This window comes from Mesoplodon mirus, assembly GCF_964341445.2.
Source record: "Mesoplodon mirus genome assembly, chromosome: 7".
NCBI lineage: Eukaryota > Metazoa > Chordata > Mammalia > Artiodactyla > Ziphiidae > Mesoplodon > Mesoplodon mirus.
Genome location: NC_138983.1, coordinates 98,062,837 through 98,134,925, shown reverse-complemented (window position 1 = coordinate 98,134,925; position 72,089 = coordinate 98,062,837).

Here is a 72,089-nt window from a genome sequence, read left to right as displayed (position 1 = left end):
CATGAGCACATAGCCCCCAGGCCTACTGGAGCCAAAGAATTGATGACGTTAACCCTTTAACCCCTGTGACACTGTCCTGAAACCTCACCATCAACCAAACAGAGAACTGTGCACAAGCTGATCGCATACCTTGGGACTCCCCTCCCTCACCTTGCCTTTAAAAACACTCTGCTGAAACCCATCAGGAAAATGAGGCTTTTTGAGTACTAGCTGTCCTGGACTCTTTGTATGGCGCCTTACAATAAAACACGGCACTTTCTTTCACCACAACCCAGTGTCAGGAGATTGGGTTTATTGCACGTGGATAAGTGGACCCAAGTTTGCTTCAGTGACACTCACAATACTGCTATGGGGCTTTTGCACAGCAGTGGAAACCATAAACAGGACGAAAAGACAACCCTCAGGATGGGAGAAAATATTTGCATGTGAAGCAACGGACAATGGATTAATCTCCAAAATTTACAAGCAGCTCACGCAGCTCTATATCAAAAAAACAAACAACCCAATCCAAAAATGGGCAGAAGACCTAAATAGACATTTCTCCAAAGAAGACATACAGGTGGCCAACAAACACATGAAAGGATGCTCAGCATCACTAATCATTAGAGAAATGCAAATCAAAACTACAATGAGGTATCACCTCACACCGGTCAGAATGGCCATCACCAAAAAATCTACAGACAATAAATGCTGGAGAGGGTGTGGAGAAAAGGGAACCCTCCTACACTGTTGGTGGGACTGTAAATTGGTACAGCCACTATGGAGAACAGTATGGAGGTTCCTTAAAAAACTAAAAAATAGAACTACCATTCGACCCAGCAATCCCACTACTGGGCATATACCCTGAGAAAACCATGATTCAAAAAGAGTCATGCACCACAACGTTCACTGCAGCTGTATTTACAATAGCCCGGGCATGGAAGCAACCTAAGTGTCCATCAACAGATGAATGGATAAAGAAGATGTGGCACATATATACAATGGAATATTACTCAGCCATAAAAAGAAACGAAACCGAGTTATTTGTAGTGAGGTGGATGGACCTAGAGTCTGTCATACAGAGTGAAGCAAGTCAGAAAGAGAAAAACAAATACTGTATGCTAACACATATATATGGAATCTAAAAAAAAAAATGGTTCTGATGAACATAGGAGCAGGAAAGGAATAAACACACAGACGTAGAGAATGGACTTGAGGACACAAGGAAGGGGGAAGGTTAGGCTGGGACGATGTGAGAGAGTAGCATGGACATATATACACTACCAAATATAAAATAATAACTAGCTAGTGGGAAGCAGCCGCATAGCACAGGGAGATCAGCTGGGTGCTTTGTGACTACCTAGAGGGGTGGAATAGGGAGGGTGGGAGAGAGACGCAAGAGGGAGGGGATATGGGGATATATGTATACATATAGCTGATTCACTTTGTTATACAGCAGAAACTAACACACCACTGTAAAGCAATTATACTCCAATAAAGATGTTTAAAAAAAAGAAAAAGAAAATAATGGAGGGTTTGTAAAGAAAAGGGAAAAGCCAAAAAATGCTGGATATATTTGAGGATTTCTGCATTAGAAATTCTGCAGCACTGTGAACTACAAGAAAATTGAGTAGGGGGATGAAGATTTAAGAATGTTCAACTTTTTATGAATTTAATTCCTTTCAACATTTTTTTATGAGTAATGCTTAAAATTTGAATTCCTTTATAAATTACTTTTGGGTGATTAACTGTGCTTTTTAAAATGCATCTCCGTACAAAGACTCTCTCTCAAATTTATTATGGTGGCCTAAATAAGTTAATACATCTTGAAGGTCTTAGTGGTAAATCACCATGTTTAATTCCAAGAGAATTTAAAAGGTAAAGAAAAATTAGTTTCAAAATATTTTCAACAAGTTGACATTTATGAAAAATTTTGAAAGATGAGCAGCTGTGTGCATACCACCTTATTTTAGCTGATGAACTAATGAATATAGACTCCACACATTTTCAAAGTATTGAATTGCCTTTTCTTCTATAGCAATCCTCAACATATACCAGGTTAAAAAAAACTAATAATCTTAAATCATGATTTCTTCCCTAAAACCCCCTTTCTACTCATTTATAAATCCTCCTTAACATTAATTTTTTCTTAGCGTATTTCTTAGCCTTGATTATTTCATGTATTTGATGTACAAATGTATTGAACACTTACAATATGTACAAGATACTTTTTTTTAAAGCTACATGTTAGTTGACTGTTTTGTGCTTGGCACTGGAAGATACACTGTTGGAAGATGCAGCCCCTGCACTCAATTTTCTCACAGGTTAAAGAAGATTCAGACAAGTAAATCCACAATTCAACACTTTTCTATAAAAGGTATGAGAAAGGGTTGCTCAGGGGGTTTTGATTGTATAGAGTAGGAGAAACTATCTTTTCCTGGGTATGGGAGGATTCCTAGAGGAGATGTTACCTGAGAAAAGGGAGATGAAAAGAAATTGCCAGGTGAGTAAGGGATATATTTTAGCTTTTATTTCTATTCAATTCTCACACAAAAAAAGAAAAACTCAAAAAATAAATGAATTTATATGACCCTCAGAGCTCCTTAGGCTCTTTGGCATCTATATTTGTAGCTGGAGATACCTGTGCCACAATTATGTTCTAAGTTAAGGGAGTCTGCGTGTGTCATGCATCAAGCATGTAGCGCAAGCTCATGTTAATAAAAATAGCCATTCAGGCATAATCAAGGTAGAAAAGCAACAACTCACTACATATTTACCGATACCTTTCCTCTAGTCTCCTCTCCTGTGTTCCTTTCACCCACCCAAATGTTTTGGTGTGTAAGCTTTCCTCTCAAGACAATGGAGTCCACAGCATGGCCATCACAAGTTTGAGTGTTGAACAACAGGTGAGAGCCCTAGTGAATAATTATACCCAGTTGGAGAAGACTAAACAGTGCTTGGAGCCAGGTGAGAGAAATAGCATTTGGCTTATCTGCTCTGAAATAATATCTGAAAGACTCAATCCATAAAGTTTCCATGTGGTTGAAAGCAAGTTGAAGAGTGAACCCTGGGTCTTAACGTTATGTGTGTGTGTGTTTGTGTGTGTATGTTTTGATTCATCAAATGTTAGGGAGAAACATTTTATGATAGAAAGAGCATTGGCCCCAGAGACACGGGTTTAAAGTTCTATATCTGTCACTCTTGCCAGGAGGCTTTTTTAAAAGCTCATTTAATGACTCAGTTAATGCTTTTTACATTTGAAAAAGAATGAGACTTTTTCCGACTTTAAAGTTTGATGATTTTATGGTCACTTTTAGTTTCAGCTTTTTAAGACTCCCCATCTAAATAAACTCTTAGGCTCCATGACGTGTGCCCAACCTAGACATGCCGAAGGGGCTTTGAAATCCAGGCCTGCTTTCAGCCAACTTTATGCATTTATATCAGCTGATTTGTTACTTGATAAAAATGTTCAGGATAATGCAGTCACTTTTTTCAATGCTGTAGAAAAGACCACTTCAGAAACAGATTAGAACAGCCATGATAATGGACCGGAGTCCTGAGGCATTGAGCTGAGAATTCCATCTCCCCCTGCATGAGAGAGGCAGGTCGTTACCCTCTACAGCATCTGAAGTTGGGGATTTGCTCCCTACCCCACTAACTCTGGCTAACAGCTTCTCATCAGCCTACCATCTGTGAATGAATCTGGACCTGCAGATTTATAGTCTCAGTTGGTACCGTGTCTTAGGATGTGGAGGGCAGCTTGCTTTATTTTTCCCTAATGCTGCTTCTTCTCAATCTTAAGAGCTAACTCAAGATTTAGTGAATAATCTATACACACGTTACATGAGCTACTCAGATTCCCTCCCACATCGTGTCTTCCAGACTGAGGAGTTCTTCCAACTGCCTATTCTCAAACGGAAGTTCCTTCTCCCCCTCGATGGTTTTTGCTTCCCTCTGTATCTTAAGGTGTACTTATCAAAACTTCCTAAGAACTTCTAGGTTCAGACAAATTTCTATTTTGTCCAAGGGTAAGACAATACCTTTCACTTTGTTTCCAATATCCTTTGTGATAATGTCCAACAAATTTTGTCACTGTTGGTTTCCTGGTCGTAATCTTTGGACCTTCAGGCAACGGAGTCCTTAGGCTTTCTTCCGCAGTGATAATCAGTTCTCAGGGTCTTCCATCTCATAGAAGAGTTTCAATGATTTGACCTGAACTGTCTCTCCCTGCTCTCGTTAGAGCTCCTCTGCTCACGTCAACTCCTGTTCATCCTACTTTGATGATCTTTTTATTACCTGGAAGAACTTAGTTCTGTGCACAAATTTGGAAATTCTCCCATGGTACTTCTTATCTTGATCCCTTGAAAAAAATGTTAAATAAGGCCAGTTCAATATGCCTTCTTAGGGGTTCCTATTATAAACCCTTTTCCTTCCAGAGAAAATGATCATTTATCCCAACTCTTCATTTACTCTCTAAGATAATTCTCTCTCCATCTCAAAACATTGTCTCTAATCAATCCCAAGAAAACTCAATTATTTAGCTTTAGTGAGGTGTAACTGATATATAATAAACTGTACACATTTAAAGTAAAATAAATAAATAAACTCTCAACTATTTCTAAACTTCCAAGTATATATAGATAGCTGATTACTTGTGACCTCTCACCGATGGGCCTATTCCACTCAACTAAAGACAACTATGCTGCAGAAATGCACTCAGTCTGTGTAGAATACAGATCTAAATGTCTACCCACTCACAGTGTAATAATATATACTTAATAAAATGCTCTGTAATATTGATGACTGTGGTCTTTAGTGTCCCACGAACCTAAACATGTTGATTAACGGAGTAAAATGTAGATTTCACTGTGTGTTATTTACAGGAGCTTTATTTTTATTAAGGTCATTGCTAGAAAAATATGTTTCTGCTAATAGTATTTATACTATACATCAAAAGTTAAAGTTATTATTTTGGCAAGATCAGACTCCTGATACTCACTTATTTAGTACTACCCAGTAAATTTTCAAAATTAGAATTCTTTATCGATGAAGAATAAAGAATTCATGATACTTTTATTATTCACCTTTTACATTTGTATCCACTAAGAAGCATTTTCACAATACATGCATATGAATATTTGTGGATTATTTTAATGTATCTTTCACAATGTTAAAATCTCTTTCAAGACCCATTTGCTGTTAAGAGGTCTTACCTCTTTAATAATAGATGATAGATGATTTATTGTCATATTTGCAGATGAAAAGGAAAACCATGGCCAGAATTTGTGATGTCACTCTATGTAGACATATATGCATGGAAATAACCTGTAGGTGTTACACACACACATATATAGTCCTATATATATAAGTATATATTTTTATTTTTTTTATTATTATTTTTTTACATGTATATATTGTGCATACATATGTATGTATATGTATATGTGTGTGTATGTACTCACTTATCTTTCCACCCACCCATACATGCATCCATTGATCTATCTAGCTATCTTCCAACACACAGTACCCCTACAATGATAAAATAGGATCAGAGTTTCATAGAAATATAGAGCCCAAAAGATCCTTAGACATAGCTTAAAAGCAAAGAATGTTATTCTTAGAGGTGTAACTCTCCAAGATAGCACCAGTAGAAAGAACTCAGCTGGAACCTAATCCCCATATGCCAATTACAAGTTCAGTTTTCATTCCACCATACCACACTGTCTTTCGCACAGATATCTGTTATACAGATGGATAGATACTGATCCTTAGAAGACAGTGTCAGTGCTGAAACTATTTTCTGTACTGAACACCCTGCTGTCAACTAAACTCTCGTTTGAGTTTTGAAGTTTACTGATGGTTTCTGTCAGTCCCAAGCCCTCCTAGGCATTTTTACACATAATCAATATGAGGAGAACTTCCTGTCTGGCATCAATCAGTTCTTTAAACCACAATTATCTATTAAAATATTGTTCTTAACTCAGGAAAAATGGATGTTAGTGTCAAACACAGCTTTGCTCACTCACACACACACACACACTCATGCAAATTACAAATAGTATTCGACTGCTCTATATTTCAGGCTATTCAATAACTAGATAAATGAAATATACTTTCTGTCTACATAATTTTTTTTTTACTACGCCAAGGCATACACACTAGTTGTTCCCTGCAGTACCTGCCGAATGCAACTAAATTTGCAACAGAGTTAATCACTGGCGCAGCTGAATATTTTAAGAGATTTCTCCTCTAGTAGGAAATTCATCTTTTTTCCAAGAAAAGGGCATTTACCCACTCCTTCATCTCCAACTGAAGTAGTTCCGTGATTTCCTTCCTTTCTCTGATTTCCACGCTCCAATTCCCAAAGACAAGCTCATCTCTGATGACCTTTCAGTCTATGAGTATTTGGGGTAGGAGTGGGGGTAGTCCACAAATAAAATAAAGTTTGTATACAATCACTCTCTATGTTGTTATGAAATTATTCTAAGCTTCCCTAATAATAAACTTACAAAGAAACCATGCAAATGGTTCAGATGTGCATATGGAGATAACTATTATCTAGAAAGCATCCAGATTTCTTAAAAAGCCAAAAAAAAGAGACTGACTCACTCAGGATATATGGAAATATAAGTGAGGTAGGTGGGCTAGAGTGTATGTCATTATCAATAAAGCCCTAGGAGAAAATCATAATTTGAAAAGATACATGCACCCCAATGTTCACTGTAGCACTATTTACAATAGCCAAGACATGGAAGCAACCTAAATGCCCACCAACAGATGAATGGATAAAGAAGATGTGTCATATATATACACACACACACACACACACACACACACACACACACACAATGGAATATTACTCAGCCATAAAAAAGAATGAAATAATGCCATTTGCAGCAACATGTATGGACCTATCATACTAAGTGAAGTAAGCCAGACACAGAAAGACAGATATAATATGGTATCACTTATATGTGGAATCTAAAAAAAGTTATACAAATGAACTTATATATGAAACAGAAACAGACCCACAGACATAGAAAACAAACTTATGGTTAGCAAAGGGGAAGGGGGTGAGGGATAAATTAGGAGTTTGGGATTAACATATAAACACGACTACATATAAAATCGATAACCAACAAGGACTTCCTGTATAGCATAGGGAACTATATTCAATATTTTGTAATAACCTATAAGGGAAAAGAATCTGAAAAAGAATATATATGTATATATATAACTGAATCACTTTGCTGTACACCAGAAACTTATACAATATTGTAAATCAACTATACTTCAAGAAAAAAATTCAATTAAATTAAAACTAAAAAATAAAATAACCCCCTAGATATATTTTTGCATAACTGAATTAAATTCTTAAAACCCCAAAAATGAATGTTTTAACTGAATTTGAGAAATGAAGACTAAACTAAATCTTGGGTTTAGAATTAATTTGATTCATAATGGAAGGAAGTTAGAAACTAACATTTATTAAGAACAACACTGTTTAGCAATCCTATATGAAGATATAACACACAAAATATCTCCTATTACTTCCCTGTTAGAAGAGCTCTTTGCTTTAATACTTACACTACAGAGAATTTAATTAGTTCTCAATCAAATATTCTTCAGCCAGTGATTATACAGCAATAAAACATATTTGCATCTGCAAACTCAAGGTAACTTTTATAAGAACACAGTGGTTGGAGAAAATCTTGAGTTACATTCCAAATACATTGGGTAAAACTTCAGACTCCTGTGTAGACATTTTGAAAAGCCTGCAAAGTGTCACAGAAGAGGATGTGCAACTCTGATGTTACTGGGGTTAAGAGAGGCCATGTTACTGCAAAGCAATGTTTGTTAAAACCATATTAATTAATAGGTGATTAGGATATGATGATTTTAAATATCTATATTATAACAATTTTTTTGTTTCTTTTGTTTCATTGCATTTCAGGAAATCTGTTGGAGTTGTTGGGCTAACATATAAAACGTATTAAAGGTTTCCATTAAAATAATAGGAAATCGTTTCCTGGTTACATTTTAACAAAAACTGCTTGATTTTTACAAATGGATTCCTGACCTTAAGCAGGAGACACCTTTACATATAGTATCACATTTACTTTATTTTACATAGAATGTCACTAAAGTTTACCACAACCCATTTAGGTATCATTGCCTTTTACAAACCATGAAACTAAAACTGAGAGATTAAATAACTTACCCAATGTCACACAGCTCATGAGCGGGGGAGATCAGAATCCAATTCAATAGCCTTTGAATTTTTCACTATATAGTAGGACCATAGTTCAACTAATCAGGTATTTATTGAGTTTCTAACTGTGCATAACATTTGGTGTTAGGCATTAGAGGGGCACATAATGATGCCTACTTCTTGCGTCGCTACAGTTTACAATCTAGTAGAAGGCAAGTGCACACATTGTTCTATTTGAGAGTCTAAGAGGAAACAGGAAGGTGAAAAATGGCAAATATTTATGCCAACAGGAGTTTTACAGCCCATCTTGAAGGGCAGTGTATTTAATACAGGACTAGAAGGGTACAGATATTGCAGAGAGGTGTGATATGAACTAGGGCATAAAGGGTAGGGCATCGCAAGCACAGATTACAATGTGGACAAAGGCATGGAACAAGTGTCAGCACATGCAGAGAGATGTAGGTAAGGAAAGCCTTGGAAGGTACTGAAGAAAACAAGTCTACATGATACTTGTTAAAGGTAGCAAGGATAAGTCAGGGAGACTACTACAGAGGGGCTGTGTAGTAGGAGAGGGAGACGGGGCTCAACTCCTAATATAATAAGAACAAGTAGAGAGATAAAGGCAAGGAGCAGGGTGGGGGTCAGTGGATAGAAAATTACTAAGAGGAAGCATCAGGGGTAAGGAGAATTCTGGCTAAACCAATTTGACAGAACTTTTTTCTGTAGTCAGGCTAGGGTGATAAGACATGAAGGGTGAGGGATAAAGAGTTTGATCATATATCAAGGGTAGAGGATTTTTGCTAAACTGACCCACCAGAATTCATGCTAATACTAGTCTAAATGGGCCAAGGACAGAGCCTAAGGTCAGGGACTAGTTAGAAAGAGGACTCAGAGAAGCCTGACTCAAGTTTGGTCAAAGAAGAGTGCTATGGTCTGAATATTTATGTTCCCTCAAAATGTATATGTTGAAATCCTAACCCCCCAAATTGGTGGTATTAGGAGGTGGAGCCCCTGGAAGGTGATTAGGTCATGAGGGTGGCACCCTCATGAATGGGATTCATGCCTTTTATTTCAGATTTTTTGTGACTATTATTATTATTTTAATTGAAATATAGTTGGTATACAATATAAGCTACAGCTGTACAATATAGTCATTTGCAATTTTTAAAGGTTATACTCCATTTATAGTTATCATAAAATATTAGCTATAGTCCCTGTGCTGTACAGTATATCCTTGTAGCTTATTTTATACATAATAGTTTGTACCTCTTAATCCCCTACCCTCTCCCCTTCCCTCTCCCCACAGGTAACCACCAGTTTGTTCACCACATCTGTAAGTCTGCTTCTTTCTCGTTATATTCACTTGTTGGTTGTATTTTTTAGATTCCACAAATTCCTTCATGAATGGGATCAATGTCTTTTAAAAGAGGCTCCAGAGAGCTCAGTAGCCCCCTTCCACCATGTGAGGACACAGCAAGAAGGTTCTGGCTATGAATCAGGAAGAGGGCTTTCACCAGAATGAGACCATGCTGCTATCTTGATCTTGGACTTCAGGCCTCCATTACAAAACAAAGTTCTGTTGTTTAGAAGCTACCCAGTCTGTGGTATTTTGTTACAGCAGCCAGAATGAAAAAAGACAGAGAGAGAATCTTTGCCAGAGGTCCTTCCTTCCTCCCTTCCTCCCTCTGGCCTTTCTTCCTTACTTTACTTATTTCACTCTCCAACGCATATTCATTTAGTATCTACTTTAAGGAACTGAATAGATGGAAAACACAGGTTGAGCTATAAAGATCACTATTCTTATAGTATACAGTTTATTGGAGGAAGAGAGAAGCGTCTGTGACAGAGCATGACATGCACAATTTTATTTTAGATAAACTGGTCAGGAAGACCTTTCCATGGAAGTGACATTTAAACTGAAGTTTGAAAGATGAAAATGTAGTAATGTTGGCAAATCTAGAGTGATTTTTGTAAGGACTTACTACACATTTTACTTTATTCTATATGCAATAAGTTGTCAAATGTGTTTGAAGATAGAGGATGCATTCTAATAGTGTGGCTAAGAGCTTGCATTTAGCCTGAATATTAAAGAGGCCCCAGGAAACCCGACCATAAGGAAACCCAAACTCTGCTCCCAATACAAATGCTACTTTTTAAAAAACTTTCACCCTTTGGTCAACCTACTGTCCATTGAATTTGTTGAGGTTTGTGGATATTAAGACTTAAGCAAGAGATGCAACTTGATTATAGTACAGTAGTTTGAATTTAAGCAAAATGGTATGCCTGAAACGTAGGGGCCTTTTTGTAATGTAATTTGAAAATGTGGTGAGTTTCTTTGAATAGGCAACCCAGACTGACCTGACCATTCAGTGACTCTCCATAAGAGCGACTACAACACCCAATTAGCACCATAAAAGGGAGAGTCGACATGACAGAGATGTGAGGTGACCATTTTTACCCACACCACACGCTGCCATGGTGGTTACACCTACTGGTGTAAATACTTGGTGAAAGAGGCAGTGCACCTCCCTGTGACTGCAGGCTACTGAACAAAATCACCAACCTCCCTTCAATAGGAGCATATAAAATTCTAGGCCTGGAGAAGAACAAGTAATAAAGTAACTATTTACTCTCCCTGAGTTCACTATCCTCTTCTCTTCTCCCTGCTGGGTCGAAGGAAGGCAGAAGAGAGCATTAAAGCTCATGTTCAGGGCCTGCATGTTCAGTTGTACACGTGGTGCACTGCATATGTATACGAGTGTCATCCACTTTCTTCTTTACGTGAATGGTGCCCCCTGGGAATTTTAGAGAGCACAACCTGTGAATCTGTATATGGCAGGCCTGCTTAATTTGGTTTTGCTCATATATTGTGAGCTTTTGTGTCGCTTATTCATTTTGTGTTCTCTGTGTTCCGTTTGTTTTGAGAAACAAACCTGATACCCGTTTCATCCTTGAAACCGTAAAATTCATCTTTAAGTATATCTATATAGGTAACAAACAGAATATTGTTTATGTATATGTAAGTTTATTTATTACAATAATCTAGGAGGTAAGACTTTACAAATAAACAAATGTGCAGAAATATGAACTAACTTGCTTGTGAATAACAGACCTGGAGCATGCCTCAGAGAAAGTGTGTAAAATGGCTCAAAACTAGAGAAAGCACAGAAGCAAACTATCCACTGACATGGCACTAATAGAAAAGCTATCAAAAGTCTAAATCTGAGCAGAACCGGGAAGAAAGGAAATCATAAGAGGGATGAGACCTTGCTAAATAAATACATTTTTATTTCCATAATTAGAGGTAAGCATAAGGAAGAGATGAAACTAATTCCTAGTGTCAAGCCTATGTAAGTGGAAAGGTTGTGATTTCAATTAACAAGAATTTCGTGTTTAGATTCAAAACAAGTATTTGTGTCAAAGAACCAATTCCAGTAGATTCCATGAGACATGCATATTTATATTCATTTTTCTGCATCAATGCTTTCAAGCTTTTAACCCATCCTTCTGGTGGGAAAGAAAAAAACATAAAAATATGAAATATCTTATCAAGCTTTAATTATGTTTACTTCTTGATTTAAAATTACTCTTTATTAAGTTAAAACGAAGATATTCTAGACTAACTCCAAAGCAGAATTGAAATGGCACATGAAAATGATCAAACATGATTCAAGCATCTCATTTAACTGAGATTTTACTACGTTTGTGTAATGATGTCTAAAATTGTGTTTTCATTAAACATAGCAGAGTAGAGCGAAACAGGGAGAGTCATCCCATAGACCTTGTTTGAATCGAAACATATTATCTATTACTGTAACTTTGAGAAAATCACTTAATTTGCATCAGCCTCAATGCCTTTATCTCTGAGAATAGTAATACCTATCTTGCATGGGGCTTGAGATCAAATAAGTTAAAACACAAGCAGAGTGTCTAGCAATTACAGTTGGCTCAGTAAATAGCTCTTAATATTACCAATGGTCTCTGATGTGGGAAAACTATTACATAATAAAAAGATCCTTAATCGGGTATCTTTAAAATCAGGCTGAATGCAAAGAACTTCAGATTTTATGTCCTCCCTTTTTTTATTTTTACCCAGAGAATAATGCAATTCAGAAAACAGAGGGAGAGATTAATTTCCACTTAAACTGAAAAGTCATCATTATAAGATTTTTTTCATCATGTGCTATAGTACATTAAATAGAACCATAAAATCTTTGTTACCTCTCTACTGAAAGGTAGAATGTGGTGTCCCTCTTCTTGAATATGGGCTGATCCAGTGGCTTATTCAATCAACAGAATGCAAGAGAAAAGGTGTTCTTGCACTTGTGAGGTTAAGTCATAGGAAGACTTACAGATTCCAGCCAAGTCTCTTGAAATGTTTACTTTGGGTGAAGCCACTCACTATGTAAGAATTCAACTACTTTGAGATATCCAGGTTGCTAAGACTCCAAAACTACACCGAGAAATTTCATGGAGAAAGACAGAGACAGAGAGAAAACCAGCCCCAGATTTTTCAGCCTGTGCAGCCCAACTCAAGCCCCAGATTTGTGAATGAAGATGCCATCTTGGTTGGACATTTCAGCACCAAAAGATGTGACTCAAAGAAAACTTAGCCAGAACCAAGGCCCCAGACATATGACACCAGTCAAGTTGTCTAATCTATCTCCAATCATTCAAGCCACCACAGCTGAGGCCCAGTCATGATGGAGCAGAGATGAGCCATCCCCAGTATTCTTTATCTTTATTCTTAGCTCACAAAGTCCTGACTATAACAACATGGTTTCTATTGTATCTACCACTGCATTTTGGAATGGTTTGTTATACTGCAGTAGGTATCTGGAATATATGTCTTGATCATTTCTTACAGTTCTAAAGCCACGGAACTCCTTTTACCCATATTCAGGGAGAATGCAATCTCTTGCTTATTTTCAGTCTCCCTTTGAGTCATAGAATCTGTTCAGAGGCTTCCTTGGACAGAGTCAGTAAAAGAAAACTCTTGATTACAAAACTCCATTATTACAACCAGGATAAAAGAACAGCCAAATCTGCTCACACACACCCCATTTTTTCACCACATCATAAACAATGGATTGGCCAAAGTTTTAAGTGCTTGACTCTGATTGAAAGTAAGCAACTTTCCATCTTCAACCTCTTCCCCTCCAACTCAACTTAGAGTGATGCTCTAGTCAACCTCCGGACTTCCTGATGCACCTCCCATCTCTGAAATGAGAAGTGAAGAAAAAACATCTTCAGAAGACTTCTGATATCAAGACAAGGGATAGAACAAAGGCCAAAGCAGCAATATTGCCATCCAGAGGAAAAACTACTGAACCTACACTGCAATATTTAGAAGGAAAGTCAAGACATGAGAGAACTAAGTGTAAAGCACAGCTATATTGGTGGCTTCTATTTAAATAATCAAGGTCAATAAGTAGGTCTCTGGGATGATGATCCCTATACCCTGTTACTTGCACCGGAATTGGGACATAACCAGGAACAAATAGTTCAGGAAGCTAGAGTCATTGACACTGAGAGCCAACTACAGGGAACACCAAACAGCTGGGGCTATTAGTTCATGTGCTTCCATACCTAAATTTGGAAAGACTGTAAGACTTTCTGAATCTTCAGGTAACTTGCATCCTATTCTAATCATAAGCAATCATGCTCCCTCTTAAGCTAAACCATACAACTTCAGAATCAGGTGTTACTTCTTATTGGTACCACTGTCCACTAAGCAAAGACAGAAATACAGAAGTAATCCTGACCCCTGCCTTTCCCTCATGTACTCCCCTTCCCCACTTTTCCCTCTTTCCCATATATTACTAGGTTTAATCAGTTCCGCTGCCTAGAGATCTCTTAAAGTCCTTCATTTTAATCATATTCCTCTGCCCTGATTCAGATCCTTGTCATCACTAGCCTAGGCTGCCCTCTATCTATTTCTGCCCCTCCCATCTGAACCGTTGCCCTTCATATTCATCCTCAACCCTACTACCAATGTTATTTCTAAATTGCAAATTTGACCATCAACTGTCTAAAGACTTCAACATCTTTCCATTGCACTAATGATAAAGTCCAACTTCTAAACATGTCGTAAAGGTCTCCATTTTTTGGCCTTGCTCTGCCAATTTAACTAATGTCTTTTTTTAGTAATTAAAATCTATTATCCTTGTTGTTTTACGAGTGTTAGCAGTTGCTGTTCTCACTGTTGAAAATATTTCCCCCTTTCATTCACTTAGAAAACTCCTATTCATCCTTTAAAACCCAAATGCAGTGAAACCGATTTTCTCTCTCACTCAAATCACTTTCTCCTCAAAACTGTAATTTTACCTCTGTGTAGCTCAATTGTTTGTTATACTCTAATGACAACAGATTCTTAAATATACTCATCTTTGTATCTTAATATCCGATAATATGACTGACATTTAACAAACGCTAAATATACTTGACACTTGAATTGACTGAATTGAATTAAACTGAATCAATCACTCTCAAGAACACTAACGACTGTTAGGGTTTCCTGCATCAAGAGTACAAATCACGCTGAATTTTCATAATACTGCTAGTTTTGATTGAGGCACAGCAAACAAGTTTACAACAGATTTCCCCTGTGAAAATAATAACTTCAGGAAAAGATAACAAATACACTCAGAAGTCCATAAAGGAGGCAGGGTAGTCTAGGGGATTCTGTTCTCATCCAAAGACTTGCTGAGATTTGATTCAGAGGGGAAAAATTGATTTTTCTAGCTTAAGTTAAACGAGGCATCGAACAAATGTCAAAAGCAGGACATAGACTTAGATTCTTCACTGTCACACCAGTAAAGTTACCATCCTTCTATCTCCTTTAGAACAAACAAGAAAGCCTGCTGTGGACCGTGAACAAAACAACAACTGTGAATTTACACAGCTCCTTAAACTTCTGTGTACTGAGAGTGAATTAGAGGTCTCCTTCAGATAGCATTGCAAATGAGCATTATTTTATTTTCACCAAGGCTTTCAGGTGATCCATGCAACAAAATCAGCAAAGTCAGTACTCACTGTGGCAGACAATGTAACTATTATGTATCTGTCCTAAAAGTTCCTGTGATGTTCTGGCTAGTTTTGCTTAAGTAATATTTATAATATTTATGAGAAAGGAGGACAAAAATGAACCTGATGCTTTTGTGGAGAAGGAATTCCCTGGCTGAGCAGAAAAGCCTGCCAAAGTTCTGGTGTTTCTTGTTTGTTTGTTTGAAACAAGACTGAAGGACCGTATAATGCAAGATGAACCCATTAACAGTTAAAAGGGAGAGGACACACTAAAGAGACTCAGCTAGGGCCCTGGTAAAATATCAAAAATTGTGGGCTTTCTTAGTGAGAGTCTATGATTTGAGAAATTCATGAGGAGAAAAGGCAGAGGTCCCTGGGCACCTGAAAATGAGAATTGCTGCATTGAACTAGGCTGACTTTGGCATGGCATTTTGAAGAAGGCAGTCATATGGAATGTAACGAATAAATAGAGCATATCAGAGCCTGAAAACGCCTCCTGAAAACCTGAGAGTAGGCTCATGTGGGTGAAACGAGGTGAAGCACGGTGCTTGGTACACTATAACCCTCAGTAACATTGGCTGGTTTTGAATGAAATGAAACCTAACCTGAATCCAGTCCCTACTCGGTAACAGCGGGGAAGATAATGGGTGCCTAGGCAACGTCTAGCAAGTTCTGGGATAGAGGCGGCTCCCAACTGTTGCGTCACCAGGGGCCACAGAACTGAGTCGGGAAGGGAGAAGGGAGGAATTTATGCAGAGGACCGGACACTGGCAGGAAGTAGAAAGCGAAGAAAACTAAACGACCATTGGTGAATTTCAACACCACGTCGTGAATTTCAGGTAATTTTCCACTTGTTTATTCAGATGGAAAACTCGGATTCCAACGATGAAGGAGATGGAGTTTCAGCCCAAGGCATAAATCAAACGGACCGATTGATTCGGGAAGACTTCTCCAGGTTCGTAAATAATCTGAGTGAAGAAGATTACGAATTTATGAGAGACAACAATCTTCTAGGCATTCCAGGTGAAAGTACGGAAGAAGAGTTGCTGACAAGACTTCAGCTAATTAAAGAAAACGCACCACAAGACTCAGATGAAAATACAGGTATATTTTGCTTTTGGAGGGAATAGGATGGGATGAATAAGGAACTTCATAATAGTAAATAGTAACTTCATAATAGTAAATAGTAAATTATACGGAAGTGACAAATTAATTTGGTAAGTAACTTCTCATAAAAAGAACTGGCATTTACTTGATTTTTGGTGAGCATGTCAAGGTATGTTTGTTTTCCTGATTCACATTTGGGTTGTTTTAATTGGGAAACAGTGCAAAGTAGCCTATTTGTATTTTTCTTGGTTTTCTACCTCAACTGAAAGTCCCTCCTACTTCCTGAATTATTTTTTCTACATAGACATGTAAAAAAAGCAAACAGAAATATTCTCAACTGGGGACAATTGTGCTCTCTCCAGCACCTGGGGACATTTGACAATGGCTCGAGATACTTTTGGTTGTCACAGGGGAGGCATGGGTGTTACTAGCATCTAGTGGGCAGAGGCCAGGAATGCTGCCAAATATCCCACAATGCACAGGATAGCTCCCCAAAACAAAGAATTGTCCAGCACCAAAAGGTCAATAGTGCTAAGGCTGAGAAACCCTGCTCGAGCCTCAGGTCTGGTGCCTTCCCTCCCAGTGTGAAGTAGAGGATTTTGCTGTCTAATGAAGAGGACACGATAATACTTTGGTTCTTGAATATGGTCTTATATGTACCATGCTAGGTTCAGTCTATTCATTTGATCGGACCTTCAATTTAATGTCAATTAAAAATCTTGGTAACATTAAGAAGTATTCAAAATGCAAACACTTTTAAACCTCTGAAACTTGTTTATGTTTGGGCAATAACCTTATATTTTAAAACAGCTTATCTATTATCAAAAGCACATAAGTGAAGAGCCTAGAAGTAGTCATGTTGGAGACTAATGAAAATTAGACAATAATGTAAATTGAACTAAAATACTAGCATTGTACCTTAACTGGTGTTTACCTTGTTTAATTGCATTAGTGTCTTGACAGTGGACTGAAAAAAAAGTCTCTTGACATTCCTCCTACGGTGGTACACAGGGCTGTGTATATGATGAAATACTGAAAAATAGACTTCCTCCGGATTCCCTTTTTAAAAAATTCTCTAAGTTTATCTAGGATTAGCTCACTCTTTTCGGATGGAATCGAAACTTTTCTACCTTTACTTATAAATCTACACAGTGCAGTTTATAAAATATTAACTCTATAAATGTGAAATCAGTTTAAAACATCTGAGTATTTAAGTTCTCATTTTTTGTTTGTTTTTGAAACAAAGTTTCAGAGTGCTATTTTATGATGGTTCTAATTTTGGTAGTTCTTTTATGCACCCTCCCCATTTTTTTTGTTAACAGACAGAGGAGACTCTTCAGATGACGTGTCTAGTGGTGACTCTATAATAGACTGGCTTAACTGTTCTGGACAAACTGAAAATATGACAAGTGGACAAAGAGAAAACCAATCTTGGAGAGAAGAGAGCCAAATTAATCCTAAAAGTGATCAGTTCATATTCAGTTTAGAAATAAATGTTAACCTTGATAATGGGAGTCCAAATCCAGAGAATGAAGATGTAGCATCTGCAAGACTTCCCAGAAGAGAAAATATGGAAGACAGCCAAAGGCAAGTGGAAAGTCCACAATCTGAATCAATATTTACAAGACCATCTATGTCTGAACAAGATACAACTGAAACATTAATGGAATTCACACCTACCACAAGTCAGAGAAGAGCAAGAAGTAGGAGCCCAGAGTATCGGAGAACCAGAGCAAGAATTGAAAGTTGGTCGCCTCCACGTTCACTCAGGGAAATTGTACAAAGACTTAATCATAGTATACCATCTCAGAATTTTGAGCAGCCTCTGCTAAGTGAGACTGCGAGATTTTCTAGAACTGAGCACCAGGAAATATTGAGACAGCAAATGACTGGATTTGAGTTGCAAAATAGAGGTCTTATTGAAACTTCTAGAACAAGGAATGCCGTTCATGGAGAAAATTCTCCAGATACAACCAGCAGTGGTGAATCTTGGGGAAGGAGGGAAATATATCCAACCATACCCTTCAATCTTGAAGTAGGACAAGTTCATTCCGGAGCATATTCTCAGAGAGACAGCAGAGCTAGTAGAACTCAGTTAACGTCTGAGACACCAAACAACACTGTCACTTCTGAAAGTGAACGAGGACTGAGGCATATGTATTCACATTCTGAGCGGGCAGGTGTGAGAGCTTATGTCAATACCATTAGAAATCCCATTTGCAGAATTTTAAATACTAGCTTAACTGATACAACATCTGTTCCAATTCAGAGCACGTTAAGGCAGACAATGACAGAATTTAGTAACTCAAGTAACCTTATGGACAGTGACAGTAATTTACAGCATAGTGTCTCACCTCCAAGTCAAAACATGGAATGGCTAGAGTCACCTAATGGTAGTAGTAGTGGTAGATTTGGTTCTGATTCAAATCCTAGCTATGATACCCATTCAAGTTCCACACTGATTTGTCATTCAAGCCCCAGCTGTATGTCTAGATCCAGTTCTAGTCCTATTTCCAGGTCCAGCTCAAGTGATGAAAATTCAGAAATTAGCTCACGGGTCCCGGAAGATCCCACATGCCGCGGAGCGGCTGGGCCCGTGTGCCATATGTAACAATTGAACTGAATCACTAGTTCCTGAAGGAATTATTGGGCTTTCCCCAATTTCTGTTCCATAATAAAAGGAAGTATTAAAAAGTCAAACAATATTGTTCAATCTGACAATAAAAATTAATTTCACACCATAGCAGTTCACTGAATTTCAATAAAAACTTAGCATGTGCACTGGGTTGGGATGTTCCTGATTCCATGGGAGAAATGTCTTAATATGATATAATGAATCTAGATAGATCCTACTAGTATTATCTAGTCATGTAAATCCCAGACATCTCTTAGCCCTGTTCAATCCTGGCTGTGCATGCAAAGAAACAGAAACCCAACCAAATATCAATAATTAAGAAGCAATTTAAGACTACATTAGAGTCATTCACATAAAGAAGTCATGTTACATTCATAGAATGCCATAAAAAGCTTGAAACCCTTCTCTTCCTATCTCTCTCCACAGCAGTTTATCCCCCTTCCCTAACACTACCTTAACGTTTCTCCTATTCCCCACTACCGATGTATCAGTCAGTTCTAGCTAAAAACTGATGGCACACTTTAAAAGAGTGATGGAATAGCATTTAATGAAGAGACTGAAGTGTGTAAAGAATGAAGGGAAACCAAGAGATGATGAAGTACCCTGAGGCTAGCAGCTGTGAGAAGCCAGTATTATAACCACTAGGTCTGAAGGGGCATAGAGAGACAGCAGTTCCTGCAACCCAGCACGTCTTATTCGAGTTGTAGTAGAAGCCCCCCCAGCAAGAGATGTAACCTTAGAAAATGGCACCCACTGTCAACCTGAAGTTTGGAAGGGGGCCGATCATGGAAATAAATACCCTTGCCTTCTTTCCTCCTGACTTCTAATCTCGTCAGTAGTTCATATTAACCAAACCCAACCTGAAGACACAGAGAGACTGGTCCATGAAGCTGATAAAGTCAGCCTCCTGGAATCACGGAGCAGGGTTAAGAAGGATGGCGAGTAGATCTGGTAAGCAAATCAGAGACCATCTACCACAACCAGTATTCCCAACTCTCTTCAAACCCAGTGTCCGTGTATGCTTTCTTGCCTCTTCCGCTTCCGCTTGTTCTCTATTCCACTCTATGACTCAGCTCTTTAACAACCCTCTCTATTTTCCTTTCATTTACTCAGATCTTGTATTTTTAAAAGTGATAAGATGACAAAGCCTTAGAACTTAATTACCTTTCTCTTAAACATGTCACACTTTGATTTGCTGTGATTGTAAACAACTAAGGAAAAAGGGCAGTTAGAGGTATGTCTTTAATTTTTGCTTCTTAAATATATTCAAGCTTCAATTTCTTTCTATATATGTTTAGTTCATATAATTAATTTTTAAAACAGATTCTGATTTCTTATAAAGGGTTTTATGGTTTATATATGACTCTTAATCCTTGTGTGAATGACCCAAAGTACCCAATTGCTGCTTGGAGCCTCACAAGCTGCAATATGAAAGCCTTAAAGGTAAAACTTGGCTTCAAGAAACATGTCTACATAGTTCAATTCTAATTGTCCTCAGTAAAACCATCACCCAAAACCCCGAGTATTTGAAATCAAAATTTAGGTCATGCTTCCTTCCAACCTAAACATAGTGAAGGATTTTTCTCCTAATTCAGCCCGAAAACTATTTTTGGGGAGTTGTATTGGCCAGTCCAGAACATTTTGCTTAAAATTTTCAATCCTGGTATAGGTGGGAGTACATTGTATTATAACCTAAAGCAATAATCAGAAATTTGGTGCAATGTGCAACCTATACAAATGTAGGCAGTGTTAAGTATACACCTTCTCTAAAAGGTTAAAGTCAGAAACATCACTGACCTTTCTTTTCTATGTGAATTGCTGGCAGCCACAGTATTTGCACATAACTACAAAATATAAATGGGGAGTGGTGGTGAAGTTTTTGAAAACATCTTTGAGGTAGCATATTTTTCACACAGAAGATATCTGCATGGCCAGAAATGAAGGCTTGGATCAAACCTCTGAAATTTACATTAACTTCTGAAAGTTGCTTGAATAGTCTGATTTTTAGGAAGTATTTTTGATATCAGATATACTTCATTTAAAGTGAGTAGAATAATTATAACAGTACTTGGCTTTCATACTATCCTAACAGATTAAAACCTTCCAAAGGATGATAATTGCTTAATTAATGCTTCAGTACATTCACATGCACCTTCTCTGGTCGAGAGAATTCTAAGATGATGCCCAATGATCCTTGTAGTAGCCCCTCTCCTTGAGTATGAGACCTGTGAATGTGATGGAATATCATTCCCATTATTAGATTATGATATATAGCACAGTTGATTGGGAGATTATCCAGAGTGAGCCTGACCTAATCAGGTGAGCACTTGAAAGGCACAGAGAGGGCTTCTAATCCAGATAAGATGGTTCATACTTCCCTCTCCCTGCTCCCCCTTTATACGCACAACTATATATTCTGGAAATAATATGAGACAACCAAAGGAGATCTCTGAAAGGTCTAGAGAAGGTGAATTGCCTAGGGACCCTCAGAATGGATGAACAACCTCATGGCAGGGCACCTTATGACCCTCTACCAACAAAAAAAATGTGGTCCAGGCCCAGCATTTCCTAACTCCCAACTTAGTAACAGGAAGTGGCTCAAAGAGGCTCTTCCTCCATCACATCAAATGGGAATCCCCCAAACACCAGGTGAGCCTTGCAGAACCTGCAAGGACAAACAATTGGAAGCCCTGATGACAATAAGTGACCAGGGAAAGTGCTTTCCTTCCCCACTGGGCCTGAGATCCCCCTTCACCACCCAGACACATCAGTGGCTAAGGGTACCAGCAAAAGTGCTCCTACCACAAAAAGCTCCCACCTGGAAAATGCTCTCCTCAGATGGGCCTGAGACTCCTCTCCCCTCCCCAGAAACATCTGGCAACTTGCTCGTACCAGCAACGGAGATCCCTCCACAGAAAGCTCTCAACCTGGTAAGCACCCTCCACTCCTTATAGTCCAGGGAGACCCTGTCACAAGTGCCTGGCCCAGGAAGGACTCTTCATCAAGTGTCCCAGAGATTCCCTTCCCTCAGCAGAGGTACCAAGTGCCATATCCTGGGGAAGCTACTTCAGACCCCATAAGCAGCATGAGAAGGACCAGAGGTAACCCCACCTGAACAAGAGAAACAGACCAAAAGAGTACCACAAAGGTTCTGAAAATTAGGTTATCATGGAACCACAGTCCATAAAAGTACAGGAAATGTGTGCCAAACCTATAAAGAGTGAATGCCTGCTAAAAATTTTAAAAAAAACACTTTAAATAGGGACCAAAGTATCCTAACATAATAGCCAAAATGTCCAAAAGACAATAAAATATCACTACTTATACCAAGAACCAGATACATGACAGCTTGAATAAGATGTGATAGATGATGCCAACGCAAAATGAATTAGATGTTAGAATTATCTGACAAGGGTTTAAAAATGCTGAATTCAGACCTTTAAGACCTTGAACACAGAACCTAGTCACTCCATGCCAGTATCCCAACCTAAAGAACTGTGAGCTAATAAAGGGATGCTGTTTTAAGCCATTACATTTGTACTAATTTCTTATTCAGCAACAGAAAACTAATACAACTTCTCATCTGGGATCCATCCTGTACCTAGAAAATGATTATAATGAGTCCTAGACAAGTAAATGGCTCAATGTCTTGGTTCTAGGCCCACTATGACATGATATTCTACGATTTTTCCCAAGAATGGAATCCCTAATTCCTGCTACTGAAGCTCCTAGAAGACAGTATCCTTCCTGTTTGAACAACCACCAATATCGTATCGCTCTAACTTTACTTCACATCACCCTATCTCATTGTACCAGTGTATGCTGCTTATATCATAAACCCAGTTTAACACTCTGACTTTGGAACTATATAGCCACTTATTTTTGTCTCAAAGCGATTGCTGAGTATTATATTGCTCTTCCAAATCATATTCCTCTCTGTCTGCCCTGACAAATCAGAAATGGAGAAGATTTGTACCTGAATCTTCTGAGCTCAACCTGATACGTTTTTTACATTACAGTATATCAGTTTAAATACACAGCATCACTGTGGTTGTGAGCATAAATATTTCCATCTTAAGAATTTTCTCTGTATTTTCTTTGTAGTTTTTTAAGTATTTGTTTATTTTGGCCTAATTCCAAAAAAAAAAAAAAAAACCCTTATCTGAATAACAAATTCTTTTTGAAAGTAGTTATAGCCTGTGGATAAGTTTTTTGTTTTTTTTTTTTTGTTTTTTTTTTTTTGCGGTATGCGGGCCTCTCACTGCTGTGGCCTCTCCCGTTGCGGAGCACAGGCTCTGGACGCGCAGGCCCAGCGGCCATGGCTCACGGGCCCAGCCGCTCCGCGGCACATGGGATCCTCCCAGACCGGGGCACGAACCCGTATCCCCCGCATCGGCAGGCAGACTCTCAACCACTGCGCCACCAGGGAGGCCCTGTGGATAAGTTTTTGATAGCAATATAAAATCTATCTTTTTTTGGCTAACCATGAAAATAAGTTGTGCTCTCAATATTCCATGAAGAATTAAGTATAAAGATTCTTTTGTAAATGCAAACAAGCCTGAGCATTGAACAACATGAACATCGAAACACTGCATGTACTGGAAAGTTCACAAAGAAATGTGACATTTCTGTTAATTAATATTACTTGTTATCCATATACAATACTTTGAGATCTTCAGTATCTTCTTTACTACAATTAACCAAACATTTCATGTCTTTTCATTATTTGAGAGGTGAATGTATACTCCCTTCAATGAGAAGTTTCCTGGTATAAGAATTTCGAATGGAAATCTGAACTGCATTCCTTTTCTGTGACTTCATTTAAGATTTGAAAATTCTTTACCATCCTAACTCAGGCTTTTTCACTATGAAATAAGAGGCTCTCCTTTGTGTGATACTCAAAACTCTCCATTTTTAATCATCAAGCCAGCATCTTTAACAGCACTGCAAAAATGTGGGGATTTGGAAAAGCATTTTGGGGAAATTCCTTTTTCTCTCATCCACCATTCGTAGAGGACAGACACTAATTATAAGCCAACTCTGGGCTCTGGGTTCTCCATTCTGACATCACTAGTCACAACACAGTTATCTACCACCCCTGGCCTTGTCATCTTCTATTCTGGCAGTTTTTTTTTTTCTTTAGTAGCACTTGTGACTATCTAAAACATTTATTATTTATCTTGTGCTTGTTTTCCTCCCCATTCCTATCCCAAAATAGAAGCTCCAAAAGATCTTTCTTTTTTTTAAATTACTACTACATTTCTAAAAACTAGACCAGTTACTGGCACACACACACACACACACACACACACACACACACACACACACTGCTTCAGAATTTTTGGCCACTGTGAACATCTCAGACTTATTTTTCACCCTTTATTCTCCAAAGAAAACCTATTTTAATACTGTTACCTACCATCCTGGATTTGATCTATTTCAATCTAGATCTCTCTCACTTACTTAACATATTTGTATAGGGTTTCTTGCCTAGTAAGTTATAATATCTGCCAACCCTTTTCTAAATCACTATTTCAGGTATTCAACACTGACCAAGAATGTGCCATGCCCAATGCTGGGTGCTAGGGTTATAGTTAAGAAGTATAGCACTTATCATTAAGCAATGTATTACATTTTAAAGAAGGCAGATGAATAAACATACAGTAACACTCTATGTGAGGGATGCCCTGACACAGATTCAGATACAGGATATAATGGAATGATCTAGGAGGAGAAATCTACACCAATAATTCAAAACTCCTTAAAGTTGGGTTATATCTGAGTTGTATCTTACAGGACTAGTAGCAATTAGCCAATGAAATGAAGTCATTAATTTTATTCTAAGCAAAATAAACACTGCATGCAACAGTAAAGATGCATTGAAAATTTAGGGCTCAGTAAACAGTAAGTATGAATCATCATGCTCTGGGGTAGAAGAGGAAGAGATGTAAGTACATTAGCAAAAAATGAAGAGATGAGGCCAAAGAGGTAACAAGTGGTGTTGTGTATCAGGCTGAAGAGTTGAACTAGATCTCTAAGCAATGCACAATCAACACGATTTTTCTAATAGGAATAAAATTTTTCAATTTTTAGAATGGTCATAGCAGGGATATGAACAGATCATCAAAATTTAGATGGTCCCACTTACGGAGTTATGGCATTAACTGGAAGAAAAAACTATAAAGTCCTGAAATAATAGTGAGACAGTTGAGATATGGATGCATATAGATTCAAGTAGTATTAAAGAAGCACAATAAAATTTGGTGGCTGCTTGGATAATTTAAAGATGACCTTAAGTTTCTGGTTTAGGTGACTGAGTAGATGGTGAGAAGTTCCACTGATATAAGAAATGCAATATAACTTGTTTGTCATAGTAGAGGAATAGATGACAATTCAGCTGGAATCTCTGAGATTTGAGACGTCAGAGTGATATTTTAGTGGCAATGTTCATCTAGCTATCACAGAATATCACGTATGCTTCTAAAATCAGGATAAAGATGCCAGACTGAAGTCAAACAAGTATGAGTATTGCCTGTGAAAGTATGTTCCATGGTAGTAGTGGAGGGAGATGGATGGAATCCTTTGGAACAGGAGCAATTATAAAGTAGACAGACATAAAGAAGCTAGCAAAGATAATCAAGACAGAAAAATGAGAGGTGTAAAGATAATCATAAACACAGAGCTCACGGTCTTCATTCGTAAATATGAAGAGAAAACAAAATATCTCTAGATGTTAAGAAGAATGTAAACTACTAGGAAAGCAAGGGTTTTGTAATTTTCACTACAATAGTCATAGCACCCAAAATACTGCCTTGCCCAAAGTAGATGTTCCATAAATATTTGTTGAGATATTTGAGATAGGCATGACATAAGAGAGAATAAGATAAATATTAAAAATAGAAAAATAAATCCTGGGAGAAATAGGAATAATTCATGGACTAGGACAGAACCTGAAATGCTTAGTTTTACTATGAACAGATGGAGACCTGCCACTATTCTAAAAACCTACAAATGTTGAAAGAATAAGTCTTTGGCAGGAACTGTAACAAACATACTGGCCATTATAGATCACCTGGAAACAGTCTTTACATATCTTTTTTAAAGGGCTCCTTTTTAAAAGAAAGAATTGGTAAGAGGGTGGTTAAATGCCTTTCTGTCAGGCTTTTTGTTTCGGAGAAGAAGGTGTAGGTGAAGTAACTCTGCCCCACATAGACTTTCAGTCTACTTCTCCCTCTTGCCATCCTGAGTTACTCAGGAGTTCTGCTGGGCACATATATATACCTCCGAAGCTGAAGCCCCCTCCTTGCATATTATAGTAGTGGGCTTCCCTTTCTTTCAGATTTCACCATTATTATGATAGATTCTTGAGAGGCAAAGGTAATGGCTACGTACGCTTACATTCACAAACATCTTGAACCAGAGCCTATTTTCTTTTGTATTTTGAAATCCAATATAAAGGAATTTTAAAATTCAGCAACAGGGAAAGAGTTTCAGAGTATTTGAACTTGAAAGAGTATATACCCATAACTTCATTTTTGCAAGAAAATTAGCTTCTTGAAATCTTATGCAATTGCTGCCATGGTCATTGTATTAAGTATAAATTGTAATTTTAGAGAACCCTTACAAATTAGTTTAAAGGATAAAAAGGAATTTATTGACTCACAATACACCAAAGTTTGAAAGTGCTCATACTTTCAGACACAGGTTAAGTGTGGGGGCCCAAAGGATATAAATAGAAAATGTTTCTCTGACTTGGATATTCTTCCCTCTGCAGTTTGTTTTGTTTTGTGTTATTTTGGGGAAAGCTTTCTCCAAGGGGTGGCAAGAAAAATGACCAAAAGCAACTCTATTTTTATATATTACCAATTTACTGAACCCAGGCAAAGAGAAAGCCTTTATACAAAAGACTGACTCAGCTTGGGATTTCTGTTAAAACCTCAAGTTCAGGGAATTCTAACTGGCCAGGTCTTGGTCACATGCCCAGCACGAGAATATGGAGGTGGGATCTCCAAGCCAAACCAGATGGAAATGTGGACAAATTCACCAAAAGTAGCAATGAAGGTCTTCTAAGGGTTCTCTTTGTTCTTCATACTCTTCTTGAATCAATTCTGGTGATATGTATTTTACTAGGAAATAATCAATTTCATCCAGTTTTTAGATTTTTACAGCATATTTATGTTCAGTGCATCATCCTAAATTTAATATATTTCCCTTTGTATTTTTTTCTTTCTGTTCCTATACTTTATACCTTGGCTTTCTCCCTTTTTCCTTGATCAGAATATCAGATGACATTAGATAAACTCTATATTAAGGTTTGATTGGAGAAGTAGAACCACTAGAAGGACTCTATTATAGAGATTAAACCTTACATGATAGTGGGACTTGGTTAAGCAGTCTATGTAAATCCACTGCCCTGCCTCTTGGTGCAAGTCCCGAAGTCAGTAGGGCTGGCAGTCAGGAATGAGAGATGATTTGAAGTTAGGAGATCAAGGATAAGCTGGAACCTTCAAAGATAAGCTATAATCCAACTAGAAAAATGAACTGAACACCTTATTAAAAGGATTATACATCATGGCCAAGTGGGATTTATGTGTAAAATGGTTCAACATACAAAAATCAATCAATGTGATACACCACATTAACAGAATGAAGGACAGAAAAACCACATGATCATCTCAATAGATGCAGAAAAAGTATGTTCATTGGAGTTCAAAACTCCATAGAAAGTTTAAATAACATATTTGATAAAACTGAATTTGAATTTTATAAGTTGAAAATAAGCCAGAAAAAATTATGAGATTAAGTGAAAATGTGAATGATAAAGGAATAAAGGATAAAACGGAAGACCCACATTCATCTAATAATATTTTTAGAAGGTGAGATTAGAGTGAATTTAACAAGTATTTGAAGAAATAGTACTTCTCAGAGATTAAGTTAGAAATAAATCCTCAGATAAAAGAAGTGCATGGAGTCACCGGTAAAAGAAATGAAAACAAATATATGACTATATCCTGTATCGTATACCTCACCTCAGCCTGATCCTTCCTTTGTTCCACATTAAAAGAATGTGCAACACTGGCAGACTACTTATATATACAATCTGACAGTGTCTCACTGTGTTCATGATTCCAACAAATCTATCCCCCACCTCTCTCCTTACTCCAGCAGGTGAGAATATTCCTAAAGCAACCCTTTCAGTTCCCCCACAGGCTAAACCCATGGATGAATTCTTTCTCCTTTCTTCACATTCCCTCCCCATAATTTTGAGATCCAGTTTACAGAACTTCCAGAGGTCAAATCCCAGCTTGATCATGCATTCTCATATTGAATCGCCAGCCTCCCCTGCTTCACTGCTTTTGCCCTGCAATCCTGTTCACTTGCATTGTACTCTCTAATTAAATAATAGCACATAAACTCTTGGCCTGAGGCTCTGCTTTCTGGGGAACCAAGGCTAAAAAACAGCTGGTAAACCACATCACATAATGGCAAAGAGGAAAGTCTAAAAAACAATTTGGAAGAAAGAAAGAATATCAAATAAGAAGAGCCATTAGACTGGTAGCAATCTTCTCATCAGTAACAATAGATGCCAGAAGATAGCTGAAAGCACTATCCTTAAAGTACTAATGGAAAAATCACTCTTAACCTAGAATAGAACATTTAACTAACCATATTAAAAAATGAAAGAGAGGACATTTTCAGACAAAGGCAGAAATTTCTACCTATAGACCCTCAATAGTAAAACTTCCAAGGAATAGGTTTCTTACTGAAGGGAATTAAACTCACCGTGAAGAAGTGGGATTAAAGAACAATACTGAGCAAAGAAAGTGATATACATGTAGATAAATCCAAGAAGGATTAACTGTTAAACACTGTGTAATTGTGTGACTAATTTGGGGGCCAAGTCAAAAATAAAGTGCAATTCAATGGAATATTACTCAGCCATAAAAAGAAACGACATTGAGTTATTTGTAGTGAGGTGGATGGACCTAGAGTCTGTCATACAGAGTGAAGTAAGTCAGAAAGAGAAAAACAAATACCATATGCTAACACATATATATGGAATCTAAGAAAAAAAAAAAAGTCATGAAGAACCTAAGGGTAGGACGGGAATAAAGACACCTACTAGAGAATGGGCTTGAGGACACGGGGAGGGAGAAGGGTAAGCTGTGACAAAATCAGAGATTGGCATGGACATATATACACTACCAAACCTAAAATAGCTAGCTAGTGGGAAGTAGCTGCATAGCACAGGGAGATCAGCTCGGTGCTTTGTGACCACCTAGAGGGGTGGGATAGGGAGGGTGGGAGTGAGGGAGATGCAAGAGGGAAGAGGTATGGGAACATATGTATATGTATAACTGATTCACTTTGTTATAAAGCAGAAACTAATACACCATTGTAAAGCAATTATACTCCAATAAAGATGTTTAAAAAAAAAGAAAACTTTTTCTCTTAAGCTAGCAGCAATTGGGTAAGATACACCTTTGTAAACAAAGATGAAACATTTACTTTTTCTCCCTACCTGACCCTCCAGATTTGGGAAACTCTTGAGTATTCATCTCACGGCAATACAGTTAGTTATCTGCATAAGTGCAATAGATATCTGCTTTTCTTGTAACAGGACACAATAGGAAACTGATTATATTAACCAAGGCTTTGACTGGAATGTAATATTTGAGAATAATGTACACAGAATCAAATATGACCAGACAACTTTAAAAAATTAAGGGTGACTTTATGGAGCGAATAAAAAACCTTGAAAAGACAGCCTGGAACCTTGCTTACAGGGTTCCCAACAGCCTAATCAGGTGAGTAATGAACTTCTTGACAGGTGCAGTAATCTCAGGAGAATTGGGGAGCCTCGAGAAGAGAAGAATTCACCTATATCTATAGGTATTGCAAGTGAAGTCAGATAGGAAGTCTTTGGTTTGGCTTCCTACCCTCGAGAGGCTTTTACAAGTTCAATCTGGGGAATTCCCTGGCGGTCCAGTAGTTAAGACTCCGTGCTTTCACTGCTGAGGGTGCAGGTTCGATCCCCAGTTGGCGTACTAAGATCCCACAAGCTGCGGGGCATAGCCAAAAAAAAAAAAAAGTTCAAAAGTTCAATCTGAGATTCCCTATGAAAAATTCCAGCAAAGCATGTTTAAAAGAGCTTATGTGGTCAATCACTATTCTTGCTGCACTTCTGTACAAAGTCAGGACAAGTTTTATTGAAATTAGACTTACTTTGCAAACAAATTAGTCTTATTTTGGTTTCTTTGTAAAAATGAGGGTGTAGAAATTTTTTAGAGAGAAAAAGTATGTTTCAGCAACACACCTTTGTGGATATTAGATTCTAGAGCTGTTTCTTGTCTTTGAGGTTTTATTATTTGCCTGTAAAGTGGACTGGATCTTTAATTCCTTCAGTTCCCTCAAATACCTGGCTACAACTCTCCAAACTAATATTTCTGATTTTCTCCCATCCTTAGATGGGAGAACAAGAGCTTTTTCCTGCACCCCTGCAAACAGAATGTGAATGACTTGATATAAACTTCAGAGGAATCACCACAATAGCTTGTTTAGACAATCACCTTTGTGCCTGTTACTGCATGGGCCACTCAGACTGGTACACCCAGTACCCTCATCAGAGACATTCAAACTGCAAACCAGGAAAATCCATCAGATTCCCACTGTCTGTCTGCCCTCTCTCCATCTGAAGATGTTTCAAGCCTGATATCTAGATCTAGAGGTCTTCTTGACTGGCAGCTCTCAGGACTCAGACACTGGGTTCATAATTTGCTCCAACCATTAACCTTCGTTTTTCTTTTTCTTCCACAGAAACTCTCTATTCCATGGAAATCCTCTGATTAAATATCTGTTTCCTTGTTTATGCAATACAAGTCTAACTTTGGGAGCCCACCTGCATCATCCACCTCCTGAAATGAAACACAACTGTTAACTCAACTGACCTATTCTCAAGACTGAGACTGGGTCAACGAGATAGGCAGCAATCTATCAACTTAGCGTCTGGGTTGTGAGACTTATTTGAAGTTTCAAAGGTGGAACTTAAGGGGAGCAACATTTGCCACCCCAAAATATGCTACTTTGGCAGGAGGATTATTTTGAGCTATAAACAATCAAAACCCAACAGATTCAGGAAAAGCTCTTTACCTCTACCTCAAGTTCCTAAATTTACATTGGAAAGGGAGCCTATACAGGAAGAGAGCTATTACCAGAGATAACTTTTTACCTAAGAAACTTACCTGCATAATAGGATAACCATTGTTTTCTAAACATCTCCTCTGCATTCCTGTGAATGCCTTCCTTCCTTTTGTATCCCCAGACCCCTACTCCTTTCCTTAGCTCAGGATGTTATATAAGCTTCAATTACCTGGCTGCCTTTTGGGTCTCATATTTTATGGGACTCTCTTACATACGAAATTAAATTTGTCTTTCTCCTGTTAATCTGTATTATGTCTATTTGTTTATTAGACCAGCCAAAGAACTTAGAAGGATAGGAGGAAAGTTTTTCTACCCTTATAGCATCTTAGCCAAGAATCTAGAAGGGTAAAGGGAAAATTATTTTTCCTCCCATACAACACTAAAACTTTTCTTATTTTCCCCAAAATGTACTCTTTACTGCTCGTGAATTTCCCCATGATTCAATCTAATTCAACCATCAACCATCGTATTTTGCTATGATCATGGAAATCTTCCATGATCTGGAAGAGTTGATCTATTGTCCTGTACTTCTAGTTACATTGAATACTTTGCAGAGTCAAGGCCAGCTGTTCTTCAGTATGTTATACTTTCAGGATTCATCAGAGTGTGTTCCCATGTTTAAATTCAGACAAAATATTTCTGGCAAGGACACCACGTAGGTAATATTGTGTAACTTTCTCTGCATTTCATTAATGCCAGGTCATATCATAGTGATTTATGAGAGGGCCACTGATTTCTCTGTTGTAAAGACATATTTTCCATTTGTAATTAATTCGTAATTTAAGGGATTGTAAAGACCCTGTTCTCCACATTTCTTTACCATATGGTTTCAGCCATTGACCCTTAACTGAAAATATTATGACATCAGGAGTTACAAAACAGTGAGTTTCTAATTCTGAAATTCTTTTTACATTTACTTGCTGAGATCATTTGGTATGATCTTAAATCCTATATTTAAGAGATCATTTCCTATCTCTTCTATCCCTCTCCTCTCTTTCCAAAATAATTATGAAATTTTCTTTACTCTTATTCATAGATATTTATTATTGTTTAATGTACTACCATCATTATTCTCTGTAATGCTCACACTGTACCAAATGTATTCATTGGGCCCAACTTCAAGGCAACTACTGAATTTTTTGGATATGGTCTCATCTGTGTTTGAGCGCTTCCTTGCTTTCTGGTTTACCCTGTACTTTCTCTGACCTTTCCTACAACAGGCCATATCTCCAAGGAATCCTGGTTCCTTTCAGCAAGGAATGATTTTTAAAAACCAAGATCTCAGTATTATTTATGCTCTTTGCTACTGGCAGGTCAAAATGTCAAAACCCTATAATCATGTATAACTCTCTCTGTTTCTTCCTAATTACTTTCTAGAGTTAGAATAGAATTGCTATAGTGAAGTACAGTTTCTTTAATGAATGACACAATGAAAAGAGGGTTATATATTCTGATTATGCATTATTTTGTTTCTGTAGGACCTCTAATCTCCTCCATATACTTTTTTCTTTCTCTTCATCTTCAAAAGTCCAGGGGATGCTCATCCCTTCCAAGTTGCTCCCTTTCTCCCAGAAGCAGTGCCTTTCTATGACTGTTACCTCTGGTCCCACACTTTTAGGTCCCTTCCTTTGGATTCTTAGTACCCAGTGTTTTCTAATTCTTCTCGTCTCTTACTTGTTTTTGGTATTTTTCCACTCAGGGTAAGACCTCATTTTTCTAGGAGAAATTTATCTGCGTTCTGGCACCAGTTTTATCCTGCTGCATGCTCGTGATTCTCAGCAGTCTCATCTGAATCTCCCCTTCACCCTGGGCTTCAAAATGAGTTTTGTTGGTTTCAGATGTCTTCCTATTAGACATAAACCCAAGTTGTAGTATTCTCTGACTTCTATGCTTTTGGCATAAGTTTCTCATGGTTTTATTTTCTTTCCTTGTTGATCTCTATGGGTTCTAGAGCATGTGTGGAAAGATTAGGATTTAAGAAGCTGCTATCATCCTATAGAAACTCAGAGGTCAGAAACAATCATTGTACGCTTGGAATTATTTTTATGCTTTATTTAAATAAGCTTTGCCTTGCCTTCTGAGTTACTCCGTATTCATAAAGGGGAAGCACTTTAAACACACATATAATACAATTTTATTATAAGATTAACAGTAACCTTAGGCTTAATTCCAGCAGGGCTTATGCCTCTGAACCAAGTTACCTGTCACTTTTGAGGTTTACTTGCACTGCTCTGAAAGTTTTAAAAACAGAAACACACAAAAAGTTAAAGAGCTTTTTCTTAACTTCTTTGGTCCAGCACTCCTGAATTAACTAAGAAAATAATCACTTGCTTATGTGCCTACTGACTAATGATGTGTTGGACATCAAAAATTAATTTTAATCTGTTTCTCATTTCTTTTCCTGTTTGGTCTGGTGTTTAGCTGGTTAGGCTGTCTGTAATCAGATGTTTGCATTCTTTTTAACTAAGAAACAGTGAATCAAGTTAGAATACAAAAAGGAAACAAATGACACTGGACCATTTAAAATTCCCAATAATACATTGTCAGTGTCCTCTTAAAATTTAATGAGTATGTTTTCCATTATGTCAGCCAGATCATTAATAATCAACTGCCTTTACCTCCAACTAGTATACAAGCTATAGTGACACTTCAGTGCTTGTTCAGAGAATCAAGGTTACCTTAATCCTGCTGTGGACCACAGACATATGGTTCCTTGGCTGGGAGGTGCTCTAAACAGATCATTGTAAAAGGAACAATGGGAACGTAAAGTTATAATATACTTTGTACCTACCTTTCCAAAGCTTACAGTCTTATGGGAAAGCAACATTTAAACAACAATACCAAAAATATGCAATTATAAATATCAACAGTTGTTTGACATAAAAAATGGGCTACTATGAGACACATAAATATAACACTGGTCATGATTCAGATGTGGGGTTAGCAATCTCTTTGAAGGAGGGAGAATTTCACCAGGTCCTACCAACAGGAATTAGGCAGAGGAAGGTACCAGGGGAAAACAGGTAAGCAGGAATGTAGATGACATGGCATGCATCCAAACTTAATCCTCCTTACTTTCTATCTCCTATTTGAGTGGCAAGAAGAGGCAGAAGAAGAAAAAAAAGGACCGTCTAACAGAGTAGGTCATTGGTTTGCTTAATGTTCCAGCCATTTGAGTAAAAGAGAAAGAACTACTATGATAAACTAAAATTTAACACATCCAATTCCAAAAGTAAACAAGACATTCATTCTAACCAATTCCTAAACTATCCTTCTCCCTTCAGGCGTGTTATGTGAGGGATTAGGAAAGGGTCAGAAAGTGGACTTGAATCACTTCTCATGGAAGTAACATACCTGATTTCAAGTGTTTCAGCAAGAAACACTGCCTTTTCAGCCAGGCATAGCTCACCTCCCTGATCCCTCTGTAATGTATCTACAGTCATATCCACTTCTCTTACCTGTCCCACTAAAGGAAGTATTCTTCCTCATGACTGTGACAATCCTTCCATCTGTGCTCTGGATTCCATATGCTTTCATTTCTTCAATCAGCATAATTCATCTGATTTATATATCATTATCTTCTTCCTATCTACTGGTTCTTTCCTCTTCAGAATTTAAGAAAATATTCATTTAAGCCACTCAAATCTTCAAAAGCAACTCTCCATCTATTCTGCATCTCCCTCACCCTGCCAGAAATCTTACTATTCCTTTCATGTCCCTCATACTTTAGTTCTTTTGAAATGTCATCTAAATTCTCTACCTCTACGTTTTTTGGTTTTTGTTTTTAATAAATTTATTTATTTATTTATTTATAGCTGTGTTGGGTCTTCGTTTCTGTGTGAGGGCTTTCTCTAGTTGTGGCAAGCGGGGGCCATTCTTCATTGCGGCGCGTGGGCCTCTCACTATCGCGGCCTCTCTTGTCGCGGAGCACAGGCTCCAGACGCGCAGGCTCAGTAGTTGTGCCTCACGGGCCCAGTTGCTCCGCGGCATGTGGGATCTTCCCAGACCAGGGCTCGAACCTGTGCCCCTGCATTGGCAGGCAGATTCTCAACCACTGCACCACCAGGGAAGCCCCTCTACCTCTACTTTTTAATCCCCATGCACTTCCCAACCCACTGGAATTTAGCTTCTCTAGTCACTCCACTAGAAGGAATTACTAAAATCACCAAAACTTCCAATTTGTCAAAGCCAATTGAAAATTTTTGGAAACCATCTACATTACTTCTGAAACCTACTATACTGATTGCCACCCTCCATTTCTCTGAAATTTCTTCCTCCTTTGATTTCTATGACTCCTCTCCAGATGTCCCTTGCTTATTTTTCCTGCTGCAATGTCTACTTTTGATGTTTTCCAGAGCTTCCTTCTCAAAGCTTTTTAAATGTCAATATAAAAGAAATATTGTTCTGTGAGCATTCCCAATAATTTCCTATAAAAGAGGTTCTGATTCTTCTTTATTAGTGTTTTTGCTGATATCCATTCTCTGAAAGGGTTTGAACATTCACAGCCTAGTTCTTTGAGTTGCATGGGACATAAAATTAGGGGAAGAGGAACAGTTAAACAATTAAAAGAAATATATTATTGCTTAAAGAAAAGATATTTTGTCAGAGTTTTTAAAAAGAACTGTAGAGAGGGTTGGGGTTCTACTGAAGAGTTTGGAATAGATAGCTGAGAAATTTTATGGGTGAAAGGAAGTATAAGAGAAGGAAAATGGCATTTTAATAAGGGTTTCTCTAAACTCCATATATCTTTGCTAATGTTTTATAAACAATTAAATAACTCCAATTATTTTGAAGTTCATTTAGTTTATGGTCTGTTTCTTATACTAAAATGCCACTCTCAGACTAGAATATATGTTTCATGTGTTCAAGTGAGTTATCTTCAGATTAAAATATAGTGATGATATGGGTGTTTTATTTTGTGAAAATTCATTGAGCTATGCACTTATGATTCATAATTTTTCTAACTATACTTCAAAAATTTACCAATTTTTCTCATGCTGACTCTCTTACAAATCTAAATGTAAGCTCCAGACACACATTTTCAACCACTTACCAGATACCTCCATTACAAAGCATGATAGGCAACTTAAGGTGTTCAACTGAAAAACCTCTTCCTACTTTTTTTTTCCTATTTCTGTAAGCAGAACCACAGTATAGCCAGTTTTTCAAAACAGATTTTCCTTCTCCATATAATAAAGGTCCTGAGTCAGGGACAATCTACATCCATGCCCTCTTCTCCATAGGCACAGGTACCATCTTAGTTGGTTCATGCAATATTTCTAACCTATATACTGGTCTCAGTGAGGGCAGTTATGCATCCCACTATCCATTCATCTCAGTTATTCTGCAGGGATCCTGTTAAAGAAAATCTAAATATATACCTGTCCCTTCAGTCTCTTTAGCAGAGCATAATAGCAGCCAACATTCATATAGCATTTGTTATATGATAGAGGCTACTGTAAAATCTTTGCAGCTATTAACTGATTTAACCCCTAAATAACTTTATAAGGAAAATATTATTATTATCTCAATTATACAGATATAAATCTGAGGCACAAAAAAGTAACAGTGGGCAGAACTTGGATTTGAACTAAGGCTACACAACTTCTGAAACACATTACCTAACTTTATTGTGGTAACCACTTCACAATATATATGTATGTCAGATAATCACATTGTACACTTTAAATTTACATAATGTTTTTGGTCAATTATACCTCAATAAAAGAAACTCTGCTTTAGCCAGCTCTCAAGATCTGGTACTTTCTGTTCTTTCTGATTTTCCTTTCATTGACTTTCTTTAAATTACCTGAAAATATCATAGGTTTTATGTCTCTGAGATCTTTCACATTCTCTTCCATTCACCTGGGATACTCTCTCCATGGTCATGTCCACACCAACCTTGTGTATCTGATTAATTCCTCTTTCAAGAAGAAAAGTATATTACCTTCTCTAAAACATTCCCCTGACATCCTTATCTTTATCTTATGAGATTGACAAGGATATCTGTACCACTGCATTTGTTACCTGCTATTATAGTTTTTTCTTTGCTTATTTGTTATCCTCATTAAGAAAAAGATTATGAGGCTAATCACTGTTTAACAACAGTAACTTATACATTACACGGTACAAAATGAACACACGAACTATTTATTTACTAAACTGATGAATACAGATCCAGAGAAACTATATTTATGAGAGTGATTGATTGTAAAATGAGAACGCTGCTTTGATGATAATTTTTTTTCTTATGGAGATTATATGAACTAATATATTTAGAACATTTTTAAAGTATCTGGCAGATAGCATGAGCTCAAAAAACTATAGTAAAAATAATAGTAATATAATAATTATAATAACTTTGAAATAGACCTCTAGGATTCCAAAATCTACTTTGCTTTCTGACCCAACCTTTGCAAAACAGATTTATAGAAAGAAAATGAGAAAGAAGAAAATTAGGAGTAGGTAGGGTAGAGGTGGGAAAGAAAAGTCTAGGAAATTTGCAATAGGGATAACTCTAAGTATAAGCAACACAACGAGGATAAAGTTTTGAATAATGAATACAAGATATAAGAAGAAAGCTTAAATATGGAAATTTAATATTCAACCCAGAAGTTGTATCTAAAACCCCTTGCATTTAGTGAGCAAAATATACATTTAACTAACTGAATGGTTGATTGTAATTAAATACTGAACTCTTTAGCAGATAACCTGAATCCTGGTTCTTTCGACAGTGAGGTTTGAGAAAAACAGGGTCTTCTTACAGTCTTCTAAATAAGGCTAAATAAGCAATAACACAAACGCTTCTCTCTCTCCCCCCCACCCTTTGTGTGTGTGTGTGTGTGCGCACGTGCGCGTGCGCGTGCGTGTGCGTGTACCCAGAGATTTTTGTCAAAGCCATTTGTTGCTAAGCAAAAGATCAAGAAAGGGATTGTTGAAACTCATCTTTAAATGCTTAATACCTATATTCTCACCCCTGAACGTGCATATTTACCTCTTCTCTTAATAAGCAGGCACTTGAGTGCAGGTCATTTTGCTCTAGATACACTATTCAGCACTGAGGAAGGGGGAAGCTTTCTATGGAAGACAAGGAAAGATGCTGGTTATTTGGAAACTTTTCTTCTGGCACCTCTTTACCTAGTTGGATATTCCATGATCACTCTGACACAATCTAGCCAACTTTAGACTTCATCATACTCTCTCTTTCCAGCAACCAAAGCATCCACAGCAGGTTCCCAGGTCTGTCCAAGGTGAGGGACATCAGCCACTCTGAAAGGCAGTTCCAGGGACACAAAAAGTATCACAAAAAGAAAAGTTTCTTGATGATAGAGACTACTGAGGTCCAGATTTTTCTTTCTTTCTTTCAATACTTAAAAAATTTTATTGAGGTATAATTGATATAACATTATATTAATTTCAAGTGTATAACATAATGATTTGATATTTGTATATATTGTGAAATGATCATCCCAAAAAGTCTAGTTAACATCCACCACCATACATAGTTACAAAAGTTTTTTTTCTTGTGATGAAGACTTTCAATTGGTAATTTTATTTTAATTGAATTAAAGACTATTTGAACAAGTACAAAGTTTATCCTGTTAAAGATCTCACCTTCAAGAAGAACACAAATGGAGCAGTGAAAAGGAAAAAGAATAGGAAGTTCGGTCAAATAAATCTAAGAAATTAGGGGTAACAGAGGCACGGAGCAGAATTTCCCTCATATTAGATGCTAGGGGCTCAAAAAGGAACAACTCCACCAATGCTGTATCACTTCCAGTTCTTTGTAAAAAATAAGTAAATACATACATACATACAAATACAAACAACAGAATTTATTAGTATTGTGTCATTTATCCTAAAGATATTTAGAAATTCTTTTAGAAAATAAACTATTAATTGTTTAAATTGAAATCTGAGCTTTACCCGAGCCCACACATCTTATTGTTGCCTTGTATCTATGGATTACATACATAGCATGTGTTGTGAGAAATTTCAAATAATTTATTTATAAAGTCATAGTTTTAATCATTTTTAAAACTCAATTAAATGCCACTAATAAAAATTACCAATTTCAGAAAGGCAATCTGGGAATGTAAGTGCAAAATTCTTGTCATAAGACATTAAAGTAGAAAAGAATATATGATCCCATCTTAAAGAAGTATTCTATCTTATTTGATGAATTTGTTCAAGCACAGATTTAGGTTAAAATAAGAAAAATGACATTAGAATAATATTAGGAAGATCCTAAGAATTTCCTTATTTTCTCTTATTTGTATTTTTCTCTGTATGTGTGTATATACTCAATATATATGTACTCATATGCCCTGTTGTAATTCTCTGTCATATATATATATATATATATATATATATATATATATATATATATATATATATAAAATTCTCTGTCCTATATATATCCTAGTAGATGGAAAAAACCAAAACAACCAATATGAAACAAGAATTTTTAAAAAGCCATCACAAAATATAACATAAATTTGAAATGAATCATGCCTTATCACAGAAACAAAATGTACAGATCGGAAAACAAGTCTATAAGATTGTGCAAGTATGATATTCAAATTGTCCATTATCTTTTGTATTAAAGAAGAAAATGGATTCTATGCCATCTCATGGCAAATCTAAGGGCTGTTTACCATCAAGTCCAAATCTCATCTGTTTTCAATTTCACAGTTCCAAAAAGCTCTAGAAAAAAATATCTAAATGACTATGAATGCTCATAACACTTCTCAAACCACTTTTCATACTCCTAAATTATCAACTCAATGCAAATCAGTGCTATTAATGCTACCCACTCCTTGGAAATTTTACTTTTTCATAAGTATTTATTTTAACCAAAATAATGTAAATATAATCTGTTAAAGCTCCTAGGAGAAAAAGATTTTATTTTCCCCATAAGTCAGTGAAGCCATTGCAAATAGAAGCAATACTGGGACCTAATATGACCAATGAGCAGAGTATACACAGTGTTGACTAGTCCACAAGTCTCCATTTACTTAGCAGTAAATCAGTGTAATCTACACTGTAATCCATGGTGTTGCTGCAGTCACAGTAAAGACTGAAAGGCCAGCTTTGTTCCTTTTGCTAGATCCCTTAATTAGAAGATGAAATATAGCGCTTTAATGGTCCAGTAAAAGAATTAAGAGATCAAATTTAAATTGCTCCATGATCAATTTTGAATGTTTTTTTTTGCTGTTATTTATTTATTTATTTTTTGGTACGCGGGCCTCTCACTGTTGTGGCCTCTCCGGTTGCAGAGCACAGGCTCCGGACGCGCAGGCTCAGAGGCCATGGCTCATGGGCACAGCCGCTCCGCGGCATGTGGGATCTTCCCCGACCAGGGCTCGAACTTGCATCCCTTGCATTCGCAGGCAGATTCTTAACCACTGCGCCACCAGGGAAGCCCCTTGAATGTTTTATATATAGAATTCTTTAAGGGAATAAAAGCTGCATAGTACTTTGACACAGAACACATTCACTTGGATTCAGCAAAAATTTGAGATCGTATTATATGAAAGGAATTGGGCTAAGTACTGTGGAAGTGAACTAATAAAAAGGTAAGAAATCTTGCCTACAAAGAGCTCATGGAATAGTATATTAGAAAAGTATACATAAAATGACTCTAGAGCAAAGTTTAATGGGATAAGGACTATGGAAGAATTTCAAATTGCTAATATAGGCAGATGATGGAAATGCTTCTTTTGCCTCCTGAGAATGCAAAACGATTCATGAAGGAGAAGGTGGTACTTGAAGGATCCTTCAAAGACTGAAAACTCTTTGACAGAGGTAGAGGAAAGAGCCATGTAAAAAGGTTCATTGTAAAGGTAAAATTACTAAAAGGTACAGGGGTTTTCAGGACATAGTGAGTCATTCTCTATGTCCAGATTATCATGGAGAAAAAATGAAAAACAATGCTTGTAAGGCAGATGGCACATCACCATATTTAGAAAATGATCATTCATTGTTTAGAGGGTAATAAGAAAGCAATATAATTCAAGGAAGAAATGGATGCAGTCAGAATCAACCTCAAGATTATTCTCACGTTAGCACTTATGGAATGATGATATGAAAAGCAGACCCATTCCCCAGCAAAACAATCATAGCTGGTGAAAATGATTTTTTTTAAAACCACTTAAAGCCTCTACTCATAGGGCAGAGGCTTATAACAAAAGAATATACTCTGAAAGTAGCATTACCTTGCTGAAAGAAATTAAACACCTAAAGAAATGGAAAGACGTCTTGGATCAGAAGACTTCATATTGTTGAGGGAGAAATATTCCTCAAATTTATCTACACCTTAAACACAATCCTTATCAAGATTCCAGTTAGCTTTTTTGCACAATTTGACACATTGACCCTAAATTCATATGGACATTTAAGGGACCCAGACTAGCAAAAACAATCTTGAAAAGAATGGAGGACTCACACTTCCATACGTCAAAACTTAAAACAAGGCTACAATCATCGAGAGAGTTTGGTACTGGCATAAGGCTAGACATATAGATCAGTGGAATATAATGGAGAGCCCAGAAATAAATCTTCACATTTACATTTAATTGATTTTCAACAGCACTGCTAAGATAATTCAATGGGGGAAAGAATAGTCTTTACAACAAATGCAGCTGAGATGACTGAATATTCATATTCAAAAGAATGAAGTTGGACCCATCTCTCATATCATATCATAGAAAAAAATTAACTCAAAATGGAAATGTAAGAGCTAAAGCTATTAAACTCTTAGGGGTAAATCTCTGTGACCTTGGATTAGGCAGTAACTTTTTAAATATGATACCAAAATCATAGCACAAGCAACAAAAGAAAAAAAATAGATAAATCAAACTTGATAAAAATTTTTTTAAAAAGACTTTTGTGCTTCAAAGGACACCATCAGGAAAATGAAAAGACAATCCACAGAATGGGAGAAGATATTGGCAAAGCATATATATAATAAAGGGCCTGTAATCTAGAATATATAAAGAACTCTTACAGATCAATAATAGACAAATAATCCAATTATAAATGGGCAAAATATCTGAATAAGCATTTCTCTGAAGAAGATATACAATGGTCTGTAAATTCATGAAAAAATGCTTAATGTCATTAACCATCAGAGAAATGCAAATTGAAACAACAACGAGATACCACTTCACACACCCTGACATGGCTATCATCAAAAAGACATAACAAGTGTTGGTGAGGATGTGAAGAAATTAGAACCTTCATATACTGCTATTGGGAATGTAAAATGGTACAGCTGCTTTGAAATAATCTCACACTTCCTCTAAAAGTTAAACATACAGTTACCACCATATGACCCAGAAATTCCATTCCTGGGTATATACCTAAAAGAACTGAAAATGTATGTCACATAAAAAAAGTATATGCAAATGTTTATAGCAGCCTTATTCACAGTAGAAAAAATAAAATATTGTATATCTATGCAATGGAATACTATTTAGCAATAAAACGAAATGAAGTATTGATATATGCTACAACATGGATGAGCCTTGAAAACATCATGCTAAGTGAAATAAACCAGCCACAAAAGACCACATATTCTATGTAATCATTTATATGAGATGTCCAGAATGGCAAATCTATGGACAAAAAGTAGATTTGTGGTTGCCAAGGGCTGAGGGAGATGGGGGTAAAAGGTAGTGGCTACTAATAGATATAGTGTTTCTTCTGGGGATGATGACAATATTCTAAAATTGACTGTTGTGATAGCTGCACAACTGAGTGAACGTACTAAAAGCCATTGAACTGTTCACTTTAAATGGGTTAATTGTATGGTACGTGAATCATAATCAAAGTAAAGCTGTTATTTAAAAAACAGAAGAGTAATATTCTACCATCAGTGTAGAAAGTGGAGGGTACAAACCTGACGTAAGAGAGAGCATGAGAATGGTATTTTTTTTTGTGGTGAGACACACTGAAAATCTGATCCAGGAAAATGAAGGAAAACTAACATGTATCAGACTTATATTTCTGAAAAGATAAAAGGTGTTTCCTCTTTAAGAAATCAGAAATGAGTCTGTACTTTTTTATTTTTCCCTATATAAAGTACATTATTACAGGAAAGAATCAGTGCCTCTCATGATAGTTCAATGCTGAACTTCATCTTTTAACACTTTAATTTCTAAAATTCACAAAGTTTTGGTCTGTGATTAGTCACATTATGCTTTCAATGTTATAATGGCTGATACTTTTCTCCTATATAGTTAAACTTTACACAACACAGCTTCTTGGTTGTGTTTCCGTTTGCTAGGTCAGAAATGAATCTACAATTTCACAGTCATGTTCTTTTCATGTGATTATTCAAGTAATAAAATATGAAGTTTCTTGATATTTCAGGAAGAACAAACTTTGCATGCTTCCACAGTGAAAATTAAGGGCAAAATTAGATGAAATTGAAGTTCAGAGAAGATGAACATAATGATGCATGCCTGGAATGATTTATAAAGAAATATTAAACAAGGGAGACGAAATTTGGAAAACTTGGAAAAGCAGATGACTAAGTAGAAACATCATTATATACAAATATTTGATCATATCAAAAGAGAGAGAAGTGACATAGAAGCCAAGCATATAGAGAATTAACAATGTCATGTTGATAAAAAAATGGAAAATCAAAATGAAAACTAAAAGAGGAAGCTAGTATAATAATCTGATATTGAAAAGGTTTCCTAGACAACAAGGTGTCAAAAATGTTTTTACTGTGCGTTGGTATAAAAAACCAAAATTATGGTAACAATTACCTTTAAGATACAACATTAACATGCTCCCTAATACTTCAAGAAGCAAAACATGGGGCAATTGAGCAAACAGATGGGATCCTACATCGATAATCACTTTTCAGAAATATGGCTTTGAGAGATGTTAATTAAACAACCTCAGCAGGCTCCTTTTCAATAGCCTTATCTCCTGATATTGACTTCCATGGCCAGAGTAGGATGGATAATTGGAAGACTCTGATTTTCATACAGTAATGTAATCTCTTTCATTTGAGTGAAGTGAGCTCTGAAAGCATTACTTGGAACACATGATGCTGATTCATTACATTTCACTTGATAATTGTAATAATGGGTGTGTGTAATTTTAATTGTACATCTCTCATCATATGGAAAAAGTATATGCCATATCACAAAGTGGGGAGATAGTGAACTTTCAAAGGTATCTGATTGTCAGATGTTTTCCTAACTGGCCATTAACTGTAGGCAATTTGCTAATCATCTTTTCTTCTTTAAATGAAAATGTCACGTTGTCCTTGACCTTAAGTGGAGATGTTCTGCCTGTGATTCATACTGCAGGGAATAATAATAATAATAACAGTTACACACAATGGTCACTAGACTAAACCAAGTTCCCATTGAATCACGGTCACCTAAATTTTTATTCCTTTGCTTCATACTTTAGCTTCTGACACACCAATCTTAGGTCATCCTGGTTGTACTGACACATTTAATTCTATTTCACTGATTTGCAATCTTAACCTGCCCCACTCAAAACTTACTCCAAAAGAATGTACTTCAAGGATGAAGTTTGAACAAAATCTTTGAAATAATTCATATGACAAAATTTATTTCATCTGGCAAAGAATTGGTAGAAATTTTATTATAGGAAAACATAATGTTTGTATCTTTAATTGCAATAGTTTGAGGATACAGCACACTGTGACACAAAATGGGAACTTAACAAACATGTGTTGAGCAAACAAATGAAGAAAAAATGGATTTTAAGAAAAGATACGAGTTGCAGCCATGGTTGAAGAAGTATATCTAATATGTAATTTGTGTATTGGAGTATTATTGGCTATGGCAAAAGAAGAGCTATGCTGCATCAAACTTGTAAAACACCTAATGTTGTATGCTAAGGAGTTTGGTATTTATTTCATGGATTTTAAACTAGATAAATTTCATGAGTATTGGGGGAAAAGGAAAATAGAATGGGATGGATGTTAAGCGAGAACTCGGTTTCAATGATGTGAGTGTGAGCTACAATTTCTAAGGATGGAGATCAGTAAGAATGTAATAAGGTACAGATCTTCCTCAACTTATGATTGGGTAATATCCTGAGAAATCCATTGTAACTTGAAAATATCATATATTGAAAATGCATTTCATAGACCTAACCTACCAAACCACATAGTTTGTTAGCCTACCTTAAACAGGCTTGGAACACTTACACTAGCCTACATTTGGGCAAAATAATCTAACAAAAAGCCTATTTTTAATAAAGAGTTAAATATCTCATGTAATTTATTGAATACCGCACTGAAAGTGAAAAACAGAATGGTTAATGGGTACAGAATGGCTTTAAGTGTACCAGTTGTTCCCATTCATGATAGCGTGGCTGACTCGGAGCTGCAGCTCACTCCTGCTGCCCAGCATCACGAAAGAGTATCATACCACATATCGCTAGCCTGGGAAAAGATAAAATTCAAAATCTGAAGTATGGTTTCTACTGAATGTGTATTACTTCCACACCATCACAAAGTCGAACCACGGTAAGTCAGGGACTGACGATATTTGATGATTTGGAAGTCATTGGTGACTTTTGAGAAGGTAGATTGACAAATAGGTGGAGACAAAGCAAGAAAAAGTCAATTACATTTTCTGTTCTGGCCAAAATAGAGTAACAGGGATCAGAGTTACCCTCTGGAACATCTAAAAAAAGAAGGGTAGGGAAATAAGACAACAGTTTGCAAGACACTGGACATCAAGGAGCAGAGACTCATTCCCGAGAGACAGGAAATAAATGATGTGAGCCTTATGGTTGCTTCATGCTACCTGAGTTTCCAGGCCACAGCTCAGGGAGGGGGATCCCAGGCAGAGACCAGCAGTCTCACTAAATAAAGGAGAAAGGGCTGAGAGACTCTACAGAACATGGTGGGTAGACTTTTCAAGACAGAGTACCAGAGAGGAGAACGATTCACAGAGAGGCAACTCCAGAATCTTGCACCTAACTGTTCAGCTGTTTACTGTTCACTGATTGGCAATCTTAACTGTTCAGCTGATTACTGTTCAGCTAACTGTTCAGCTGATTACTGATCAGCTTATGTGTGTGAGTACATTACTAGAGGGCAGGAAAGGAACCACTTAAATGGACTATAGAAAAGAGTGCCTAGTATTCATATAGGGCCTGAGATACTGACTTTTCCTATCAGCCAGACTGTAAAACCTCAAGATTAACAGGGCAATGGACAATATACATGGAAAGGTCTTGCCTCGGTGGTTGGGAATATTTAACCATATATTATAAAAGAACAATACAGGAACATTATTTAGCCATATAATATAACAGGAGACTTCTATATTTCTTTCTACCAAATCTTTAAAAGGACCTAAAAGGATCAAACCATTTCCAAGCACCTTAACAGTATCCCAGAAAAAAAGGTAAAAAATATTTGTAAAAATAAAAAGTTATCCAGCACCCAAAAAGGTAAAATTTACAATGGCTGGCATCCAATAATCAATTATCAAGGAAGCAAAGAGGCAGTAATCGCCCTTGTAATGAAGAAATGAAGCAATCAAAGCCAACTCATAATCGACACACATGTTAGAATTAGCAGAAATGACCATAGAACAATTCTTATTACTATACTCAAAAGGTTCAAAAAGTTAAGTTAGAGACATGGAATATATTTTTTAAAGTCCTAAATCAAACTGCTAGAAATGAAAAATGCAAAGTGTAAGATAATTAAAAAAACACACATTGAATGGCATCCATGACATTATTAGACACTGCAGATTAGTGAACTTGAAGACTAAGCAAGAAATATTAACCAAAATAAAACACAAACAAAAAGAAAAGATTTTTCAAAATGAGCAGAGCATCAGTAAACTGTTTGAAGAAAACTTCAAACAATCTAATGTATATATATATATAAAAAATTGGAGTCTCAAAGGAGAGGAGAGAGAAGGCAAGACAGAAAACATGTTTGACGAAATAACGGCAACTTTTCCCCGATTTTAATGGAAACTATGTCCCCAAATCCAAGAACTTCAACAAACTTCAAGCACAAGAAACATAAAAAAAAAAAAGGACAAGTCATATCGCAAACAAATTGTTCAAAAACCGTGATAAACAGAAAAATTTTAAAGCAGCCAGAGGGAAAAAAGACACATTACAGACAAAGAAACAAAAATCAGGATGAAATCAGACCTCTTATCTGAATAATGCAACTGAGAAAAAGTAGACAGCCTCCTTAAAGAAAGAAAAAAAATTGGTAAACTTAGAATTCTATGTACAGTGAAAACATCTCTTTAAACCAAGGCAAAATAGGGATTTTTTTCAGTCATACGAAAGATGAACAAATTCATTACCAGCAGACATAAAGTACCCCCAAAAGAGTTGAATAATTTCATTTAGGCAGAAGGAAAATTATACCAGATGGAAATAAGTATCTAAAGGAATAAAGAGTAGTGAAATTGATAACTACATGGGTAAATAAGATTTCCTATATATTAAAATCATTGGTGATTCAGTATTTAAAGAAAGGTATTTTTTTAGGTAGTATGGAATTTGTAAGATACATAAGAGCAAAATGGATGTCAACAGTAGAACAAAATTGGGAGGAGAACTCAATCAAATAGAAGACAGAAAAAATAGAGATAAATCAATGAAGGTAAAAGCTGATTCTTTAAGAAGACCAATAAAGTATATTAACCTCAAGCCAGTCTAATTAGTAAAAAAAAAAAAGACTGCTAAAATCAGCAACGAAAGAGGTGACATCACTCTACAGATTCCACAGCTATCTAAAGGATAACAAGAAGTAACATGTATACTTTGACTATAATTTTGACAAGATAGATGAAATAGATATATTCCTTGAAATACACAAACTAATAAAGTTCATTCAAGAATAAAGACAATGTGAATATACCTATATCTATTAAAGAAGTTGAATTTTGCTTCAGATTCATCAATATTTTATCAACTATGAGACCAACATTCATATATACTCCTCTCATATATTTGTAGTGTTATGAACATTACACTGTTGTATCAATTACTGGTGAAAATGAAGCCGTAAGTAAAAGCAGAATTACTCTTAAAAAAAATGATGTAGTTGGGCTTCCCTGGTGGCACAGTGGTTGAGAGACCGCCTGCCGATGCAGGGGACGCGGGTTCGTGCCACAGTCTGGGAAAATCCCACATGCCGCGGAGCAGCTGGGCCCGTGAGCCATGGCCGCTGAGCCTGCGTGTCCGGAGCCTGCGCTCTGCAATGGGAGAGGCCACAACAGTGAGAGGTCCATGTACCGCAAAAAAAAAAAAAAAAAAAGATCTTGTTAAGTCACTACAGCATGGGAGGAATCTCAAAATAATAGTGTTGAGTAAAAAGAGAATTGTATAGCTCCACTTATATTAAGAGTGTAATGAAATAATTATGACAATTATTTTGTTCACCAAAAATTTAAACCTATGGTCAAAACAATGTTAACTCTCCTTAATAATGAAATTATTAACTCCCCTTTTACAATTCCATCAAGCCCCCAAAACCAGATTGAATACTACTTACTTAAATTGTAGGTAAAACTTGAGTTATGCCATTTTACCTTATCTCCCAACTAAATATAATTTTTAAATTTTACAATATTCATAAAAATTCACCACAAAGGAATATTTCCATATCCTATGTCACAGATACAGAACAGCAGGGTGCTTCAACTCCCTGGCAAATGTAGTTTGCAAAATAGACATCTGTGATCAAAACTACACAGCAACATCAAATATCCTCAGAAATCTATTCATATGCTTTGCATTTCATGAATAGCAATTTAAAATTCACTCATTAAGAAATCAAGCAACTCCTTTACATTTCCAAAATAACAGCTAAAACTGTCTGGGACAGGAAAATTTGTAGCTAGAAAAATTCATAGTGCAGACCTAAAGTGTACTTCTGTTTCCATTAATGAAGGAATTCATCTATAAATGGAAGTATATGTATATATTTCATCCTTATAGGAGAGGATATCTGTTTATGTGCAAATATTCTATTTCAAATGAAGTTTGCCTGTGAGCATCGTGTGCCTGAAGAACCAGGTCCTTTCTATGTAGTTTTGGAAGCCAAAGCCTAGAATTACTCTCTAATCTAAAATTTCTCACCACAACCTTAAGTCCATATCACTGCTGTATCTTATTTATGCAATGATTTCCAAATTAGTCTCTCTTCTTAAGTATATTTTTATAAAATGCAAATCTGGTCAAATTCATATGCTTGTTCATTCTCCAGGCTCATCTAAACTTACCTATACACATAAACACATCTCTCTCACACACACACAGCCACACAAACACACTCTTACATTCCAGATTCCAGTCAACATGTCCTTTTCATACCTCTATGTCTTTGTACATGAGCTTCCCTATTGTTAGGGTTTCACTCAGGCCACTGTGATCTTGTTTCAATGCTCTCTCCTTCGAGGCCAATTTTATGATTGGTTTTATTAAGATCTTATGTTTTTAGACAAGGACCCTCATTTGCCAGTTGCCTTCTACTGAAGAATTCATTCTAATACTCCAGACAAATGAGTAACTAACGCCTTCAAAATCTAGGAAATTGAGGCTTCCCGGGTGGCGCAGTGGTTGAGAGTCCGCCTGCTGATGCAGGGGACACGGGTTCATGCCCCGGTCCGGGAAGATCCCACATACCGCGGAGCAGCTGGGCCCGTGAGCCATGGCCGCTGAGACTGCGCGTCGGGAGCCTGCGCTCCGCAATGGGAGAGGCCACAACAGTGAGAGGACCGCGTACCCCCCCCCCAAAAAAATCTAGGAAATTGAAAAACTTATTTACTCACACATCAAAGAGGCCAATATTATGCCCTCTGGCTCAGCATTATCTGGTTTCTGTGGCTCTTCATTCAAGCCTCTGACTTTGTGAAGCAGCTTTCACCCTTACACTATTCCATCCCATAAAATCTGCTTTTCCACATTTTGGTTACGTGACCTTGCATTTCACAGAACACATTTACTCAACTATAAAGTGGAAACCATATCATCAAACTCAAACTTTGGTGAGAATTAAATGATCACTTTACATAAGTCCCTAATATTACAAGCATCACAGAATGATACTCAGCAAATATTTGTAGAAGAGTAGGAGGGAGAGAGGAAGGAAGGAGAGTTCCAAAAAGGTACAGAGAACCCAAGAAAAAAAAGCTTTAATGGGGTTTATCTTGTGTGATAGCCTTCAATTAAAGCTCAGTCAATCTTATCTATTAAGATGAAAAAAATGTATTTGCAAAATGAGAGTCACTAGAAAAGCTTCCTATTGCTTATTGGTGGTGGCTACTTCCAGTGAAATAAACTTTCCTTGGAGAAATTATGTGGTTTTTTCCATTGCTGTAATTATCTGTATTGGTATAAGTTGTCATATAGAAATAAACAGGAGCAATGTTTGATCTCTTTGGATGTTTTTTTTTTAGCATCAATGAGACTTTAAGAAATAACCTGCCCTCAAACCTGTAGTTTTTAGGAGAGAGAAACCAGGAGAGCCTTATATATCTGTGTTAGTGTAGCCTCCTAAAGTTTTCAAAGCCCATTCACAATCTTTGGGGGTTTTTTTTGTTTTGTTTTGTTTGTTTGGTTGGTTGGTTGGTTGGTTTTTTTTGCGGTACGCGGGCCTCTCACCGCTGCGGCCTCTCCCGTTGCGGAGCACAGGCTCCGGACGCGCAGGCTCAGCGGCCATGGCTCACGGGCCCAGCCGCTCCGCGGCATGTGGGATCCTTCCGGACCGGGGCACGAACCCATGTCCCCTGCATCGGCAGGCGGACCCCCAACCATTGCGCCACCAGAGAAGCCCATCTTTGGTTTTTTTGAGGTTAACGATATAGAGAAACCAGAGGGTATTATTGTCTTCATTTTAATAACAGAGAAAACTCCAGATAACTTGAGTTACCTAAAGTGTGAGATCTGAGTCAGTGTCTTCTAATTGTGTGCATTATTTCCACACTGACATTCAGCAATATTATGAAAAATGAAATATACATCTTGAAACCTTGGACCCCAACTATTGAAACTAGGGCAATAACATATGTACCAGAGCCTCTAATAAAGAAAACACAAAGATATACTTTCATTTTCTGGAATGAGTTGTACCCTGCTTTTCATCTTGCCTGTTGTTGGTCAGTTATGTGGCAGGAGGGGGGATAAATTCCTTTCTGGATGTAAAAGCCACAGACAAGGTGGAAGTGGACTGCATGGCCACTCATACTCGTATCATGCTCTCCTGATCTTTCACCATTTAAAAAAAAGTTAAGGATATTGTTCTCTTTCAATCTATCATTAGAGTAAATAAGGAACTTTTATTGTGCATAATAAAGACAATGCCTTTAAGTAAGCAAATATTTATGGCATAATTTATTCAACAAATATTTCCATCATGAGGAAGAAACTGATAGTACATGGAAGAATTGAAAGGTAATGAATAGCCACTCCTGTTATTTAATGTCTTACAAAATGGAAACCTGTGATTTCTTAATTATCGCCCTTTCACTGCTTCTTTTTGCGCCAAGTGCACAGCACTTAACTTTTTACATCAAATTGTATCCTACTAAAAAAGGGAAAATATTATACCTCATCCTATTTTTTGAAACATATATTTTCTATTTGCTACAACCCTAGTGAAAACAAACACTGTGTAATTATTAAACATTGCTAACCAGGTTAATTATGCTCATATTAAAATTCTTTAAAATAAAGATTTGCTGAGGTTAGGAAAATAGGTTGCAGTAGGGTGGAGCAAACTTTCTCTCTGTTAAAATTCCCTTTGGTGGTACGTGTGTCCATGTGAGCCTCCACTTTAAGCCAGCCACGTGCCTAAAGTTGCTGGTATATTATACAAATATTATAATAATCAGTTGTATTACAGTGTCACATAAGGGGTAACAAAACCTTTGGAGAATTTTGTTCTAGGAATATGTAGTTTAATAAAGAAAAAGGAAATTGCTTTTCATTTCTGACACTCTGCATGAAACAGCATTAAAAGCCCAGCCTTTTGAGCCAGGCAGAAATGAGTTCATAGTCCAGCATTGCCATGTTGTTATCCTGCGGCTATAGGCAAGTGGCTTTGCAGAATATGTTATCTCGTATACATACATATATACATACATATATACATACATATATATATATATATATATATATACACACACACACACACACACACACACACATACATATATACCTAAATATAAAAGAATATTATTCAACCATAAAAAAGAAGGATCTCCTACCATCTGTGACAGGGCTGGACCTTGAGGACATTATGCCAAGTGAAATAAGCCCGACAGAGAAAGACAAACACTCTATGATCTCACTTATATGTCGAATCTAAAACAAAAAACTCACAGAAACAGCAGAATGGTGGTTGTTAGGTACTGGTGGGTGAGGGAAATGGGTAGATGTTGGTCAAAGTGTACAAACTTCCAGTTATAAGGTGAGTAAGTTCTGGGGACCTAAAATACAACATGGTGACTATGGTTAACAGTGCCATATTATATACTTGAAAGTTGCTAAGACAAACCTTAAATGTTCTCACCACATACACACAAACATTTAATTATGTGAGGCAATGGATAAACTAACCTTACTGTAGTAATCATTTCATAATACATACAGGTAACAAATCATCACATTATATACCTGAAACTTATACAATGTTATTTCTCAATTATATCTCAATAAAGTTGAAAATTTTTTTAATTAAGAAAATAAAAATTGGGCTTTCCTAGTGGCACAGTGGTTAAGAATCTGCATGCCAAACTTGCACAAGCCTCTTAGATAGCCTCATCCACCAAAGGGCAGACAGCAGAAGCGACAAGAACTACAATCCCGCAGCCTGTGCAACAAAAACCACATTCACAGAAAGATAGGCAAGATGAAAAGGCAGAGGGCTATGTACCAGATGAAGGAACAAGAGGAAACCCCAGAAAAACAACTAAATGAAGTGGAGATAGGCAACCTTCCAGAAAAAGAATTCAGAATAATGATAGTGAAGATTATGATGCAGGACCTCAGAAAAAGAATGGAGGCAAAGACTGAGAAGATGCAAGAAATGTTTAACAGAGACCTAGGAGAATTAAAGAACAAACAGAGATGAACAATACAATAACTGAAATGAAAACTACACTAGAGGAATCAATAGCAGAATAACTGAGGCAGAAGAACAGATAAGTGACCTGAAAGACAGAATGGTGGAGTTCACTGCTGCGGAACAGAATAAAGAAAAAAGAATGGAAAGAAATGAAGGCAGCCTAAGAGACCTCTCAGACGACATTAAATGCAACAACACTCGCATTATAGGGGTCCCAGAAGGAGAAGAGAGAGAGAAAGGACCCGAGAAAATATTTGAAGAGATTATAGTCGAAAACTTCCCTAACATGGGAAAGGAAATAACCACCCAAGTCCAGGAAGGGCAGTGAGTCCCATGCAGGATAAACCCAAGGAGAAAAACGCCAAGACACATAGTAATCAAACTGGCAAAAATTAAAGACAAAGAAAAATTACTGGAAGCAGCAAGGGAAAAACGAGAAATAACATACAAGGGAACTCCCATAAGGTTAACAGCCCATTTCTCAGCAGAAACTCTACAAGCCAGAAGGGTGTGGCATGATACACTTAAAGTGATGAAAGGGGAAGAACCTACACCCAAGATTATTCTAACCGGCAAGGATCTCAATCAGTTTCGATGGAGAAATCAAAAGCTTTACAGACAAGCAAAAGCTGGGAGAATTCAGCACCACCAAACCAGCTCTACAACAAATGCTAAAGGAACTTCTCTAAGTGGGAAACACAAGAGAAGAAAAGGACCTAGAAAAACAAACCCAAAACAATTAAGAAAATGGTCATAGGAACATACATATCGATAACTACCTTAAACGTGAATGCATTAAATGCTCCAACCAAAAGACACAGGCTTGCTGAATGGATACAAAAACAAGACCCATATATATGCTGTCTACAAGAGACCCACTTCAGACCTAGGGACACATACAAACTGAAAGTGAGGGGATGGAAAAAGATATTCCATGCAAAAGGAAATCAAAAGAAAGCTGGAGTAGCAATACTCGTATCAGATAAAATAGACTTTAAAATAAAGAATGTTACAAGAGACAAGGAAGGACACTACATAAAGATCAAGGGATCAATCCAAGAAGGAGATATAACAATTATAAATGTATATTCACCCAACACAGAAGCACCTCAATACATAAGGCAACTGCTAACAGCTACAAAAGAGGAAATCGACAGTAACACAATAATAGTGGGAGACTTTAACACCTCACTTACACCAATGGACAGATCATCCAAAATGAAAATAAATAAGGAAACAGAAGCTTTAAATGACACAATAGACCAGATAGATTTAATTGATATTTATAGGACATTCCCTCCAACAGCAGATTACACTTTCTTCTCAAGTGCACATGGAACATTCTTCAAGATAGATCACATCCTGGGTCACAAATCAAGCCTCAGTAAATTTAAGAAACTTGAAACCATATCAAGCATCTTTTCTGACCACAGTGCTATGAGATTAGAAATGAATTACAGGGGAAAAAAACGTAAAAAACATAAACACATGGAGGCTAAACAATACATTCCTAAATAACCAAGAGACCACTGAAGAAGTCAAAGAGGAAATCAAAAAATACCTAGAGACAAATGACAATGAAAACGAGACGATCCAAAACCAATGGGATGCAGCAAAAGCAGTTCTAAGAGGGAACTTTATAGCTATACAAGCCTACCTCAAGAAACAAGAAAAATCTCAAATAAACAATCTAACCTTATGCCTAAAGGAACTAGAGAAAGAAGAACAAAACCCAAAGTTAGCAGAAGGAAAGAAATCATAAAGATCAGAGGAGAAATAAATGAAATAGAAACAAAGAAAACAATAGCAAAGATCAATAAAACTAAAAGCTAGTTCTTTGAGAAGATAAACAAAATTGATAAACCAGTAGCCAGACTCATCAAGAGTCTGGAGGAGAGGACTCAAATCAATACAATTAGAAATGAAAAAGGAGAAGTAACAACAGACACTGCAGAAATACAAAGCAGCCTGAGACTACTACAAGCAACTCTATGCCAATAAAATGGACAACCTAGAAGAAATGGACAAATTCTTAGAAAGGTATAACCTTCCAAGACTGAACCAGAAAGAAATAGAAAATATGAACAGACCAATCACAAGTAATGAAATTGAAACTGTGATTAAAAATCTTCCAACAAGCAAAAGTCCAGGACCAGATGGCTTCACATGTGAATTCTATCAAACATTTACAGAAGAGCTAACAGCCATCCTTCTCAAAGTCCTCCAAAAAATTGCAGAGGAAGGAACATTCCCAAACTCATTCTATGAGGCCACCATCACCCTGGTACCAAAACCAGACAAACATACTACAAAAACAGGAAAATTACAGACCAATATCACTGATGAACATAGGTGCAAAAATACTCAGAAAAATACTAGTAAACATAATCCAACAACACATTAAAAGGATCATACACCACGATCAAGTGGGATTTATTCCAGGGATGAAAGGTTTCCTCAATATATGCAAATCAATCAATGTGATACACCATATTAACAAATTGAAGAAGAAAAACCATATGATCATCTCAATAGATGCAGAAAAAGCTTTTGACAAAATTCAACACCCATTTATGATAAAAACTCTCCAGAAAGGGGGCATAGAGGGAACCTACCTCAACATAATAAAGGCCATATATGACAAACACACAGCAAACATCATTCTCAATGGTGAAAAACTGAAAGCATTTCCTCTAAGATCAGGAACAAGAAAAGGATGTCCACTCTCACCACTATTATTCAACATAGTTTTGGAAGTCCTAGCCATGGCAATCAGAGAAGAAAAAGAAATAAAAGGAATACAAATTGAAAAAGAAGAAGTAAAACTGTTACTGTTTGCAGATGACATGATATATACATAGAGAATCCTAAAGATGCCAACAGAAAAGTACTAGAGCTAATCAATGAATTTGGAAAGTAGCAGGATACAAAATTAATGCACAGAAATCTCTTGCATTCCTATACACTAATGATGAAAAATCTGAAAGAGAAATTAAGGAAACACTCCCATTTATCACTACAACAAAAAGAATAAAACACCTAGAAATAAACCTACCTAGGGAGACAAAAGACCTGTATGCAGAAAACTGTAAGACACTAATGAAAGAAATTAAAGATGATACCAACAGATGGAGACATATACCATGTTCCTGGGTTGGAAGAATCAATATTGTGAAAATGACTCTACTACCCAAAGCAATCTACAGATTCAATGCAATCCCTATCAAATTACCAATGGCATTATTTATGGAACTAGAACAAAATATCTTAATACTTGTATGGAGACACAATAGACCCCGAATAGCCAAAGCAGTCTTGAGGGAAAAAAAAACGGAGATGGAAGAATCAGACTCCCTGACTTCAGACTATACGACAAAGCTACAGTAATCAAGACAATATGGTACTGGCACAAAAACAGAAACATAGATCAATGGAACAAGATAGAAAGCCCAGAGATAAACCCACTAACCTATAGTCAAATAATCTATGACAAAGGAGGCAACGATATACAATGGAGAAAAGACAGTCTCTTCAATAAGTGGTGCTGGGAAAATTGGACAGCTACATGTAAAAGAATGAAATTCGAACACTCCCTAACACCGTACACAAAAGTAATCTCATAATGGATTAGTGACCTAAATGTAAGACTGGACACTATTAAACTCTTAGAGGAAAACCTAGGAAGAACACTCTTTGATAGATACCACAGCAAGATTTTTTTTGATCCACCTCCAAGAGTAATGGAAATAAAACCAAAAAGAAACAAATGGGACCGAATGAAACCTCAAAGCTTTTGCACAGCAAAGGAAACCATAAACGAGATGAAAGACAACCCTCAGAATGGGAGAAAATATTTGCAAACAGATCAACGGACAAAGGATTAATCTCCAAAATATACAAACAGCTCATGCAGCTCAATATTAAGGAAACAAACAACCCAATCCAAAAATGGGCAGAAGACCTAAATAGACATTTCTCCAAAGAAGACATACAGATGGCCAAGAAGCACATGAAAAGCTGCTCAACATCACTAATTATTAGAGAAATGTAAATCAAAACTACAGTGAGGTATCACCTCACACCAGTTAGAATGGACATCATAAGAAAATCTACAAACAACAAATGCTGGAGAGGGTGTGGAGAAAAGGAAACCCTCTTGCACTGTTGGTGGGAATGTAAATGGATACAGCCAGTATGGAGAACAGTATGGAGGTTCCTTAAAAAACTAAAAATAAAATTACCATATGATCCAGCAATCCCACTACTGGGCATATACCCAGAGAAAACCATAATTCAAAAAGACACATGCACCCCAATGTTCACTGCAACACTATTTACAACAGCCAGGTCATGGAAGCAACCTAAATGGCCATCGACTTACAAATGAATAAAGAAGACATGGTAATACATACAATGGAATATTACTCAGCCATAAAAAGGAACGAAATTGGGTCATTTGTTGAGACGTGGATGGACCTAGAGACTGTCATACACGCGTATGTGGAACCTAGAAAAATGGTACAGATGAACCGGGTTGCAGGGCAGAAGTTGAGACCAGATGTAGAGAACAACGTATGGACACCAAGGGGGGAAAGCTGCAGGGGGGTGGGGGTGGGGGTGTGATAAATTGGGCGATTGGGATTGACATATATACACTGATGTGTATAAAATGGATGACTAACAAGAACCTGCTGCATAAAAAAATAAAATTCAAAAATTAAAAAAAAAAGAAACTGCCTGCCAATACAGGGGACACGGTTTCGACCCCTGGTCCAGGAACATCCCACATACCGCAGAGAAACTAAGCCTGTGCACCACAACTACTGAGCCTGCGCTCTAGAGCCCGTGAGCCACAACTACTGAGCCCATGCACCACAGCTACTGAAACCTGCAAGCCTAGAGTCCATGCTCTGCAACAAGAGAAACCACCACAATAAGAAGCCCACACAACACAACAAAGAGTAGCCCCTGCTTGCCACAATTAGAGAAAGCCCACGCGCAGCAACAAAGACCCAATGTGGGGCCTCCCTGGTGGCGCAGTGGTTGAGAGTCCGCCTGCCGATGCAGGGGATACGGGTTCGTGCCCCGGTCTGGGAGGATCCCATATGCCGCGGAGCGGCTGGGCCCGTGAGCCACGGCCGCTGGGCCTGCGCGTCCGGAGCCTGTGCTCCGCAACGGGAGAGACCACAACAGTGAGAGGCCCGCATACCACACAAAGAAAAAAAAAAAAAAAAAAAAAAAAAAAAAAAAAAAAAAAAAGACCCAATGTGGCCACAAATAAAATAAATAAATAAATTTATTTTTAAAAATAAATAAAAAATAAAAACCACTGAAATCTACTATATATTGTATGTTTGCAATCTTTCCTCTAATTTTTTTAAAAAGCAAATTTAGCATGATGAACCTTCAAAATTTTCACAGTACAGTACAGTGCATCAGTACCAATATTTAGTGGATCTGTATTCAGTGGACTAAAAAACTCCATAAGATCCACTACTTATTACACCATTATTATTGAGCCTCTGGGAGAGAAACATCTGTAATGGAAACACAGACAATATCTAAGGTTCCTTTTCTGCTGTTTTTAGAGAGACAAGACAGTTACTCTTGAAATTAAATAAAAATTCAGGACAATAATATAAGAAATGTCTAAAGGCCATATAAATGTAGCCCTTGATAAGCTACTTTTTGAAGTTTAGTTCCTCTGTCTCAAACTAATCTTCAGGATTTATTGATTCCAAAAGCTATTCACATGCTGGAAATGTGCTACCTACTAACACTTCTACAAGAAAAAATATAAATGAGATTTCAGGGACCAGCTGGAAAAGAAAAAAAAAGAAAAAAGGGGGGAAAGGTATTATGTTAGCCTTCCAAACTCACAACAGAAGAACCTAAAGTTTAAAAATGAACTTGAGTTTTTTCATAATGAATAGACTACTTTATCAAGGTCAGTCTTTTAAAAATAATTGCTACCACATATTCATTGAAGCCAATGAGCTAAGTGTAACATTAGCATCATTTTAAATGAATCATCTAACTTAATACTTATAATATATGGTATTATTAGCCCCATTCTTCTGATGAGTAAATCACTATATGCAAGTTCACATAGCTTGGAACAAGCTTTCAACTGAGGACTTTTTGACACAGAAGCCCAAGTCTTTCATACCTGCGAAAGAAATAAAGACTGCTTATTGCATTCATTTTGTACCTATATATCTTAAATGAAGGAGCAGTACACTGAGAATATATATAGATCATGAATTATCTCAATTCCCAGGGCTGCTATTGTATCATTAAGCTATTATTGTTAACTTTCTGCTAACTACCAGAATATTGACTATTATAACTAAAATTAAAAAGAGGACTTCAATTTACAGACAAGTGAAGTCACACAGTATATGTGTGTGGTGACATCTCAAATTTGGGTATTGACTTTTACCTTTTCAGTGTAACAGTTTATCAAATGACAGCATGGTGCTTAAAAGGTTTTACTTATAGGCTGTTTTCAAGAGGCAAATGTCTTGGGAATTTTTCTCACTTCACTGTTCTTTAGCATAGTGTATACCCTATGGCTCATTTTCCCAGTTAATGATCAACTTGAGCAATATGTCTTTTTAATGTGAATATGAAAGTTGTGTTCTGCAAGATGATGATGACAGAACACAGCAACAAGCTTTTCATTCATTTATTTTTGCTAGCCTTTTTAAAATTAAAGTCATCTTACCAATAGTTCATGAAATTATTATTTAGAGCAAGAACCTTATTTATTTACTCCTGGGTAAGAAAATGAAAAAGTTAATAAAGTTCATAAAACTCCATTACCTAATGAACTCTAGTTCAATAATGCACAATAATGCACCACAGACTTACATACAAAGGGCCTTGCAAACACTTAACCATGAGTTAAATCAATCAAAATAAATACAGTTGCAACCACAAAATTGACTACATTGAAAATATGTATAACATTTCTGAGAATGTTTTGTCCATCCTGCTGGGTAAAAAAGTCACTGCTGTAAACAACTGTGGTTTTTCCTGTAATTTGGCAACAAAACAGTCAATATACAATACAGCTCTTCTTATTACAAATATATAGGCAGTCAATACATATGTTGACTGATTGGTTTTACTTTTAAAAAGCTATTTCTGTGGCCCACTGTTGATCTGATTATAATAAATTTTATACCAGAAATAATCTTAACACAGTGTTTTTTTAGACCCTGTCAACAGTTAAGTCTCCAAACCGACAGATCTTGATTGAATACTGTTTTCCTAATAGTGATAAGGAGGAAAGCTAAAGTAAACTTAGTCAAGCCTTCCTGTAGTACTTTAATTCCCTTCATTTAATATAATTACTATCATCTAGAAAAAGACAACCAAACTTTAACCTGTCACCAAAATAAAGATGTGATAAATTAGTTTCAAAATCCTGGAGGAGGAAATGAAATGGGCATGGAGGAAAAAATGATATTCCCTTGCTCCTATCTTCATAAAGTACTTCTTAATTTATTTATTTAATACAAAGATATTAGAAATTTCCAATAATATACCAGATTAAATTTAACAAAATTTGATTGTAAAAAATGTATTTCCAATGCTGTATATTCTAAAGTGACATGGTTCCATTTCTTAAACTGCCCTGTGCCTTAATATGTTCTTTAATTTATAAATATTTTAGTAAAATAAATCTGAAAAATTCGCCCTATAAAATCACTTCTTAGAGTTTCCCAATGCCCATGAGTTCGTTAAATGCCATTTACAATAACGGATTCAAGAAATAAATTTAATATTTGTTAAGCACAGTGTTTCCTAAACTCATTTGACTTTAGAAAAGATTTTTTTTTCAAGTAATACCTATTAAACTCTCAAATATCAAGTGGAACATCCTTTGGAAATACACCAGATAAGAGAATATTATCTGTGTTTACAATTCAGATTAAGCAAGTTATAAAAATTAACACAATATTACATTTATATATTATAAATAAATAACTAAAATACTATTTCTGGAATTTAAATCTTCAGTATATGAACTGAATAATGCAATGAATCAGGCAAAAGGGAAATAAAATTGAGGAAATACTACAGAATGTTAAATAAAAGTTACAGTGATTAAATATATGAGGGATAATTAAGAAATATGGTGATTAAGTCCAACACAAAACTAGCAGAAGTTCTAAAATCAGTTAACATAAGAAACAGAGAAGAAATCATCAGAGACATTAATAAAATAATATCCCTTAGCTGAACAAATATCTGAGTTTTCAGACTGAAATAGGTCCACAGAGTAATGTACAGAGTTCAAAGTGTTAAAAAAAGATTCATAGCGAAACATACGCTGATGAAATTTCAGAAACTTAAGTATAAGGCTTTCTAAAAAGATGTCAGAGCAGAAAAACAAGGGACCTACTAAGGAATCAGATGTACATCTAACCCTTTACCAGAACTGCTGGATACTAGACGTCAACAGAATAATGCCTGATAAAAACTATTTTATACCAATAGTTTATACCCAGTCAGATGACCAATTCTGTGAAAAAAGAAAAAAAATGCAAATGCGAAGAAAATTTTCCCACCACATGTTCATATTTTTAAAATTCTATTAAAAGTATTTTTACAAAAAACGATTGCTTCAAGTTATGTCAGAGTGTTCTGCCTATGGTTTCCTCTAGGAAGTTGTATAGTGTCCACTCTTAAACTAAGGTCTTTAATCCATTTTGAGCTTAGTTTTGTACATGGTGTTAGAGAACATTCTAATTTCTTTCTTGTACATGTAGCTATCCAGTTTTTCAGCACCTCTTATTGAAGAGACTGTCTTTTCTCCACTATATATTCTTGCCTCCTTTGTCACAGATTAATTGACTGTATGTGGGTTTATTTCTGGGTTCTCTATCCTGTTCCATTGATCTATGTGTGTTTCTGTGCCAGTACCATACTGTTTTGATTACTGTAGCTTTGTAGTATAGTGTGAAAACAGGAAGCATGACTCTTCCAGCTCTGTTCTTCTTTCTCAAAATTGTTTTGGCTATTCAGGATCTTTTGTGTTTCCATACAAATTTTAAAATTATTTGCTCTAGTTCTGTGAAAAAATGCCATTTGTAATTTCATAGGGATTGCACTGAATCTGCAGATTGCCTTGGGTAGTATGGTCATTTTAACAATATTGATTCTTCCAGTCCAAGAACACGATATATCTTTCCATCTGTTTCTGTCATCTTCAATTCCTTTCATCAATGTCTTATAGTTTTTGGAGTACAGGTCTTTGCCTCTTCAGGTAGGTTTATTCCTAGGTATTTTATTCTCCTTGATGCAATGGTAAATGGAATTGTTTCCATAATTTCCCTTTCTGACATTTCATTGTTAGCATATAGAAATGCAACAGATTTCTGCATATTAATTTTGTACCCTGCAACTTTACCAAGTTCACTGATGAGCTCTAGTGGTTTTCTGGTGACACCTTTAGGATTTCCTATGTATAGTATCATGTCATCTGCAAACAGTGACAGTTTTTACTTCTTCCTTTCCAATTTGGATTCCTTTTTTTTTTTTTTCTTCTCTGATTACCATGGCTAGGACTTCCAAAACTACGTTGAATGAAAGTGGCAAGCATGGGCATCCTTGTCTTGTTTCCCATCTTAGAGGGAATGCTTTCAGCTTTTCACTGTTGAGTATGATGTTATCTGTGGGCTTATCATATATGGCCCTTATTATGTTGAGGTAGGTTCCCTCTATACCCACTTTCTGGAGAGTTTTTATCATAAATGATGTTGAATTTTATCAAAAGCTTTTTCTGCATCAATTGAGATGATCATATGGCTTTTATTGTTCAATTTGTTAATGTGGTGTGTCAGACTGATTTGGGATACTGAAAAATCCTGGCATCCCTGAGATAAATCCCACTTGATCATGGTGTATCATCCTTTTAATGTATTGTTGGATTCAGTTTGCTAGTATTTTGTTGAGACTTTTTGCATCTATGTTCATCAGTGATATTGGCTGGTAATTTTCATTTTTTGTAGTATCTTTGTCTGGTTTTGGTATCACGGTGACGGTGGCCTCAAAGAATGAGTTCGGAAGTGGTACTTCCTCTGCAATTTTTTGGATTAGTTTCAGAAGGATCCGTGTTAACTCTTCTCTAAATGTTTGGTAGAATTCACCTGTGAAGCCATCTGGTCCTAGACTTTTGTTTGTTGGAAGTTTTTAAATAACTGATTCAATTTCAGTACTGGTAATCAGTCTGTTCATATTTTCTATTTCTTCCAGGTTCAGTCTTCAGAGATTGCACCTTTCTAAGAATTTGTACATTTTTTTCTAGGTTGTCCATTTTAGTGGCATAGAGTTGCTCATAGTAGTCTCTTAGGATCCTTTGTATTTCTGTGGTGTCCGTTGTAAGTTCTTTTTCATTTTTGATTTTATTGATTTGGGCCCTCTCTCTTTTTTTCTTGATGAGTCTGGCTAAAGATTTATCAATTTTGTTTATCTTTTCAAAGAACCAGCTTTTAGTTTCATTGATTTTTTTTGACTGTATTTCATTTATTTCTGCTCTATTTTTCGGATTCCTCTCCTAAAGTAAAGAAAATATAAGCAAAAATAAACAAATGGGACCTAATTAAACTTAAAAGCTTTTGCACAGCAGAGGAAACCATCCACAAAATGAAAAGACAACCTATTGAATGGGAGAAAATATTTGCAAATGATATGACCAATATAGGGTTCATATCCAACATGTATAAACAGCTTATAAAACTCAACATCAAAAACAAACAACCCAATTAAAAAATGGGCAGAACTGAATAGACATTTTTCCAAAGAAGAAATGCAGATAGCCAATAGGCATATAAAAAGATGCCTAACATCAGTAATCATCAGGGAAATGCAAATATTGGGTGGGCCAAAAAGTGCCTTCAGTTATTAAGGAAAAATAAAAGACATCTTTCATTTTCACCAAGAACTTTATTGAACAACATATTCACCCATTTGTTCCACTACCTTCTGCCATTTTTCAGGCAAATTCATGATTCCATCTTCCCATAACATTTTATCTTTTTGAGCAAAGAACTGTTCCAGGTGCCTTTTACAGTCTTCCGGGGAATTGAAAGTTTTTCCATTAAGAGAACTTTGTAAAGACCAAAATAAACGGAAATCCAAAGGTGCAATGTCTGGTGAATAGGGCAGATGAATCACAACTTCCCAGCCCAGCTGTAACAGTTTTTGCCTGGTCATCAAAGAAACATGTGGTCTTGTGTTATCCTGGTGGAAGATTAATGCATTTTCTGTTGACTAATTCTGGATGCTTTTGTTGACTGCCACTTTCAGTTGGTCTAATTGGGAGTGCTACTTGTTGGAATTAATCCTTTGGTTTTCTGGAAGGAGCTCATAATAGAGGACTCCCTTTCAATCCCACCATATACACAACATCACCTTCTTTGGATGAAGACCAGCCTTTGGTGTGGCTGGTGGTGGTTCATTTCGCTTGTCCCATGATCTCTTCCATTCCACATTGTTGTACAGTATCCACTTTTCATCACCCATCACAATGTGTTTTGAAAATGCAACGTTTTCATTACGTTTCAGTAGAGAATCGCAGGTGGAAATATGGTCAAGAAGATTTTTTGCACTTAACTTATATGGAACCCAAACATCAAAGTGAGTCACATAACCAAGTTGGTGCAAATGATTTTCAGTGCTTGATTTGGATATTTTGAGTATGTTGGCTATCTCCCACGTGGTATAATGTTGATTGTTCTCAATTACTGTTTTGATTTGATTGCTATCAACTTCAACTGATCTACCTGACCATGGAGCATCATCCAGCGAGAAATCTCCAGCACGAAACTTCGCAAACCACTTCTGACATGTTCAATCAGTCACTGCACCTTCTCCATACATTGCACAAATCTTTTTGTGCATTTCAGTTGCGTTTTTACCTTTCTTGAAATAATAAAGCATAATATGCCAAAAATGTTGTTTTCTTCCATCTTCAATATTAAAATGGCTACACAAAAATTTACCAATTTTGATAAGTCTTTCTTTATATGCATGCTGATATGACAGCTGTCACATACAATCTAACAAAATTGTTTTGAAGAAAGTTAAAGACAACTAAGTGCTACTAGAGCCATCTTACAGAAAAAACTGAACGAACCTTTTGGCCCATCCAATAAAAACCACAGTGAGATATCACTCCACACCTGTCAGAATGGCTATCATCAAAAAGTCAACAAATAACAAATGTTGGTGAGGATGTGCAGAAAAGAGAACCCTTGTACACTGTTGTTGAGAAAGTAAATCGGTGTGGAAAACACAGTGGAGTTTTCTCAAAAATCGAATGGCAGAGATACCATGTGACCCAGCAATTCCACTCCTGGGTATATACCAAACAAACAAACAAACACTAATTCAAAAAGATACATGCATCCCAATATTCAAAGCAGTGTTATTTACAATGCCAAGGTATGGAAGCAACCTAAGTGTCCATCAACAGATAAATGGATGAAGAAGATGTGATATATATATATATATATATATACACACAATATATATATATACAAATATATATATAATGGAATACTACTCAGCCATAAAAAAGAATGACATTTTGCCATTTCCAGCAACACGGATGGACTTGGAGGGCATTATGCTAAGTGAAATAAATCAGACAGAAAGATAAATACTGTATGATATTGCTTATATGTATCATCTAAAAATACAGCAAACTAATTAACATAACACGAAACAAGCAGACCCACATATATAGAAAACAAACTAGTGGTTACCAGACATGAGGGGAAAGGGGAATATAGGGGTGGGGGAGTGGGAGGTACAAACTCTTGGGTGTAAGACAGGCTCAAGGATATATTGTACAATACGGGGAATATAGCCAATATTTTGTAATAACCGTAAATGGAAAGTAACCTTTAATATTGTATAAAAATTTTAAGTACTTTAGCAAAATAATTTTTAAATGAAAGAATAATATGAGAATTTTAAACAGTGGTGATACCATATGATCTGTAAGAAGAAAATAAATCTCCAAAGAAATAAAAATAAATACATTATGGCTGCAACTAGAGAAAACCCGCATGCAGCAACAAAGACCCGACATAGCCAAAAATAAATTAGTAAATAAATACATTTTTAAAAATAAAATAAATAAATAAATACACAAGACTTTGGAAACTGAGACATTTACCTCTTAAGCAGTAGGTGATTAACATCACAGATTTATATTTGTTACTCTATAGATCCAATTGCAATCCTTGATTTTTCCATGAATAATAACAGTTAGATTTTTATCTCTTTCATGGTGCTTACAACAATGCCCATGAAAAAGCTGTTTTCTAAAGATTTGATTCATCTTGGATTATTCTTTTATCACAGTATTTTTCATGACAGAATTAATTGTTCTAAACATGTTTATTAACTTGTCAAGGGAATATTTATCATTTCCTTTGTTAGATGTAGCTGAATGATGTTTTCTACCTAACTAACAAGTATGCCTTAGTTTCTCCTTGTGAATGAGGAATGATAAATGCCTCTTTTGCCTCTGGCTCTTCCTCTGTAAACTGGACACAATATAGATTCTTTCTAAATTTCGTATGAAATCAAACAAATGGGTTATTTGTAAATCAATATAATTTATGTAACATGGTTTTGCATGTTATCTGTCTCAGAATAAGCATCCAGTATAATATTGCTATTTCATACAGTATAATTAGAATTAGAAAACAGAAGTAAACTATATTCAACGCATAAAGGGGAAGCAAAAGTCATAGAGATCTTCTTATATCTCACAAATATTTTCATTTATTTATAGGAATATGCTTTAAAGTCTCAAGACATTTAGTAGATTTCATGTTTATTTATATAGTAAGAGAATTTTCATAAGGGTATAATTTTAGCTTCCTTACTTAGAAAAATTCTGAGGAACTTATATAAGAGCCAATGTTTCAACCATTCCCTTTAATAATACTGTAACTAGCAAGCTAATGAGTATTCACTTCTCTAAAATATCCTAAAGTTCAACTGGGCAGCTTCAAAATTTTTCATATGACTGTTGATTAAAACTTTTATTTGTACCTTGTATCCATTTCATTTTTTTTACTTTCCAAAAGAATATATTGTATAAAGGACTCATATCTAGGATATATAAAGCACTCTTAAAACTCAACAATGAGGAAACAAGCAACCTAACTTTATATATGTGTGTATACACACACACACACACACACACACAATCTATAAGAACAAAAGAAAGAAAAATACATATACACATATTTTTACCAAAGAAGATATACAGATGGCAAATAAGCATATGAAAAGATGCTCAACATCATATGTCATTAGGGAGATACAAATAAAACCACAATGAGATATAACTACACACCTATTAGAAGAGCTAAAATCCGATAACTGACAATACCAAATGCTGTTGAAGTGCAACAAGAACATACATTCATTGCTAGTGAGAATATAAAATGATACAGTTATTTGGGAAGACAGTTTGACAGTTTCCTACAGAGCTAAGCATAGTTTTACAATAGGATCAGGCAATCATATTCCCCAGCTAATTGAAAACCTATATTCACACAAAGGCCTATACCCAAATGGTTAGAGCAGCTTTTTTTATAATTGTCCCAAACGGGAAATAATCATATCATATTATCCTTCAACAGGTGAATGGATAAACAAACTTGGTATTCGAGATGATGGATACTTCAGGGGATAAAAGGGAAGAAACTATAGATTCACAGAACAACATGGATGAATCCTAAATGCATGTTGCTAAGTCAAAGAGGCCAAATTCAAAAGTCTACATATTGTATGATGCCGTTTATTCAACATTCTGGAAAAGACAAATTATAGGGATGGAAGACAAATCAGCATTTGTCAGAGGATGGGAGTGAATGACTACAAAGGCCACTCACAGAGAATATTTTAGGTTGATGAAACTGTACTGTATGGTACTAGGCATAAGATACATGACTACGCATCTGTCAAAACACGTAGAATAGTACATCAAAGGGTGAACTTTAATGTATGCAATTTTTAATCAGAGTATCCTGGATGTAATGCATACTGGGACAAATAAATTTAACTGTATTCCCAATATATGATAAAACGGCACTGAAGGGGGTGGAGAAAAAGGAACTGACATAAGTGACTTTGGAAAATGATGTTCTGATTGGTAAATCTAAGACTAGGTGCAAAAATAACTGTACATAAACACCATTTTAGTTGGTAAGTTTGTTTCTCACAGGAATACAGTTAAGAAATATGAAAACACATTTACACTAGTGTAGAACAAATAAGTAAATAAATGGTAAATAATTTGAGTCAGGTTTCTCACTGTTAGTAACAGAAGTTACAAATAAGCAAGAGGCAAAAGCTAGAATGAACCATGTGATACTGGATTAGAGTCAGACATTACTATGAACTCTCGTTTAGTTTAATAGGTATAGAGATAGACACCTATAGAAATGATTATAGATATGTGTGTATATATTGGTTAATATACATGCATATATTCCATAACTCTGCGGACAGACTAGAAACAATGACACCAAGTAGCAACAAACACATCTAGCATCCAGGCCTTAGTTTCTAAACATGGTTCTCCAAAATGACAAAAACCAGACATCCTTGGAGAAATGACTAATTCTAGGCCTGGGGCAATGAAAACACAAGATCAGCCTGGAGCATTATGTAGGGACAGGAAATAAGGCGGCACTCAAAAATCAAAAGGATAGAGGCAGATCAAAGGGACACAAGAACCCAACTGAAGGAGCACCTGATGGCCTAAGCTGGAACAATTTGAGTCATAAAATTAATTAAACTTTAAAGTTATAGAGAAATATAAAATAAATATTCATGAGTCCATACTGATAGAAATAACTGAATACATAGATAAATGGGGGAAAAGGTACAAATCTTTCTTACAAAGAATTTCAAATAACATATGTAAATACCCTTCCCTCCAGGAGATGGGGCTTAAGCTCCCTCTTCGGAGTATTGGCTGGATTCCAAAAAATAGATTATGGAAAGGGAACAATAGTAACTTCACAGTGAAGAAATCTGGCAGACCTCACCTTAACCAAGTGATCAAGGTTAACATCACCAGTAAGTCATTACTGACACAAGGTGATGAGAAAGACATTTCACCTCTATGGTAATCTTCCCCAAAACCCCCAAAACCCTGGTCTGTCTAATCATGAGAAAAACAGCAAACAAAGCCAAATTCAGGGCCATTCTACAAAAGGCTGGCCAGTACTTCTCAAAATTATAAAGGTCATGGGAAACAAGGAAAGGCTGGGAACCTGTCAGAGACCATAGAAGAGAGATGATAACTAAATTCAATGTGATATACTTGATTAGGTCCGAGAACAGAAAACAGACATAATTGTAAAAAAAAAATCGGTAAATCTGAATAAAGTCTGGAGTTTAGCTAAAAGTAATGCACCGCTGTCTTTTTAGTTTTAACATATGTACTACGTAAAATAGTAACATTAGAGTAAGATGCGTGAAGAGTATATGAGAACTCTCTGTACTATTTCTGCAACTGTTTGATGAATCTAATATTCTCAAAAGAAGGTTTAGTTTTTGTTTAAGTGCATAGTTGCATTGCATTATGATGAATCAACACAGAATAGCTATTAAGCATAGTAGAAACTGTAGCTCCTGTAAAGTGCAGATTTGCAAAACCCCCTCTCTCCATATAAATTGTATCAGAATTTTCTAGAAATGGAGCCAAGAACCTGCATTTCATATAGCTATAGGTGAATCTTATGCACACCAAAATCTGAGGATTCCATTTCTAGAGCCCTGTGCCTTTTATAGTCCCAAAAGACTTTTAAAGGCTTTAAAAACCAAAGTAGTAATGGTATTATCCAAGGTAACCAAATTTGAAGAAAGTCAAAATTCAGCATATGCAAGATAGTAAGGAAAGATAATATGTATATAACTGGTGGGCACACAGGATAACAGGGTCATGATAGTTTGGCAAGTGGATTCAAAGTATGGTAAGTATCCAAGTGGCAGCTCAAAGACTAAAAGTGGAAGCAACTTGCTTATTCAATCAACCCTTCCTGGGTTGAAGAAAAGTGATATTGCTATGGAGTGCAGAGAAATTACAACAGGCCTGTTCAATCAATAGGCAACAACTGCCTTAGTATGAAGTGATACTACTCCAAAAATGAATAGTGCTGTACTGACAACCAAAACCAACACCACTAAGCTAATAAACAAATGCTCAAGCAAGTTGAAAGGCTCTGACTGGAGTGTTCTATAATGAACAGATGAACAAGGGAATGAGAATAAACTATGAAAATCAACGTGATGAAACTCACTGGTTAAATGAAGCCTAATTGGTCTCAAGTATGACATCCTGTGTGTCTCTGCCCACCCTCAGTTGCCTACCACATTTACTGTGGTAGAATTCATGCTGGCTCAGGGCACCAGTTTTGAGCCCCAACAGATTCAAGTAGTCCACAACCTTGCTGCCTCCTCCACCCACACAGCGTATGCCAGCCCTCCTCTGACACCCAATCACATTCCCTCTGAATGAACCCACTTCGGCATTCTTCTGCCTGCATCAGCTAGCCCTCACTCATGTTTACCATTTATGATGGTTAATTTTACATGTGAACTTAGTCTATGGTGCCTGGTTCTTTGGTCTAGAAGCTGCTGTCAAGGTGTATTTTAGATGTGATTAACTTGTAAATCAGTAGACTTTGAGAAAAGCAGATGATTCCTCCATAGTGTGCTGGACGTCATCTAATCAGTTGAAGGCCTTCAGAATGAAGACTGAAGTCCTCCCATGAATAAAGAACTATGCCTCCAGACTGCAATAGAGAAACTCTGTCTGAGTTTCTAGCTTTGGGACTCAAGACTGCAACATGAACGTTTACCTTAATTTCCAACCTGCTGACCTACCCTGCAGATTTCTGACTTGCCAAGCCCCACAATCACATAAACCAAAGCCAATAGACAATTCCTTAAAAGAAATCTCCCCTCCCCACATATATACATTTGATCCTTGGACAACATGGGGGTTAGGGTGCAGTTAAAAACTGCATAATCCGGTTCTGCGTCCGCAGATTCAACCAACCACGAATCGTGTAGCACTGCAGTATTTACTGAAAAACATCCGTGGATAAGTGGACCCACACAGTTCAAACCCATATTGTCCAAGGGTCAACCGCAATACGATAGCTTACCCTATTATATAAAATACAATAACCTATTATATATCCAATCCAATACAATATAATATAAATATCCTATTAGGTGTGTTTCTCTGGAGAACCCTAACTAATACACTATTCTGATCATTTTTCTACCAGTAACACTGTAACCATCTTCTCTTATAATGAAATACACTGTAGCTATTTTACCATTGCTACACCCAATGATATTTTTTCTTAGTAAGGTATGATATTTAGATAAGTTATAATCAATATATAGACTGAGAGATTCCCATTTTGTTCTTTGCATCAAATAGCATAGAATCAATATTCCATATCCTGGCTGAGTATCAGAATCACTTGTGGCACTTCTTAAAAGTACAGTTGATCCTTGAACCACACGGACTTGAACCGGGTGGGTTCACTTAATCTACAGTACTACTCAGTCTGGGGTTGACTGAATATGAAGATGTTCAACCATAGATACGGAAGGCCGATTGTAAAGTCATACTTGAATTTTCGACTGTGTGAGGGTCCACACCCTTAACCCCAAAGTTGTTCAAGGGTCAACTGTACATATGCCAGAGTTCAACCCCGAACTTGCTGAATCAGAATTTCCTCAACTGA